The sequence below is a fragment of the Anabrus simplex genome, chromosome 6, assembly GCF_040414725.1.
Source record: "Anabrus simplex isolate iqAnaSimp1 chromosome 6, ASM4041472v1, whole genome shotgun sequence".
Taxonomy (NCBI): domain Eukaryota; kingdom Metazoa; phylum Arthropoda; class Insecta; order Orthoptera; family Tettigoniidae; genus Anabrus; species Anabrus simplex.
In genome coordinates this window covers 347,904,236-347,969,695 of record NC_090270.1, presented here as the reverse complement: position 1 = coordinate 347,969,695, position 65,460 = coordinate 347,904,236, and the positions used below count along the sequence as shown (strand labels likewise).

The following is a 65,460-nucleotide window of genomic DNA, read 5'->3' as shown; positions in this document are numbered from 1 at the left end:
ATGACTAGACCAGACCAGTACCGGTACGGTACCTCAAGATTTTTATTTTTTCTTAATTAGTTTAGGTTATCCAAGCCTAACCTGCAGTATCTTGCACCCGAAATATCTAGCATCTACCCTGTAATGAGAAGATGCAGGCCTCCTTCCCAGTTTTCAAGACTGGTGATGATAAAAGTGTGCGTAATTTAGCTTGAAGTTAGCAGATCCACGATCAGTTTATGCCCCTTTTCTCGGTTCGCTGCAATCATGTCTTAGAACAGGGTCTCCATTCTAGGCCTATCAATTCCTGCGAACTCGTGAAAGCAATCAGGTAATGAAGATGATGATTGTAGTTAATAACATTAAGAAGAGAAGTTGAGGTGTTTGTCTTCAGCAGAAAAGAGGATATAGGACCCGGGTAGCAGTGAAAGGGCGACCGTGTTAGACGCAGGATACCTAACCTCCCTATTCTTTGAATTCTAACCGGTAGTACTAAGGTAAGGAGGAAAAAGTAGGACGTACAGGTACGCAGTGTTCAGGTGCTGGGCAAATGGACGTATTATTGCCGAAGTACGAAAAATCCCTACCGGCCTAACAGGAACTAGTAGTGGTAGGTAGTGAAAAATGTTATTTACTTTACGCCCCACTAACTACTATTTACCGTTTCCGGAGACGCCGCTGAGGCGAAATTTTGTCCCGCAGGAGTTCTTCTATTTTACGTGCCCGTAAATCTACAGGCATGAGGCCGACGTGTTTGGCCATTCAAATACCAAGGGAGTGAACCGGAATCGAACTCGCCAAGTTGAGCTCAGAATGGCCTATTTAAATCCAGGACGGTAACGGTAATGATATGGGGAGTTGAGGTTAGTTCTATGGAATTCATCACTTGCCGAAAGGTCGGTCAGCCGACGTGCAGGCTACTGAAATCGAGCACTTTCCTCACGTCACCTAACCTAAAACGTCACGACACTTTCAACTAACACTTGTCGTCGAAAACGTTACTTTCTCAGTCTTATTAGGAAACCGTCTCATCTTAGGTAGAAATGCAAAGTCCTGGGAGTCAATGCTACGATTTGTCGGAACACGCGCACAAGGGTCACTCTCCTGCACTAGTACATCATCGTTCGTAAGCAAGCTTATGAGAGACGCCCAGTTACCTGCAGAGAATAGCGCACAACAGACTTGCAACTTATTACCGAACGTCGTCGTTATATCAACGGGTCAGCGATAGTATCTTATCTTACCTGAAAGAACATAAAATGAAATCATTTTTCGCCTCTTTGAAGGGCTGCTACATGCGGCGTGCGGTTGCTAGGACACGGCTTTCATTGTTATCACGACAGTGTCGATGACGTTGTTTGGAAACCATCTTCCTCGCGATTTTCTTGGCGGGCAGGGAGATTCGAACCCACGTTCCGCCCTGGCACTGATTACCCTTCTTACCTGTAATCTTACGCGAAATAGGACGTAGTAGAATGAAGAGTTAAGTATCCATGAGGGGCCTCCTACAGACAGGGCGCACTAAGCTGCACTAACCTAAAAGAAAAATAACAGCACACACACACACACACACACACACACACACACACACACACACACACACACACACACTCTCTCTCTCTCTCTCTCTCTCTCTCTCTCTCTCTCGCATAATAACAATAATAATAATAATAATAATAATAATAATAATAATAATAACAACCATCATCATCATCATCATCATCATCATCATCATCATCATCATCATCAGGTCAGGTCAGGTTAGGCGGGCACCTCGGAGGAAGTTAAGTATCTACAATAAACTTGAATCATGTTGGAAAGTTAAGAACATCTGGTTAGTTTCACATGTAACAAAAATCGATCAATTTCGACATTTGTGCAGCCGTAAGGCTAAAGTTGATGATAAAGGGTTATTTAGAGATCAGAATAGTAGGTAAAAAGGGAATTGAGCCAACGGCACGTGGTGTTCCCAAGCGGTCACCCATCCAAGTACTGACCACGCCCAATGTTGCTTAACTGCGGTGATCGGACGAGAACCGGTGTATTCAACATGGTATGGCCGTTGGCGAGAAAGGAAGTCTTCATAGATGCATGTGTACAGAAGGCAACGGTTATTTATTCTTTGGAGGTGGGCGGGCGCGTTGTCGAGACGAGACTTTGCTCGGAGATCGCGACGGAGGAGCGTACGAGGGCGGTACTGAGCGCGCGCGGCGGGGCGCGGCGGAACCTAACCCGAGTAGTTTTAACCTCACTTCGTCGTAACCTAACCCCAACTCGACCCAGGGCCTACATTCAATCCCAACCAATCTCCTCAAGAAAGAAAAGAAAGAAAGAAAGAAAGAAAGAAAGAAAGAAAGAAAGAAAGAAAGAAAGACCCAGGGCCCCGTGGTAGTAGTAGTAGTAGTAGTTGTTGTTGTTGTTGTTGTTGTTCTTGACGGCGGTGCGATTGTCGTTTCAAGCGGCAAAAGGACTGAATAATCCGTCCGGCTATGATGGTGTTAACGACGACGATTATTATTATTATAATTATTATAATTATTATTATTATTATTATTATTATTATTATTATTATTATTATTATTATTATTATTATGAGGTTTTCTAATTTCTTTTGACCTTAAAGTAACAATGCTAACCACTTTGATGTGATGTCCCCCTTTTCACTTGCCTTTGGTTTGCTTAAGGGTAAGAGGCTAACACAACTGCTCTTTTTTTTAAAGGTGTGGTGGCCCTGAAAAGGGCCGTTTCTTAAGAAGGGTGGTTATTCCCTGTAGCTCCTTACTTGGAGCTGGTGTATTTGGTGACTGCTTTGGTGCCCTCGCTGACGGCGTGCTTGGCCAGCTCTCCGGGCAGCAAGAGACGGACGGCAGTCTGGATCTCCCGACTAGTGATGGTGGAGCGCTTGTTGTAGTGGGCCAGACGGGAAGCTTCAGCGGCGATACGTTCGAAGATGTCGTTGACGAAGCTGTTCATGATGCTCATCGCCTTGCTGGAGATGCCAGTATCAGGGTGTACCTGTTTAAGTACTTTGTAGATGTAGATGGCGTAGCTCTCCTTCCTCTTGCGCTTCTTCTTCTTATCTCCCTTGGAGATGTTCTTCTGGGCCTTGCCGGCTTTCTTGGCGGCCTTTCCGCTAGTCTTAGGAGGCATGGTTGTCTCGTGTAGCTACTGAGAATCCAAACGAATGGCTGGGGGCACCCGGTTTCAGCGTGTATTTGAAAGAAAACGCCTGTGTCGTACTAGCCAATGGGGGCGAACTAGCTGCAGCCTCATTGGCTGGCTCGCTGGCTCGCGTAACCTGCCAGAGTACAAAACTGGTGGTCACTAGTCGGAAAAATACCATTTGGTGCGAAGCAGACTAGCAGAGCATCATGTCAGGACGAGGCAAGGGAGGAAAAGTTAAGGGCAAGTCCAAAAGCCGTTCCAGCCGTGCAGGCCTGCAGTTTCCTGTCGGGCGTATCCACCGTCTCCTCCGCAAGGGAAACTATGCAGAGCGAGTGGGTGCTGGTGCCCCCGTGTACCTGGCTGCGGTCATGGAGTACCTGGCTGCTGAAGTTCTTGAGTTGGCAGGCAATGCAGCCCGTGACAACAAGAAGACGAGGATCATCCCCCGTCACTTGCAGTTGGCCATACGTAACGATGAGGAGTTAAACAAACTCCTGTCTGGTGTGACCATTGCCCAGGGAGGTGTGCTGCCCAATATTCAGGCAGTGCTCCTGCCCAAGAAGACCGAGAAGAAGGCTTAATTGCCTTAGCCTTGGTTTCCCAGGCAAAAATTTAAAAAACGGCCCTTTTCAGGGCCACCAGCTGGTTAAGGAAAGAGTTGCTTGTCAGGCTTTATTGCTCAGTAGTAAAAGACGTATCAAAAGAGAAAGAGCAGTACAGTACATATAAGTCTCTAATAATAATAATAATAATAATAATAATAATAATAATAATAATAATAATAATAGTGAAACCAAGAAGAAGAAGAAGAAGAACAACAACAACAACAACAACAAAGAGAAGAACTGTGTTTAGTGTCCCTTCAGTAGCAACAGATGCTGGAATTTAGTGTTTAGGACAGAAAATAGCCTAGCCAACTTAAAGATATATTACACAGTTTATTTATTGAAGGAAGGAAGGAAGGAAGGAAGGAAGGAAGGAAGGAAGGAAGGAAGGAAGGAAGGAAGGAAGGAAGGAAGGAAGGTTTCATAAGAAGTACTTTTAATATCATACCAGTTTACGGTATAACCTTCAAAACTGGAGTAGGTTATCAGATTATTTATTTAATTATTTAATTATTTATTTATTTATTTATTTATTTAGAAAGAAGCCATGTGATTAGTTTCCAAATGAAAGAAAGAAAGACAGAAAGAAAGAAAGAAAGAGAGAGAGAGAGAGAGAGAGAGAGAGAGGATCAGATACAGATATCTAGTGTCCATTAAAAATAAACTTCAGACTAGACTTCATTACTAACGTTGAGGGCATATTTTCTTCTCTGCAGGGCTCGAGCAGAAGTGTACAGTACAGTACCTCCTAGGAAGAAGTGCTGCACAAGCAATGCTAGAGGAGTACTGGACACGGGACACTAAGCTCTTTTGAGAGGTAAGTGGTGGCCCTGAAAAGGGCCGTTTTTTTTAAACACTGCATGCCCCCTGCCGGGAGCACGCTCGGAAGAGATCTAACCGCCGAAACCGTAAAGGGTACGTCCCTGTCTCTTGAGGGCGTACACTACGTCCATGGCGGTCACGGTCTTCCTCTTGGCGTGCTCGGTGTATGTTACGGCATCCCGGATGACGTTCTCCAGGAAAACCTTGAGCACGCCACGAGTCTCCTCGTAGATTAGGCCCGAGATACGCTTGACCCCACCTCTGCGGGCGAGACGTCTGATGGCAGGCTTGGTGATGCCCTGGATGTTGTCTCGGAGCACCTTCCTGTGACGCTTGGCGCCTCCTTTGCCGAGTCCCTTTCCTCCCTTGCCTCGTCCGGTCATGGTAGATCAGTACAACAGCGAGTTCAGAGCTCGAATGTGCCAGGCCCCGCTTTTGCCTGTGCTTTTGTTGAACGAGCCTGGCCCCGGTGACGTCGGCAACTGGCTAGCGAATGGCAGCGCTGCAGCAGCACAGGGAGGGGGAAGCGAAGGAATAAAACAAGGCGAGCGGGAGCGAGCTCCTGTTATTCTCCCTGCAGCGTGTCGACAGTGAGTACCGTACGTCATGGCCCGGACGAAGCAGACTGCACGTAAATCCACCGGAGGCAAGGCCCCCCGCAAGCAGCTGGCAACCAAGGCTGCCCGTAAGAGCGCGCCTGCCACGGGTGGAGTGAAGAAGCCTCATCGGTACAGGCCCGGTACCGTGGCCCTCCGTGAGATCAGGCGCTACCAGAAGAGCACCGAGCTGCTCATCCGCAAGCTGCCTTTCCAGCGGCTCGTGAGAGAAATAGCTCAGGACTTCAAGACTGACCTGCGCTTCCAGAGCTCGGCCGTCATGGCCTTGCAGGAGGCCAGCGAAGCCTACCTGGTGGGTCTTTTCGAAGACACCAACTTGTGTGCCATCCATGCCAAGCGTGTCACCATCATGCCAAAGGACATCCAGCTCGCCCGCCGCATCCGAGGGGAGCGTGCCTAAGTCCAGAGCTAGCTTAACGCTGAACCTTTCACCAAACGGCCCTTTTCAGGGCCACCAAAATATCCCAGAAAGAGCAGTCGTAGTCTCTGAGCTAGCACGGGCAGTGAATTAAAATATTCTTTAAAAGGAAATAAATAATAATAATATAAATCTTGATGATGATGATGGTGGTGGTGGTGGTTGTTGTTGTTTCCAGGGGATGATGTGAACCTTCCAAGTGCAAGCGCAGTAGACACAAAACTTAATAATAATAATAATAATAATAATAATAATAATAATAATAATAATAACAACAACGACAAAGTATATACATCTGGATGGCGGTGGGTTTTTTTATTTTATTTTTTATTCCACAGGACGATGCGAAGAGTCCTAGAGTAATCATAGTAAAGAAAATACTGAATAATAAAGGCGATGTTGATAATAATAATAATAATAATAATAATAATAACAAAGTATATAAATCTTGATGGTGGTTGTTGTGCCAAGGGGATTAAGGAAAACTCCAAGTGCAATAACAGTAAAGAAAATACTAAATAATAATAATAATAATAATAATAATAATAATAATAATAATAATAATAATAATAATAATAAGAGAGTAGTGGGGCACTTGTGCACACTTGCCTCTTTATGAGACAGAGGTAGGAGAGAGGCCAGGGTTCACATTCAAAGACTTCATAGGCTCTTTTAGAAAGAAGGTGATGGCCCTGATAAGGGCCGTTTTTGCAACCTCCGCTCTCGTGAGAGCAAGAGGTGCACGGGTAGTGTAAGAACCTCGAGGGTTCTCACTTCCTTTTTGCAGGTGCCTTTTTAGGCGAGGCCTTGGGCTTAGCGGCCTTTTTAGGCTTAGGTGCCTTAGGTTTCTTAGTGGGCACCTTGGCGGCCTTCTTAGCCTTGGAAGGAGCCTTCTGCTTTGGTTTGGGAGCAGGAGCTGCCTTCTTCTTCTCAGCAGGCTTTTTGGAAATGGCTTTCTTGGCTGCAGCCTTGGCTCCCCCAGCCTTCTTCGCCTTGGGGATGCGCTTCTCCTTGGGGGCGGCGGACCGCTTGACAGGGGCTGCGCTGGCTTTCTCCGGCTTGGCAGCTGAGGCGAGTTTGAAGGAACCTGAAGCTCCCTTCCCCTTGGTCTGGACCAGCTCTCCGGAAGCCACAGCAGATTTCAGGTACTTCTTGATGAATGGGGCCAGCTTCTCAGAGTCCACCTTGTAGTTGGCAGAGATGTACTTCTTGATAGCTTGGAGAGAAGATCCACCTCGCTCCTTGAGGCTCTTGATGGCACTGCCCACCATCTCGGAGGTTTTCGGATGTGCAGGCTTGGTGCGAGGTTTCTTGGATGCGGAAGCCTTGTTCTTCTTGGGCGACGCCTGGGCCGGAGCCGAGGCGGGTGCGGATGCTGCCGATGCTGTTGCAGTGTCAGCCATGGTCACGGTGCGAATGATGTGTTAAATCCCCAGGGTTCGGTATGGTACACCTATCTAGAGATAGGTGTTAGTGTTGTGCCGATGCCGGTGTCTCTTCGAGACTCCTCTGTCGGCCTTTAATGTTATGTTGCAGTTTTGTGAAAGTTCGTATGTTTGATTTATTTGTTGTGTGTTATTTTCAGTAAATGGTGTTGTTAATGTATATGTTTTGTTGAATGTATGTGTGAGTGTACTTGTTGTGGTCACCCATCCACTGGGTGGCCATTCCCGATGTTGCTTAACTATTTGTGTAAGTAGTATGTATGTGTGTTGGTACCTAGGAGAATTTACATTCAGTAACCATGGCTAGCACAGCTGTTTTTGTAGACGATGTGGCTCACCCTGATGGAGCAGGGTTTGCCTAGCATATGTTACGTTTGGAAGTCTGTAACGCTTCATCGTGTCAACAGTTCGCAACTTGCACTTTTACTTTAAAGTGCAAGTATCTGCGGATGTTAAGTAATAATTTTACAGCATCTATAGGTGTTAAGTTGGAAAGTACAGCATTGTTAATTAGCAGCATTTAAGTAGTGCTCCCGCCTCGGATTCCGTGAGTTCCAGTGCTTTAAGGAAGTGAGGAGTGAGGTCTTTGCTTGTTACTGGGCGGGGGCGGTATGCAGGGCGGGATTTAATTTAGTTGAGGATCAGTTGCTTGGCAGGCATGGGAAGTAGAGGCTGATCCGGAGTTGATATTAGCTTGGTAAGAAGACTGATCAGGGCATGGGAAGCTTGGCAGGGCTGGGTCGTATGGGCGTTGGTAGAAGGTCCTGGGTTCGAATGGTGAAGTGTATTATGGCTGAGTGGTGTCTGTGGTGAGTAGTGGTGAGCCTGTAAGTGCCTGGCGCGTCTGTAATGGTCTCGAATTGCCTTCTTCAAGAACGGGCAGCCAGGAAATGAGGCGGCGTGACTGCCTTGGCAGTTCGCGCACCTTGGCTGGCTGCGTGGTACAGTGCACTCAGTGTGACGATGGGGACCGCCACACCGATTACACCGCTGAGCCTCTGAGCACGAGGCTGCAGAGTGGTTCAACCGAAGACAATTGAAACACTGTGTAATGAGTGTTGTGTGAGGGGGGGTGCGTGTTCGTGTCTCTGAAGTGTAGGTGTTGGATGTGAGCGGCGCTGACTTAGGGGCAGGTTTTTTACGCCTGCTCCCAGTCTGAGTGTATCTGGAGTGTGTTACCGTACCCGGTTGTGAGACTAATGGGGTCTCATTCCCGGGTTCGGATGCTGGTGGGGGGGGGAGTGTTTCCGTGCCCGGTTGTGAGATTAATGGGGTCTCAGTCCCGGGTTCGGATTCTGGCGGGGGGGAGAGGGGTGAGTCCAAGATGATTGGAGGGTCGTCTGTTTGTACTGTCTGGTGCTCTTGGTTTAAGTGAGTTTGTGTGGTTTTTGTGAATGTTAGTGGTGTGTGTGTTGCGTCCAGCTCAGTTTGGGTAGCTACTTCGGCGTCTGGCGCGTACCCAATGCATACTCTGTAACGGATGTCCCTAGTTTTTAGGTGTTCAAGAATGGCGCTATAGCTGCCCTCAATATCCATAGGGAAAACAGTTATGCATCCATTAGAGAGCTCCTCTAAGAGCTGGACGTGCTTTATGACTGGCTGGATGGCTAGGTATGTGCGTTGGCGGTGGTGGAATCGGGTGTGTCTGGATGGGTACTGGTCGTAAGGCATTGGAAAAATAAAAGGATCGTACCAGGTGTCACGGTTATTGGTGCGAATTTGGAGAGGTTGGTCGAAATTGGGGGTGGTTGGGGGTTTCCTGGACATGGTTTGAGATGGGAATGTCAGTGTCTTGGCTACTCAATCCACCAAGGTGGTCCTGACGGCTGGTATGGGCTGGGGAGACTTGGGTGTTTATGATAAAACACTGGAACGGTCAAACTCAATAAGAGGACCGGCGCGCTGTTAGGTGCTCACTCAGTGGGCACGGTCGAAGCAGGTTTATAAATTTTCCCGAATGGCGGAGTGTATCAGGCTACTCGGACCGCGCAGGAAACAGCAGAGGCTAGCTGTCGGGTGGGCTGCGCGGCGATAAGTTGGGGACGTGCTTCCTAGCTCCTTTCTCGTGCACCCTGCGTCCCGTGGGGGCGGCGGAAGGTTTAGTTCAAGGTAGGAAGGGATAGCCAAAGGATTAATGCTGCTCCTCAAATGAAAGAAGTGCTGCCCGCCTTGTTCAGGGCGTCCTGGCGCAGGTGTGTTCCATGGACAGCATTTCCTCAGCTCCCTCTCCATGCCGACATTTAGGGGCAGCCGCCGTCGTCGCGACGCCCCCGGGAGCGACCACCGCTTACCTGAAGGAAGTCCCATCCTTCCTCTAGCTGCCAAGGCAGAGAACTGTTCGTGGACTCTAGCCACTTTCGAATGAGAGCAAGGGACGTTCGGCCTTCAGGTGGATTTCTGCAGTAGCAAGGAGACCCACCGTAATCTGCCTCTAATAGCATTGCATAAAAGGGCATAAAGAAGGAAACATATAAATTAGGGACTAGTTTCCACGACTTGTCAGATTCCAGGTCTCTTGCTAGCTCTTTAAGTTCATTTTAGTCGCAGTATTTAGGGCCATAGGCACTTGCCTCACGGTCAGGTACCCTCTCTCACTTCCTGCTGTTTTAAGGCCCTTGTAAGGGAAGAGAAGAGAAGCCTAGTTAAAGAGGAATCCTAGAACGTCTAGGTGTATTTCAGGGCGTACCTAAAGGCCCAGACCGGAAGACAGCCGGTTAAGTCTCACAAAAGACTTTGTCTCTGACCTGTAGGAGGGAAGCACAGCCTGGTAGAAACGTCCCGCCTACCCCGGGCAACAAAGCCAGGACCGAATATCTCTAGGCCTATTCACAATCGAAAAGAAGCCCATATATAGTATATCTACACCAGGCGGTATTACTAATTGTTCCAATATTACAGCCGATCGCGTCCTCCCTCAAGTTGGACAGCTTGAGGTAGACAGAAGCTTCCGAGGGAGCTGCCTACAGAGAACAACTTCAGAAAAAATTGGATGAGAACAAGAGATACAATGATAGGACCCATCTTAAGACACCCAGGACTTATTCAGTTGGTTTTAGAACGATGTGTAGGCGGTAAGAACTGTAGGGGTAGACCAAGGTACGGACATGACAAGCACATGTAGGATGCAATAGTTACATAGAAACGAAAAGGTTGGCACAGGATAGGGTGGCGTGGAGGGCTGCATCAAACCAGTCTACGGACTGGTGACTCAAACAACAACAACAACAGTAGGCTAAGGCTATTTAAAAAAAAACAACTACCGCTACTACTATGTCGACGACGACGACTTTTACCTAACTTTCGTAACCGACCTTTGGTCTCAAAGCTGCCATTAAGTGAGAGTATGCCTCCTTAAAATAACCTACTGGCTGCGCCGAGAATCGATCACACTATTAGCAGCATAGAACGAAGACGATCGCGTGAACTGACTTCAAATAATAGTATTAAAGTTTGAGGTTACGTCGAATGTAATTACAAAAAGGCTACGCAATTACTTCTTTGACTTACAAGTACAGCGGCATACCTAACCTCAAAAAAGAATAAGGTCAGTAAAGTGCGAAACCGCGAGAATGCTATGTCCCTTTCGACGTGTAAGGAACTTTTTCTTTCTTTCTTTCTTTCTTTCTTTCTTTCTTTCTTTCTTTCTTTCTTTCTCCTGGTCCGAACGACGCCGGGAATTGCAGGAATACGTGTTGGGTTAACACGTTGGACGTTCAATTCTTACTTGCAGATGGAAATCAGGAAGGAAGGATCTAACACAGGGTAGATGCACGGTTAACACAACTTCTCTCGCCATGTGGATTCGGTGTGATTATACGGCTGGATGCCCTTCCTGACTACAACCTTCCTTCCTTCCTTCCTTCCTTCTACTACTACTACTACTACTACTACTACTACTACTACTACTCCTACTACTACTACTCAAGTTTGTGCTGTAAAAGAATACCCTGGGAAGAAAACAGGAGGATTAGGAGTCCTCTTCCCTCAAATATCAATTGAAGTACCGTAATGAGGGGTACCGAGTCATTTACATTCATGGGAGGATATGCGTAAAGGGACCTGATGGTATTTAGGCCAGCTGCGCTAGGGTTACTCTTCGTATGACTAGACCAGACCAGTACCGGTACGGTACCTCAAGATTTTTATTTTTTCTTAATTAGTTTAGGTTATCCAAGCCTAACCTGCAGTATCTTGCACCCGAAATATCTAGCATCTACCCTGTAATGAGAAGATGCAGGCCTCCTTCCCAGTTTTCAAGACTGGTGATGATAAAAGTGTGCGTAATTTAGCTTGAAGTTAGCAGATCCACGATCAGTTTATGCCCCTTTTCTCGGTTCGCTGCAATCATGTCTTAGAACAGGGTCTCCATTCTAGGCCTATCAATTCCTGCGAACTCGTGAAAGCAATCAGGTAATGAAGATGATGATTGTAGTTAATAACATTAAGAAGAGAAGTTGAGGTGTTTGTCTTCAGCAGAAAAGAGGATATAGGACCCGGGTAGCAGTGAAAGGGCGACCGTGTTAGACGCAGGATACCTAACCTCCCTATTCTTTGAATTCTAACCGGTAGTACTAAGGTAAGGAGGAAAAAGTAGGACGTACAGGTACGCAGTGTTCAGGTGCTGGGCAAATGGACGTATTATTGCCGAAGTACGAAAAATCCCTACCGGCCTAACAGGAACTAGTAGTGGTAGGTAGTGAAAAATGTTATTTACTTTACGCCCCACTAACTACTATTTACCGTTTCCGGAGACGCCGCTGAGGCGAAATTTTGTCCCGCAGGAGTTCTTCTATTTTACGTGCCCGTAAATCTACAGGCATGAGGCCGACGTGTTTGGCCATTCAAATACCAAGGGAGTGAACCGGAATCGAACTCGCCAAGTTGAGCTCAGAATGGCCTATTTAAATCCAGGACGGTAACGGTAATGATATGGGGAGTTGAGGTTAGTTCTATGGAATTCATCACTTGCCGAAAGGTCGGTCAGCCGACGTGCAGGCTACTGAAATCGAGCACTTTCCTCACGTCACCTAACCTAAAACGTCACGACACTTTCAACTAACACTTGTCGTCGAAAACGTTACTTTCTCAGTCTTATTAGGAAACCGTCTCATCTTAGGTAGAAATGCAAAGTCCTGGGAGTCAATGCTACGATTTGTCGGAACACGCGCACAAGGGTCACTCTCCTGCACTAGTACATCATCGTTCGTAAGCAAGCTTATGAGAGACGCCCAGTTACCTGCAGAGAATAGCGCACAACAGACTTGCAACTTATTACCGAACGTCGTCGTTATATCAACGGGTCAGCGATAGTATCTTATCTTACCTGAAAGAACATAAAATGAAATCATTTTTCGCCTCTTTGAAGGGCTGCTACATGCGGCGTGCGGTTGCTAGGACACGGCTTTCATTGTTATCACGACAGTGTCGATGACGTTGTTTGGAAACCATCTTCCTCGCGATTTTCTTGGCGGGCAGGGAGATTCGAACCCACGTTCCGCCCTGGCACTGATTACCCTTCTTACCTGTAATCTTACGCGAAATAGGACGTAGTAGAATGAAGAGTTAAGTATCCATGAGGGGCCTCCTACAGACAGGGCGCACTAAGCTGCACTAACCTAAAAGAAAAATAACAGCACACACACACACACACACACACACACACACACACACACACACACACACACACACACACACACTCTCTCTCTCTCTCTCTCTCGCATAATAACAATAATAATAATAATAATAATAATAATAATAATAATAATAACAACCATCATCATCATCATCATCATCATCATCATCATCATCATCATCATCAGGTCAGGTCAGGTTAGGCGGGCACCTCGGAGGAAGTTAAGTATCTACAATAAACTTGAATCATGTTGGAAAGTTAAGAACATCTGGTTAGTTTCACATGTAACAAAAATCGATCAATTTCGACATTTGTGCAGCCGTAAGGCTAAAGTTGATGATAAAGGGTTATTTAGAGATCAGAATAGTAGGTAAAAAGGGAATTGAGCCAACGGCACGTGGTGTTCCCAAGCGGTCACCCATCCAAGTACTGACCACGCCCAATGTTGCTTAACTGCGGTGATCGGACGAGAACCGGTGTATTCAACATGGTATGGCCGTTGGCGAGAAAGGAAGTCTTCATAGATGCATGTGTACAGAAGGCAACGGTTATTTATTCTTTGGAGGTGGGCGGGCGCGTTGTCGAGACGAGACTTTGCTCGGAGATCGCGACGGAGGAGCGTACGAGGGCGGTACTGAGCGCGCGCGGCGGAACCTAACCCGAGTAGTTTTAACCTCACTTCGTCGTAACCTAACCCCAACTCGACCCAGGGCCTACATTCAATCCCAACCAATCTCCTCAAGAAAGAAAAGAAAGAAAGAAAGAAAGAAAGAAAGAAAGAAAGAAAGAAAGAAAGAAAGACCCAGGGCCCCGTGGTAGTAGTAGTAGTAGTAGTTGTTGTTGTTGTTGTTGTTGTTCTTGACGGCGGTGCGATTGTCGTTTCAAGCGGCAAAAGGACTGAATAATCCGTCCGGCTATGATGGTGTTAACGACGACGATTATTATTATTATAATTATTATAATTATTATTATTATTATTATTATTATTATTATTATTATTATTATTATTATTATGAGGTTTTCTAATTTCTTTTGACCTTAAAGTAACAATGCTAACCACTTTGATGTGATGTCCCCCTTTTCACTTGCCTTTGGTTTGCTTAAGGGTAAGAGGCTAACACAACTGCTCTTTTTTTTAAAGGTGTGGTGGCCCTGAAAAGGGCCGTTTCTTAAGAAGGGTGGTTATTCCCTGTAGCTCCTTACTTGGAGCTGGTGTATTTGGTGACTGCTTTGGTGCCCTCGCTGACGGCGTGCTTGGCCAGCTCTCCGGGCAGCAAGAGACGGACGGCAGTCTGGATCTCCCGACTAGTGATGGTGGAGCGCTTGTTGTAGTGGGCCAGACGGGAAGCTTCAGCGGCGATACGTTCGAAGATGTCGTTGACGAAGCTGTTCATGATGCTCATCGCCTTGCTGGAGATGCCAGTATCAGGGTGTACCTGTTTAAGTACTTTGTAGATGTAGATGGCGTAGCTCTCCTTCCTCTTGCGCTTCTTCTTCTTATCTCCCTTGGAGATGTTCTTCTGGGCCTTGCCGGCTTTCTTGGCGGCCTTTCCGCTAGTCTTAGGAGGCATGGTTGTCTCGTGTAGCTACTGAGAATCCAAACGAATGGCTGGGGGCACCCGGTTTCAGCGTGTATTTGAAAGAAAACGCCTGTGTCGTACTAGCCAATGGGGGCGAACTAGCTGCAGCCTCATTGGCTGGCTCGCTGGCTCGCGTAACCTGCCAGAGTACAAAACTGGTGGTCACTAGTCGGAAAAATACCATTTGGTGCGAAGCAGACTAGCAGAGCATCATGTCAGGACGAGGCAAGGGAGGAAAAGTTAAGGGCAAGTCCAAAAGCCGTTCCAGCCGTGCAGGCCTGCAGTTTCCTGTCGGGCGTATCCACCGTCTCCTCCGCAAGGGAAACTATGCAGAGCGAGTGGGTGCTGGTGCCCCCGTGTACCTGGCTGCGGTCATGGAGTACCTGGCTGCTGAAGTTCTTGAGTTGGCAGGCAATGCAGCCCGTGACAACAAGAAGACGAGGATCATCCCCCGTCACTTGCAGTTGGCCATACGTAACGATGAGGAGTTAAACAAACTCCTGTCTGGTGTGACCATTGCCCAGGGAGGTGTGCTGCCCAATATTCAGGCAGTGCTCCTGCCCAAGAAGACCGAGAAGAAGGCTTAATTGCCTTAGCCTTGGTTTCCCAGGCAAAAATTTAAAAAACGGCCCTTTTCAGGGCCACCAGCTGGTTAAGGAAAGAGTTGCTTGTCAGGCTTTATTGCTCAGTAGTAAAAGACGTATCAAAAGAGAAAGAGCAGTACAGTACATATAAGTCTCTAATAATAATAATAATAATAATAATAATAATAATAATAATAATAATAATAATAGTGAAACCAAGAAGAAGAAGAAGAAGAACAACAACAACAACAACAACAAAGAGAAGAACTGTGTTTAGTGTCCCTTCAGTAGCAACAGATGCTGGAATTTAGTGTTTAGGACAGAAAATAGCCTAGCCAACTTAAAGATATATTACACAGTTTATTTATTGAAGGAAGGAAGGAAGGAAGGAAGGAAGGAAGGAAGGAAGGAAGGAAGGAAGGAAGGAAGGAAGGAAGGAAGGAAGGTTTCATAAGAAGTACTTTTAATATCATACCAGTTTACGGTATAACCTTCAAAACTGGAGTAGGTTATCAGATTATTTATTTAATTATTTAATTATTTATTTATTTATTTATTTATTTAGAAAGAAGCCATGTGATTAGTTTCCAAATGAAAGAAAGAAAGACAGAAAGAAAGAAAGAAAGAGAGAGAGAGAGAGAGAGAGAGAGAGAGAGAGAGGATCAGATACAGATATCTAGTGTCCATTAAAAATAAACTTCAGACTAGACTTCATTACTAACGTTGAGGGCATATTTTCTTCTCTGCAGGGCTCGAGCAGAAGTGTACAGTACAGTACCTCCTAGGAAGAAGTGCTGCACAAGCAATGCTAGAGGAGTACTGGACACGGGACACTAAGCTCTTTTGAGAGGTAAGTGGTGGCCCTGAAAAGGGCCGTTTTTTTTAAACACTGCATGCCCCCTGCCGGGAGCACGCTCGGAAGAGATCTAACCGCCGAAACCGTAAAGGGTACGTCCCTGTCTCTTGAGGGCGTACACTACGTCCATGGCGGTCACGGTCTTCCTCTTGGCGTGCTCGGTGTATGTTACGGCATCCCGGATGACGTTCTCCAGGAAAACCTTGAGCACGCCACGAGTCTCCTCGTAGATTAGGCCCGAGATACGCTTGACCCCACCTCTGCGGGCGAGACGTCTGATGGCAGGCTTGGTGATGCCCTGGATGTTGTCTCGGAGCACCTTCCTGTGACGCTTGGCGCCTCCTTTGCCGAGTCCCTTTCCTCCCTTGCCTCGTCCGGTCATGGTAGATCAGTACAACAGCGAGTTCAGAGCTCGAATGTGCCAGGCCCCGCTTTTGCCTGTGCTTTTGTTGAACGAGCCTGGCCCCGGTGACGTCGGCAACTGGCTAGCGAATGGCAGCGCTGCAGCAGCACAGGGAGGGGGAAGCGAAGGAATAAAACAAGGCGAGCGGGAGCGAGCTCCTGTTATTCTCCCTGCAGCGTGTCGACAGTGAGTACCGTACGTCATGGCCCGGACGAAGCAGACTGCACGTAAATCCACCGGAGGCAAGGCCCCCCGCAAGCAGCTGGCAACCAAGGCTGCCCGTAAGAGCGCGCCTGCCACGGGTGGAGTGAAGAAGCCTCATCGGTACAGGCCCGGTACCGTGGCCCTCCGTGAGATCAGGCGCTACCAGAAGAGCACCGAGCTGCTCATCCGCAAGCTGCCTTTCCAGCGGCTCGTGAGAGAAATAGCTCAGGACTTCAAGACTGACCTGCGCTTCCAGAGCTCGGCCGTCATGGCCTTGCAGGAGGCCAGCGAAGCCTACCTGGTGGGTCTTTTCGAAGACACCAACTTGTGTGCCATCCATGCCAAGCGTGTCACCATCATGCCAAAGGACATCCAGCTCGCCCGCCGCATCCGAGGGGAGCGTGCCTAAGTCCAGAGCTAGCTTAACGCTGAACCTTTCACCAAACGGCCCTTTTCAGGGCCACCAAAATATCCCAGAAAGAGCAGTCGTAGTCTCTGAGCTAGCACGGGCAGTGAATTAAAATATTCTTTAAAAGGAAATAAATAATAATAATATAAATCTTGATGATGATGATGGTGGTGGTGGTGGTTGTTGTTGTTTCCAGGGGATGATGTGAACCTTCCAAGTGCAAGCGCAGTAGACACAAAACTTAATAATAATAATAATAATAATAATAATAATAATAATAATAATAATAACAACAACGACAAAGTATATACATCTGGATGGCGGTGGGTTTTTTTATTTTATTTTTTATTCCACAGGACGATGCGAAGAGTCCTAGAGTAATCATAGTAAAGAAAATACTGAATAATAAAGGCGATGTTGATAATAATAATAATAATAATAATAATAATAACAAAGTATATAAATCTTGATGGTGGTTGTTGTGCCAAGGGGATTAAGGAAAACTCCAAGTGCAATAACAGTAAAGAAAATACTAAATAATAATAATAATAATAATAATAATAATAATAATAATAATAATAATAATAATAAGAGAGTAGTGGGGCACTTGTGCACACTTGCCTCTTTATGAGACAGAGGTAGGAGAGAGGCCAGGGTTCACATTCAAAGACTTCATAGGCTCTTTTAGAAAGAAGGTGATGGCCCTGATAAGGGCCGTTTTTGCAACCTCCGCTCTCGTGAGAGCAAGAGGTGCACGGGTAGTGTAAGAACCTCGAGGGTTCTCACTTCCTTTTTGCAGGTGCCTTTTTAGGCGAGGCCTTGGGCTTAGCGGCCTTTTTAGGCTTAGGTGCCTTAGGTTTCTTAGTGGGCACCTTGGCGGCCTTCTTAGCCTTGGAAGGAGCCTTCTGCTTTGGTTTGGGAGCAGGAGCTGCCTTCTTCTTCTCAGCAGGCTTTTTGGAAATGGCTTTCTTGGCTGCAGCCTTGGCTCCCCCAGCCTTCTTCGCCTTGGGGATGCGCTTCTCCTTGGGGGCGGCGGACCGCTTGACAGGGGCTGCGCTGGCTTTCTCCGGCTTGGCAGCTGAGGCGAGTTTGAAGGAACCTGAAGCTCCCTTCCCCTTGGTCTGGACCAGCTCTCCGGAAGCCACAGCAGATTTCAGGTACTTCTTGATGAATGGGGCCAGCTTCTCAGAGTCCACCTTGTAGTTGGCAGAGATGTACTTCTTGATAGCTTGGAGAGAAGATCCACCTCGCTCCTTGAGGCTCTTGATGGCACTGCCCACCATCTCGGAGGTTTTCGGATGTGCAGGCTTGGTGCGAGGTTTCTTGGATGCGGAAGCCTTGTTCTTCTTGGGCGACGCCTGGGCCGGAGCCGAGGCGGGTGCGGATGCTGCCGATGCTGTTGCAGTGTCAGCCATGGTCACGGTGCGAATGATGTGTTAAATTTTCCCGAATGGCGGAGTGTATCAGGCTACTCGGACCGCGCAGGAAACAGCAGAGGCTAGCTGTCGGGTGGGCTGCGCGGCGATAAGTTGGGGACGTGCTTCCTAGCTCCTTTCTCGTGCACCCTGCGTCCCGTGGGGGCGGCGGAAGGTTTAGTTCAAGGTAGGAAGGGATAGCCAAAGGATTAATGCTGCTCCTCAAATGAAAGAAGTGCTGCCCGCCTTGTTCAGGGCGTCCTGGCGCAGGTGTGTTCCATGGACAGCATTTCCTCAGCTCCCTCTCCATGCCGACATTTAGGGGCAGCCGCCGTCGTCGCGACGCCCCCGGGAGCGACCACCGCTTACCTGAAGGAAGTCCCATCCTTCCTCTAGCTGCCAAGGCAGAGAACTGTTCGTGGACTCTAGCCACTTTCGAATGAGAGCAAGGGACGTTCGGCCTTCAGGTGGATTTCTGCAGTAGCAAGGAGACCCACCGTAATCTGCCTCTAATAGCATTGCATAAAAGGGCATAAAGAAGGAAACATATAAATTAGGGACTAGTTTCCACGACTTGTCAGATTCCAGGTCTCTTGCTAGCTCTTTAAGTTCATTTTAGTCGCAGTATTTAGGGCCATAGGCACTTGCCTCACGGTCAGGTACCCTCTCTCACTTCCTGCTGTTTTAAGGCCCTTGTAAGGGAAGAGAAGAGAAGCCTAGTTAAAGAGGAATCCTAGAACGTCTAGGTGTATTTCAGGGCGTACCTAAAGGCCCAGACCGGAAGACAGCCGGTTAAGTCTCACAAAAGACTTTGTCTCTGACCTGTAGGAGGGAAGCACAGCCTGGTAGAAACGTCCCGCCTACCCCGGGCAACAAAGCCAGGACCGAATATCTCTAGGCCTATTCACAATCGAAAAGAAGCCCATATATAGTATATCTACACCAGGCGGTATTACTAATTGTTCCAATATTACAGCCGATCGCGTCCTCCCTCAAGTTGGACAGCTTGAGGTAGACAGAAGCTTCCGAGGGAGCTGCCTACAGAGAACAACTTCAGAAAAAATTGGATGAGAACAAGAGATACAATGATAGGACCCATCTTAAGACACCCAGGACTTATTCAGTTGGTTTTAGAACGATGTGTAGGCGGTAAGAACTGTAGGGGTAGACCAAGGTACGGACATGACAAGCACATGTAGGATGCAATAGTTACATAGAAACGAAAAGGTTGGCACAGGATAGGGTGGCGTGGAGGGCTGCATCAAACCAGTCTACGGACTGGTGACTCAAACAACAACAACAACAGTAGGCTAAGGCTATTTAAAAAAAAACAACTACCGCTACTACTATGTCGACGACGACGACTTTTACCTAACTTTCGTAACCGACCTTTGGTCTCAAAGCTGCCATTAAGTGAGAGTATGCCTCCTTAAAATAACCTACTGGCTGCGCCGAGAATCGATCACACTATTAGCAGCATAGAACGAAGACGATCGCGTGAACTGACTTCAAATAATAGTATTAAAGTTTGAGGTTACGTCGAATGTAATTACAAAAAGGCTACGCAATTACTTCTTTGACTTACAAGTACAGCGGCATACCTAACCTCAAAAAAGAATAAGGTCAGTAAAGTGCGAAACCGCGAGAATGCTATGTCCCTTTCGACGTGTAAGGAACTTTTTCTTTCTTTCTTTCTTTCTTTCTTTCTTTCTTTCTTTCTTTCTTTCTTTCTCCTGGTCCGAACGACGCCGGGAATTGCAGGAATACGTGTTGGGTTAACACGTTGGACGTTCAATTCTTACTTGCAGATGGAAATCAGGAAGGAAGGATCTAACACAGGGTAGATGCACGGTTAACACAACTTCTCTCGCCATGTGGATTCGGTGTGATTATACGGCTGGATGCCCTTCCTGACTACAACCTTCCTTCCTTCCTTCCTTCCTTCTACTACTACTACTACTACTACTACTACTACTACTACTACTCCTACTACTACTACTCAAGTTTGTGCTGTAAAAGAATACCCTGGGAAGAAAACAGGAGGATTAGGAGTCCTCTTCCCTCAAATATCAATTGAAGTACCGTAATGAGGGGTACCGAGTCATTTACATTCATGGGAGGATATGCGTAAAGGGACCTGATGGTATTTAGGCCAGCTGCGCTAGGGTTACTCTTCGTATGACTAGACCAGACCAGTACCGGTACGGTACCTCAAGATTTTTATTTTTTCTTAATTAGTTTAGGTTATCCAAGCCTAACCTGCAGTATCTTGCACCCGAAATATCTAGCATCTACCCTGTAATGAGAAGATGCAGGCCTCCTTCCCAGTTTTCAAGACTGGTGATGATAAAAGTGTGCGTAATTTAGCTTGAAGTTAGCAGATCCACGATCAGTTTATGCCCCTTTTCTCGGTTCGCTGCAATCATGTCTTAGAACAGGGTCTCCATTCTAGGCCTATCAATTCCTGCGAACTCGTGAAAGCAATCAGGTAATGAAGATGATGATTGTAGTTAATAACATTAAGAAGAGAAGTTGAGGTGTTTGTCTTCAGCAGAAAAGAGGATATAGGACCCGGGTAGCAGTGAAAGGGCGACCGTGTTAGACGCAGGATACCTAACCTCCCTATTCTTTGAATTCTAACCGGTAGTACTAAGGTAAGGAGGAAAAAGTAGGACGTACAGGTACGCAGTGTTCAGGTGCTGGGCAAATGGACGTATTATTGCCGAAGTACGAAAAATCCCTACCGGCCTAACAGGAACTAGTAGTGGTAGGTAGTGAAAAATGTTATTTACTTTACGCCCCACTAACTACTATTTACCGTTTCCGGAGACGCCGCTGAGGCGAAATTTTGTCCCGCAGGAGTTCTTCTATTTTACGTGCCCGTAAATCTACAGGCATGAGGCCGACGTGTTTGGCCATTCAAATACCAAGGGAGTGAACCGGAATCGAACTCGCCAAGTTGAGCTCAGAATGGCCTATTTAAATCCAGGACGGTAACGGTAATGATATGGGGAGTTGAGGTTAGTTCTATGGAATTCATCACTTGCCGAAAGGTCGGTCAGCCGACGTGCAGGCTACTGAAATCGAGCACTTTCCTCACGTCACCTAACCTAAAACGTCACGACACTTTCAACTAACACTTGTCGTCGAAAACGTTACTTTCTCAGTCTTATTAGGAAACCGTCTCATCTTAGGTAGAAATGCAAAGTCCTGGGAGTCAATGCTACGATTTGTCGGAACACGCGCACAAGGGTCACTCTCCTGCACTAGTACATCATCGTTCGTAAGCAAGCTTATGAGAGACGCCCAGTTACCTGCAGAGAATAGCGCACAACAGACTTGCAACTTATTACCGAACGTCGTCGTTATATCAACGGGTCAGCGATAGTATCTTATCTTACCTGAAAGAACATAAAATGAAATCATTTTTCGCCTCTTTGAAGGGCTGCTACATGCGGCGTGCGGTTGCTAGGACACGGCTTTCATTGTTATCACGACAGTGTCGATGACGTTGTTTGGAAACCATCTTCCTCGCGATTTTCTTGGCGGGCAGGGAGATTCGAACCCACGTTCCGCCCTGGCACTGATTACCCTTCTTACCTGTAATCTTACGCGAAATAGGACGTAGTAGAATGAAGAGTTAAGTATCCATGAGGGGCCTCCTACAGACAGGGCGCACTAAGCTGCACTAACCTAAAAGAAAAATAACAGCACACACACACACACACACACACACACACACACACACACACACACACACACACACACACACACACTCTCTCTCTCTCTCTCTCTCGCATAATAACAATAATAATAATAATAATAATAATAATAATAATAATAATAATAACAACCATCATCATCATCATCATCATCATCATCATCATCATCATCATCATCAGGTCAGGTCAGGTTAGGCGGGCACCTCGGAGGAAGTTAAGTATCTACAATAAACTTGAATCATGTTGGAAAGTTAAGAACATCTGGTTAGTTTCACATGTAACAAAAATCGATCAATTTCGACATTTGTGCAGCCGTAAGGCTAAAGTTGATGATAAAGGGTTATTTAGAGATCAGAATAGTAGGTAAAAAGGGAATTGAGCCAACGGCACGTGGTGTTCCCAAGCGGTCACCCATCCAAGTACTGACCACGCCCAATGTTGCTTAACTGCGGTGATCGGACGAGAACCGGTGTATTCAACATGGTATGGCCGTTGGCGAGAAAGGAAGTCTTCATAGATGCATGTGTACAGAAGGCAACGGTTATTTATTCTTTGGAGGTGGGCGGGCGCGTTGTCGAGACGAGACTTTGCTCGGAGATCGCGACGGAGGAGCGTACGAGGGCGGTACTGAGCGCGCGCGGCGGAACCTAACCCGAGTAGTTTTAACCTCACTTCGTCGTAACCTAACCCCAACTCGACCCAGGGCCTACATTCAATCCCAACCAATCTCCTCAAGAAAGAAAAGAAAGAAAGAAAGAAAGAAAGAAAGAAAGAAAGAAAGAAAGAAAGAAAGACCCAGGGCCCCGTGGTAGTAGTAGTAGTAGTAGTTGTTGTTGTTGTTGTTGTTGTTCTTGACGGCGGTGCGATTGTCGTTTCAAGCGGCAAAAGGACTGAATAATCCGTCCGGCTATGATGGTGTTAACGACGACGATTATTATTATTATAATTATTATAATTATTATTATTATTATTATTATTATTATTATTATTATTATTATTATTATTATGAGGTTTTCTAATTTCTTTTGACCTTAAAGTAACAATGCTAACCACTTTGATGTGATGTCCCCCTTTTCACTTGCCTTTGGTTTGCTTAAGGGTAAGAGGCTAACACAACTGCTCTTTTTTTTAAAGGTGTGGTGGCCCTGAAAAGGGCCGTTTCTTAAGAAGGGTGGTTATTCCCTGTAGCTCCTTACTTGGAGCTGGTGTATTTGGTGACTGCTTTGGTGCCCTCGCTGACGGCGTGCTTGGCCAGCTCTCCGGGCAGCAAGAGACGGACGGCAGTCTGGATCTCCCGACTAGTGATGGTGGAGCGCTTGTTGTAGTGGGCCAGACGGGAAGCTTCAGCGGCGATACGTTCGAAGATGTCGTTGACGAAGCTGTTCATGATGCTCATCGCCTTGCTGGAGATGCCAGTATCAGGGTGTACCTGTTTAAGTACTTTGTAGATGTAGATGGCGTAGCTCTCCTTCCTCTTGCGCTTCTTCTTCTTATCTCCCTTGGAGATGTTCTTCTGGGCCTTGCCGGCTTTCTTGGCGGCCTTTCCGCTAGTCTTAGGAGGCATGGTTGTCTCGTGTAGCTACTGAGAATCCAAACGAATGGCTGGGGGCACCCGGTTTCAGCGTGTATTTGAAAGAAAACGCCTGTGTCGTACTAGCCAATGGGGGCGAACTAGCTGCAGCCTCATTGGCTGGCTCGCTGGCTCGCGTAACCTGCCAGAGTACAAAACTGGTGGTCACTAGTCGGAAAAATACCATTTGGTGCGAAGCAGACTAGCAGAGCATCATGTCAGGACGAGGCAAGGGAGGAAAAGTTAAGGGCAAGTCCAAAAGCCGTTCCAGCCGTGCAGGCCTGCAGTTTCCTGTCGGGCGTATCCACCGTCTCCTCCGCAAGGGAAACTATGCAGAGCGAGTGGGTGCTGGTGCCCCCGTGTACCTGGCTGCGGTCATGGAGTACCTGGCTGCTGAAGTTCTTGAGTTGGCAGGCAATGCAGCCCGTGACAACAAGAAGACGAGGATCATCCCCCGTCACTTGCAGTTGGCCATACGTAACGATGAGGAGTTAAACAAACTCCTGTCTGGTGTGACCATTGCCCAGGGAGGTGTGCTGCCCAATATTCAGGCAGTGCTCCTGCCCAAGAAGACCGAGAAGAAGGCTTAATTGCCTTAGCCTTGGTTTCCCAGGCAAAAATTTAAAAAACGGCCCTTTTCAGGGCCACCAGCTGGTTAAGGAAAGAGTTGCTTGTCAGGCTTTATTGCTCAGTAGTAAAAGACGTATCAAAAGAGAAAGAGCAGTACAGTACATATAAGTCTCTAATAATAATAATAATAATAATAATAATAATAATAATAATAATAATAATAATAGTGAAACCAAGAAGAAGAAGAAGAAGAACAACAACAACAACAACAACAAAGAGAAGAACTGTGTTTAGTGTCCCTTCAGTAGCAACAGATGCTGGAATTTAGTGTTTAGGACAGAAAATAGCCTAGCCAACTTAAAGATATATTACACAGTTTATTTATTGAAGGAAGGAAGGAAGGAAGGAAGGAAGGAAGGAAGGAAGGAAGGAAGGAAGGAAGGAAGGAAGGAAGGAAGGAAGGAAGGAAGGAAGGAAGGTTTCATAAGAAGTACTTTTAATATCATACCAGTTTACGGTATAACCTTCAAAACTGGAGTAGGTTATCAGATTATTTATTTAATTATTTAATTATTTATTTATTTATTTATTTATTTAGAAAGAAGCCATGTGATTAGTTTCCAAATGAAAGAAAGAAAGACAGAAAGAAAGAAAGAAAGAGAGAGAGAGAGAGAGAGAGAGAGAGAGGATCAGATACAGATATCTAGTGTCCATTAAAAATAAACTTCAGACTAGACTTCATTACTAACGTTGAGGGCATATTTTCTTCTCTGCAGGGCTCGAGCAGAAGTGTACAGTACAGTACCTCCTAGGAAGAAGTGCTGCACAAGCAATGCTAGAGGAGTACTGGACACGGGACACTAAGCTCTTTTGAGAGGTAAGTGGTGGCCCTGAAAAGGGCCGTTTTTTTTAAACACTGCATGCCCCCTGCCGGGAGCACGCTCGGAAGAGATCTAACCGCCGAAACCGTAAAGGGTACGTCCCTGTCTCTTGAGGGCGTACACTACGTCCATGGCGGTCACGGTCTTCCTCTTGGCGTGCTCGGTGTATGTTACGGCATCCCGGATGACGTTCTCCAGGAAAACCTTGAGCACGCCACGAGTCTCCTCGTAGATTAGGCCCGAGATACGCTTGACCCCACCTCTGCGGGCGAGACGTCTGATGGCAGGCTTGGTGATGCCCTGGATGTTGTCTCGGAGCACCTTCCTGTGACGCTTGGCGCCTCCTTTGCCGAGTCCCTTTCCTCCCTTGCCTCGTCCGGTCATGGTAGATCAGTACAACAGCGAGTTCAGAGCTCGAATGTGCCAGGCCCCGCTTTTGCCTGTGCTTTTGTTGAACGAGCCTGGCCCCGGTGACGTCGGCAACTGGCTAGCGAATGGCAGCGCTGCAGCAGCACAGGGAGGGGGAAGCGAAGGAATAAAACAAGGCGAGCGGGAGCGAGCTCCTGTTATTCTCCCTGCAGCGTGTCGACAGTGAGTACCGTACGTCATGGCCCGGACGAAGCAGACTGCACGTAAATCCACCGGAGGCAAGGCCCCCCGCAAGCAGCTGGCAACCAAGGCTGCCCGTAAGAGCGCGCCTGCCACGGGTGGAGTGAAGAAGCCTCATCGGTACAGGCCCGGTACCGTGGCCCTCCGTGAGATCAGGCGCTACCAGAAGAGCACCGAGCTGCTCATCCGCAAGCTGCCTTTCCAGCGGCTCGTGAGAGAAATAGCTCAGGACTTCAAGACTGACCTGCGCTTCCAGAGCTCGGCCGTCATGGCCTTGCAGGAGGCCAGCGAAGCCTACCTGGTGGGTCTTTTCGAAGACACCAACTTGTGTGCCATCCATGCCAAGCGTGTCACCATCATGCCAAAGGACATCCAGCTCGCCCGCCGCATCCGAGGGGAGCGTGCCTAAGTCCAGAGCTAGCTTAACGCTGAACCTTTCACCAAACGGCCCTTTTCAGGGCCACCAAAATATCCCAGAAAGAGCAGTCGTAGTCTCTGAGCTAGCACGGGCAGTGAATTAAAATATTCTTTAAAAGGAAATAAATAATAATAATATAAATCTTGATGATGATGATGGTGGTGGTGGTGGTTGTTGTTGTTTCCAGGGGATGATGTGAACCTTCCAAGTGCAAGCGCAGTAGACACAAAACTTAATAATAATAATAATAATAATAATAATAATAATAATAATAATAATAACAACAACGACAAAGTATATACATCTGGATGGCGGTGGGTTTTTTTATTTTATTTTTTATTCCACAGGACGATGCGAAGAGTCCTAGAGTAATCATAGTAAAGAAAATACTGAATAATAAAGGCGATGTTGATAATAATAATAATAATAATAATAATAATAACAAAGTATATAAATCTTGATGGTGGTTGTTGTGCCAAGGGGATTAAGGAAAACTCCAAGTGCAATAACAGTAAAGAAAATACTAAATAATAATAATAATAATAATAATAATAATAATAATAATAATAATAATAATAATAATAATAAGAGAGTAGTGGGGCACTTGTGCACACTTGCCTCTTTATGAGACAGAGGTAGGAGAGAGGCCAGGGTTCACATTCAAAGACTTCATAGGCTCTTTTAGAAAGAAGGTGATGGCCCTGATAAGGGCCGTTTTTGCAACCTCCGCTCTCGTGAGAGCAAGAGGTGCACGGGTAGTGTAAGAACCTCGAGGGTTCTCACTTCCTTTTTGCAGGTGCCTTTTTAGGCGAGGCCTTGGGCTTAGCGGCCTTTTTAGGCTTAGGTGCCTTAGGTTTCTTAGTGGGCACCTTGGCGGCCTTCTTAGCCTTGGAAGGAGCCTTCTGCTTTGGTTTGGGAGCAGGAGCTGCCTTCTTCTTCTCAGCAGGCTTTTTGGAAATGGCTTTCTTGGCTGCAGCCTTGGCTCCCCCAGCCTTCTTCGCCTTGGGGATGCGCTTCTCCTTGGGGGCGGCGGACCGCTTGACAGGGGCTGCGCTGGCTTTCTCCGGCTTGGCAGCTGAGGCGAGTTTGAAGGAACCTGAAGCTCCCTTCCCCTTGGTCTGGACCAGCTCTCCGGAAGCCACAGCAGATTTCAGGTACTTCTTGATGAATGGGGCCAGCTTCTCAGAGTCCACCTTGTAGTTGGCAGAGATGTACTTCTTGATAGCTTGGAGAGAAGATCCACCTCGCTCCTTGAGGCTCTTGATGGCACTGCCCACCATCTCGGAGGTTTTCGGATGTGCAGGCTTGGTGCGAGGTTTCTTGGATGCGGAAGCCTTGTTCTTCTTGGGCGACGCCTGGGCCGGAGCCGAGGCGGGTGCGGATGCTGCCGATGCTGTTGCAGTGTCAGCCATGGTCACGGTGCGAATGATGTGTTAAATCCCCAGGGTTCGGTATGGTACACCTATCTAGAGATAGGTGTTAGTGTTGTGCCGATGCCGGTGTCTCTTCGAGACTCCTCTGTCGGCCTTTAATGTTATGTTGCAGTTTTGTGAAAGTTCGTATGTTTGATTTATTTGTTGTGTGTTATTTTCAGTAAATGGTGTTGTTAATGTATATGTTTTGTTGAATGTATGTGTGAGTGTACTTGTTGTGGTCACCCATCCACTGGGTGGCCATTCCCGATGTTGCTTAACTATTTGTGTAAGTAGTATGTATGTGTGTTGGTACCTAGGAGAATTTACATTCAGTAACCATGGCTAGCACAGCTGTTTTTGTAGACGATGTGGCTCACCCTGATGGAGCAGGGTTTGCCTAGCATATGTTACGTTTGGAAGTCTGTAACGCTTCATCGTGTCAACAGTTCGCAACTTGCACTTTTACTTTAAAGTGCAAGTATCTGCGGATGTTAAGTAATAATTTTACAGCATCTATAGGTGTTAAGTTGGAAAGTACAGCATTGTTAATTAGCAGCATTTAAGTAGTGCTCCCGCCTCGGATTCCGTGAGTTCCAGTGCTTTAAGGAAGTGAGGAGTGAGGTCTTTGCTTGTTACTGGGCGGGGGCGGTATGCAGGGCGGGATTTAATTTAGTTGAGGATCAGTTGCTTGGCAGGCATGGGAAGTAGAGGCTGATCCGGAGTTGATATTAGCTTGGTAAGAAGACTGATCAGGGCATGGGAAGCTTGGCAGGGCTGGGTCGTATGGGCGTTGGTAGAAGGTCCTGGGTTCGAATGGTGAAGTGTATTATGGCTGAGTGGTGTCTGTGGTGAGTAGTGGTGAGCCTGTAAGTGCCTGGCGCGTCTGTAATGGTCTCGAATTGCCTTCTTCAAGAACGGGCAGCCAGGAAATGAGGCGGCGTGACTGCCTTGGCAGTTCGCGCACCTTGGCTGGCTGCGTGGTACAGTGCACTCAGTGTGACGATGGGGACCGCCACACCGATTACACCGCTGAGCCTCTGAGCACGAGGCTGCAGAGTGGTTCAACCGAAGACAATTGAAACACTGTGTAATGAGTGTTGTGTGAGGGGGGGTGCGTGTTCGTGTCTCTGAAGTGTAGGTGTTGGATGTGAGCGGCGCTGACTTAGGGGCAGGTTTTTTACGCCTGCTCCCAGTCTGAGTGTATCTGGAGTGTGTTACCGTACCCGGTTGTGAGACTAATGGGGTCTCATTCCCGGGTTCGGATGCTGGTGGGGGGGGGAGTGTTTCCGTGCCCGGTTGTGAGATTAATGGGGTCTCAGTCCCGGGTTCGGATTCTGGCGGGGGGGAGAGGGGTGAGTCCAAGATGATTGGAGGGTCGTCTGTTTGTACTGTCTGGTGCTCTTGGTTTAAGTGAGTTTGTGTGGTTTTTGTGAATGTTAGTGGTGTGTGTGTTGCGTCCAGCTCAGTTTGGGTAGCTACTTCGGCGTCTGGCGCGTACCCAATGCATACTCTGTAACGGATGTCCCTAGTTTTTAGGTGTTCAAGAATGGCGCTATAGCTGCCCTCAATATCCATAGGGAAAACAGTTATGCATCCATTAGAGAGCTCCTCTAAGAGCTGGACGTGCTTTATGACTGGCTGGATGGCTAGGTATGTGCGTTGGCGGTGGTGGAATCGGGTGTGTCTGGATGGGTACTGGTCGTAAGGCATTGGAAAAATAAAAGGATCGTACCAGGTGTCACGGTTATTGGTGCGAATTTGGAGAGGTTGGTCGAAATTGGGGGTGGTTGGGGGTTTCCTGGACATGGTTTGAGATGGGAATGTCAGTGTCTTGGCTACTCAATCCACCAAGGTGGTCCTGACGGCTGGTATGGGCTGGGGAGACTTGGGTGTTTATGATAAAACACTGGAACGGTCAAACTCAATAAGAGGACCGGCGCGCTGTTAGGTGCTCACTCAGTGGGCACGGTCGAAGCAGGTTTAGTTTTGACGTATCTCAACGGGACAAGCCTCGAACCAGTGACCACACTGAGGGCTCTGACAAATTGCTTGGGCCTGCCGTAACTTGGCTAGCAGGCGATTGCAGTTTCTGCCTATTGTTGGTGGCAGTTAGCGATTGTTGATTTGAAATAGGCTGTGTTGCAGGTGGCCTATTCCCGTGGTGAAGGGGCTCTCTGATAGAACCCTAAATCTTGGTTGGAGCGTAGGTATCGCAGTTAGCGGCAGGGTAACTAGCGTTCTGGGTGCTGGGTTCTTGGTAGCCGGAGCTTAGTGCTTACAGGACTGCACTGCACGAGCGCTGAGCTGGGCGAATAATGATTCCCATATGTTCAGTTTGGACACCCCTTAGGGGGTGCCGGTTGCGGTGCCAGTACCGGTGCGCTATGCCGCGCTCCTCACCTGGCCTGTTGTAGTAAATAAGTATAAAAGGAATAAAATATATTTGGTTGATAATAATAATAATAATAATAATAATAAAATGGTGGAAATATTACGGTAAAGTGGGTGCTGTTGAGTGGTATTATGGAAAAATTTAACCTTATTCTATGCGTGCCATGGCTGGATGTTATTAAAAATTTCTAAATTGCTTTTTGTGCCAGCGGCAAGGGCTAGGCCTGGGTGGTCACCCATCCAAACGTTAGCCACGCCCGATGTTGCTTGGTTAATCGGGCCTTGCCGCTGGATTTTTTGCTAGAATACGTTTGTATTCATGAGTATTCGGTGTTTGTAATACTATTAATTTAGAAGTACAGCATATGTGTTGGCAGCTTAATTAAAGTCCCGCCTCGGCGTCGGTTTTGTTTCCAGTGCTTTTTGGTTGTGGTGGTCTGACTTTTTGGTGGTGGTGGTGGTTTTGATTGGGTGTTTTGGCTGTATTATGGTATGGTGGGCTTGGTAGGCTAGAAGGTCGCTTTTTAGGAAGTGAGAGATTTCATGGTTCTTGCTCTTGTCTTGGTGGGGAAAAATGACTTGGTGGGGGCGGGGGGGGGCGGTTACTGGGGGGTGGTGTGGTTTTGCGGGGTAGGCGTGGGTAGTGATCCGGCCTGGGTGGAAATGAGGTTGAGTAGGAAGAGCTGTAAGAGTGCGGTTATGTCTGGAGTGGGCGGTGCTGGGTGGGTAGTCATGGGTCCTGGGTTCGGTTGCTTAGGTGGTGGGGTCGGTTGGATGAGTGGTGGGGGTGGTTGAGTGGTAGGATGCAAGTGTCTGGAGCGTCTGTAGTGTGCTTTAATTGCGCGCTTGATGTAAGGGCAGCCAGGAAACGAGGCGGCATGACTGCCTTGGCAGTTGGCACACCTCGCCTGCTCACGTGGTACCTTGCAATCTGTGTGATGGTGAGAACCGCCACACCTATTGCATCTGGTAGGTTTAGCGCAGGAATTTGCTACGTGGTTTAATTCCAGGCAATTAAAGCACTGTGTGATGAGGGATGAGTGTGTAGGTGCCTGGGTTCGGTGGTGAGGTGGTGCTGTGTGAGGTGGTTTTCTGTGTCTGTTTTTTGTTTGTGTGTGAGTGTCTTTGAGTGGTGGCGGTGGGTTTGTTTGAGATTCTGTGGATTGGGTAGGCGGTGGTGGTGGCGGTGATGGAACTGGTACGGTTTGGACGGGTGGTTCGGGGTCGGTTATGGTACTGACGTCTTGTGTTTCTGGATAGGGTGCGGGGGTGTAACTTGGGTTTGATGTACAGTGGATGGGGTTGATCATGATGGGTGGCGGGAGTCCTGAGTTCTGGATGGTTTTCATGATAATGGAGGTGAATTTATTTTTGATTGGAGTGATCAGGAGAAGGTTGTTATGAGTTTCTTCTGCCACTGCTATGTAGTCTTCCAGGATGGGTTTGATGGATTGTAAAACTGCTTTCCTGGTAAGTGGTACTGGTCCGGCTGTTTGGAGTGGAATTATTAGGACGTCGCATTTTTCAGAGGTAGGGAATGGAGAATCAAAACGTATGTAATGGAACGGAATTTCGTAATCTTCTTCGGTGATGGGAGTTTCAGTTTTTGGATTGTTAGGAGATTTCCAGGACCAGTTGCTGTAGTCAAAGCTGGAGTCTGTGGACATGGCTGGATGGGAGGGGCCGGGGTTCTGGCTACTCAATCCACCAGAATTGACCCGACTCAGGGTTAGGGAATGTGCTTGGTGGGTTCTGGGGTGCTATGAAGCACTGGAAACGGTCAAACTCTTTCGAGGACCGGCGCGCTGTTTAGGTGCTCACTCAGTGGGCACGGTCGGAACAAGTGTAGTTTTACCGTGTCGCAACGGGACGAGTTCCGAACCAGTGACCACACTGAGGGCTCTGACAATTGCTTGGCTCTGACAAATTGCTTGGGCCTGCCGTGAACTTGGCGAGCAGGCGATTGCTGTTTCTGCCTATTGTTGGCGGCAGTTGGCAATTGTTGGTTTGAAATAGGCAGTATTGCAGGTGGCCTATTCCTGTGGTGAAGGGGCTCCTGTGACTTGGCTGGAGCGTAGGTATCGCAGCTGGTGACTGGATGACTAGCGTTCTGGGTGCTAGGTTCTTGGTAGCTGGAGCTGAGTGCTTACAGGACTGCACTGCACGAGCGCTGAGCTGCGAATGAATGTGTGTGTGTTGTGTGTTCAATGATCGCGAATAATGATTTTCCCGAATGGCGGAGTGTATCAGGCTACTCGGACCGCGCAGGAAACAGCAGAGGCTAGCTGTCGGGTGGGCTGCGCGGCGATAAGTTGGGGACGTGCTTCCTAGCTCCTTTCTCGTGCACCCTGCGTCCCGTGGGGGCGGCGGAAGGTTTAGTTCAAGGTAGGAAGGGATAGCCAAAGGATTAATGCTGCTCCTCAAATGAAAGAAGTGCTGCCCGCCTTGTTCAGGGCGTCCTGGCGCAGGTGTGTTCCATGGACAGCATTTCCTCAGCTCCCTCTCCATGCCGACATTTAGGGGCAGCCGCCGTCGTCGCGACGCCCCCGGGAGCGACCACCGCTTACCTGAAGGAAGTCCCATCCTTCCTCTAGCTGCCAAGGCAGAGAACTGTTCGTGGACTCTAGCCACTTTCGAATGAGAGCAAGGGACGTTCGGCCTTCAGGTGGATTTCTGCAGTAGCAAGGAGACCCACCGTAATCTGCCTCTAATAGCATTGCATAAAAGGGCATAAAGAAGGAAACATATAAATTAGGGACTAGTTTCCACGACTTGTCAGATTCCAGGTCTCTTGCTAGCTCTTTAAGTTCATTTTAGTCGCAGTATTTAGGGCCATAGGCACTTGCCTCACGGTCAGGTACCCTCTCTCACTTCCTGCTGTTTTAAGGCCCTTGTAAGGGAAGAGAAGAGAAGCCTAGTTAAAGAGGAATCCTAGAACGTCTAGGTGTATTTCAGGGCGTACCTAAAGGCCCAGACCGGAAGACAGCCGGTTAAGTCTCACAAAAGACTTTGTCTCTGACCTGTAGGAGGGAAGCACAGCCTGGTAGAAACGTCCCGCCTACCCCGGGCAACAAAGCCAGGACCGAATATCTCTAGGCCTATTCACAATCGAAAAGAAGCCCATATATAGTATATCTACACCAGGCGGTATTACTAATTGTTCCAATATTACAGCCGATCGCGTCCTCCCTCAAGTTGGACAGCTTGAGGTAGACAGAAGCTTCCGAGGGAGCTGCCTACAGAGAACAACTTCAGAAAAAATTGGATGAGAACAAGAGATACAATGATAGGACCCATCTTAAGACACCCAGGACTTATTCAGTTGGTTTTAGAACGATGTGTAGGCGGTAAGAACTGTAGGGGTAGACCAAGGTACGGACATGACAAGCACATGTAGGATGCAATAGTTACATAGAAACGAAAAGGTTGGCACAGGATAGGGTGGCGTGGAGGGCTGCATCAAACCAGTCTACGGACTGGTGACTCAAACAACAACAACAACAGTAGGCTAAGGCTATTTAAAAAAAAACAACTACCGCTACTACTATGTCGACGACGACGACTTTTACCTAACTTTCGTAACCGACCTTTGGTCTCAAAGCTGCCATTAAGTGAGAGTATGCCTCCTTAAAATAACCTACTGGCTGCGCCGAGAATCGATCACACTATTAGCAGCATAGAACGAAGACGATCGCGTGAACTGACTTCAAATAATAGTATTAAAGTTTGAGGTTACGTCGAATGTAATTACAAAAAGGCTACGCAATTACTTCTTTGACTTACAAGTACAGCGGCATACCTAACCTCAAAAAAGAATAAGGTCAGTAAAGTGCGAAACCGCGAGAATGCTATGTCCCTTTCGACGTGTAAGGAACTTTTTCTTTCTTTCTTTCTTTCTTTCTTTCTTTCTTTCTTTCTTTCTTTCTTTCTCCTGGTCCGAACGACGCCGGGAATTGCAGGAATACGTGTTGGGTTAACACGTTGGACGTTCAATTCTTACTTGCAGATGGAAATCAGGAAGGAAGGATCTAACACAGGGTAGATGCACGGTTAACACAACTTCTCTCGCCATGTGGATTCGGTGTGATTATACGGCTGGATGCCCTTCCTGACTACAACCTTCCTTCCTTCCTTCCTTCCTTCTACTACTACTACTACTACTACTACTACTACTACTACTACTCCTACTACTACTACTCAAGTTTGTGCTGTAAAAGAATACCCTGGGAAGAAAACAGGAGGATTAGGAGTCCTCTTCCCTCAAATATCAATTGAAGTACCGTAATGAGGGGTACCGAGTCATTTACATTCATGGGAGGATATGCGTAAAGGGACCTGATGGTATTTAGGCCAGCTGCGCTAGGGTTACTCTTCGTATGACTAGACCAGACCAGTACCGGTACGGTACCTCAAGATTTTTATTTTTTCTTAATTAGTTTAGGTTATCCAAGCCTAACCTGCAGTATCTTGCACCCGAAATATCTAGCATCTACCCTGTAATGAGAAGATGCAGGCCTCCTTCCCAGTTTTCAAGACTGGTGATGATAAAAGTGTGCGTAATTTAGCTTGAAGTTAGCAGATCCACGATCAGTTTATGCCCCTTTTCTCGGTTCGCTGCAATCATGTCTTAGAACAGGGTCTCCATTCTAGGCCTATCAATTCCTGCGAACTCGTGAAAGCAATCAGGTAATGAAGATGATGATTGTAGTTAATAACATTAAGAAGAGAAGTTGAGGTGTTTGTCTTCAGCAGAAAAGAGGATATAGGACCCGGGTAGCAGTGAAAGGGCGACCGTGTTAGACGCAGGATACCTAACCTCCCTATTCTTTGAATTCTAACCGGTAGTACTAAGGTAAGGAGGAAAAAGTAGGACGTACAGGTACGCAGTGTTCAGGTGCTGGGCAAATGGACGTATTATTGCCGAAGTACGAAAAATCCCTACCGGCCTAACAGGAACTAGTAGTGGTAGGTAGTGAAAAATGTTATTTACTTTACGCCCCACTAACTACTATTTACCGTTTCCGGAGACGCCGCTGAGGCGAAATTTTGTCCCGCAGGAGTTCTTCTATTTTACGTGCCCGTAAATCTACAGGCATGAGGCCGACGTGTTTGGCCATTCAAATACCAAGGGAGTGAACCGGAATCGAACTCGCCAAGTTGAGCTCAGAATGGCCTATTTAAATCCAGGACGGTAACGGTAATGATATGGGGAGTTGAGGTTAGTTCTATGGAATTCATCACTTGCCGAAAGGTCGGTCAGCCGACGTGCAGGCTACTGAAATCGAGCACTTTCCTCACGTCACCTAACCTAAAACGTCACGACACTTTCAACTAACACTTGTCGTCGAAAACGTTACTTTCTCAGTCTTATTAGGAAACCGTCTCATCTTAGGTAGAAATGCAAAGTCCTGGGAGTCAATGCTACGATTTGTCGGAACACGCGCACAAGGGTCACTCTCCTGCACTAGTACATCATCGTTCGTAAGCAAGCTTATGAGAGACGCCCAGTTACCTGCAGAGAATAGCGCACAACAGACTTGCAACTTATTACCGAACGTCGTCGTTATATCAACGGGTCAGCGATAGTATCTTATCTTACCTGAAAGAACATAAAATGAAATCATTTTTCGCCTCTTTGAAGGGCTGCTACATGCGGCGTGCGGTTGCTAGGACACGGCTTTCATTGTTATCACGACAGTGTCGATGACGTTGTTTGGAAACCATCTTCCTCGCGATTTTCTTGGCGGGCAGGGAGATTCGAACCCACGTTCCGCCCTGGCACTGATTACCCTTCTTACCTGTAATCTTACGCGAAATAGGACGTAGTAGAATGAAGAGTTAAGTATCCATGAGGGGCCTCCTACAGACAGGGCGCACTAAGCTGCACTAACCTAAAAGAAAAATAACAGCACACACACACACACACACACACACACACACACACACACACACACACACACACACACACTCTCTCTCTCTCTCTCTCTCTCTCTCTCTCTCTCTCGCATAATAACAATAATAATAATAATAATAATAATAATAATAATAATAATAACAACCATCATCATCATCATCATCATCATCATCATCATCATCATCATCATCAGGTCAGGTCAGGTTAGGCGGGCACCTCGGAGGAAGTTAAGTATCTACAATAAACTTGAATCATGTTGGAAAGTTAAGAACATCTGGTTAGTTTCACATGTAACAAAAATCGATCAATTTCGACATTTGTGCAGCCGTAAGGCTAAAGTTGATGATAAAGGGTTATTTAGAGATCAGAATAGTAGGTAAAAAGGGAATTGAGCCAACGGCACGTGGTGTTCCCAAGCGGTCACCCATCCAAGTACTGACCACGCCCAATGTTGCTTAACTGCGGTGATCGGACGAGAACCGGTGTATTCAACATGGTATGGCCGTTGGCGAGAAAGGAAGTCTTCATAGATGCATGTGTACAGAAGGCAACGGTTATTTATTCTTTGGAGGTGGGCGGGCGCGTTGTCGAGACGAGACTTTGCTCGGAGATCGCGACGGAGGAGCGTACGAGGGCGGTACTGAGCGCGCGCGCGCGCGGCGGAACCTAACCCGAGTAGTTTTAACCTCACTTCGTCGTAACCTAACCCCAACTCGACCCAGGGCCTACATTCAATCCCAACCAATCTCCTCAAGAAAGAAAAGAAAGAAAGAAAGAAAGAAAGAAAGAAAGAAAGAAAGAAAGAAAGAAAGACCCAGGGCCCCGTGGTAGTAGTAGTAGTAGTAGTTGTTGTTGTTGTTGTTGTTGTTCTTGACGGCGGTGCGATTGTCGTTTCAAGCGGCAAAAGGACTGAATAATCCGTCCGGCTATGATGGTGTTAACGACGACGATTATTATTATTATAATTATTATAATTATTATTATTATTATTATTATTATTATTATTATTATTATTATTATTATTATGAGGTTTTCTAATTTCTTTTGACCTTAAAGTAACAATGCTAACCACTTTGATGTGATGTCCCCCTTTTCACTTGCCTTTGGTTTGCTTAAGGGTAAGAGGCTAACACAACTGCTCTTTTTTTTAAAGGTGTGGTGGCCCTGAAAAGGGCCGTTTCTTAAGAAGGGTGGTTATTCCCTGTAGCTCCTTACTTGGAGCTGGTGTATTTGGTGACTGCTTTGGTGCCCTCGCTGACGGCGTGCTTGGCCAGCTCTCCGGGCAGCAAGAGACGGACGGCAGTCTGGATCTCCCGACTAGTGATGGTGGAGCGCTTGTTGTAGTGGGCCAGACGGGAAGCTTCAGCGGCGATACGTTCGAAGATGTCGTTGACGAAGCTGTTCATGATGCTCATCGCCTTGCTGGAGATGCCAGTATCAGGGTGTACCTGTTTAAGTACTTTGTAGATGTAGATGGCGTAGCTCTCCTTCCTCTTGCGCTTCTTCTTCTTATCTCCCTTGGAGATGTTCTTCTGGGCCTTGCCGGCTTTCTTGGCGGCCTTTCCGCTAGTCTTAGGAGGCATGGTTGTCTCGTGTAGCTACTGAGAATCCAAACGAATGGCTGGGGGCACCCGGTTTCAGCGTGTATTTGAAAGAAAACGCCTGTGTCGTACTAGCCAATGGGGGCGAACTAGCTGCAGCCTCATTGGCTGGCTCGCTGGCTCGCGTAACCTGCCAGAGTACAAAACTGGTGGTCACTAGTCGGAAAAATACCATTTGGTGCGAAGCAGACTAGCAGAGCATCATGTCAGGACGAGGCAAGGGAGGAAAAGTTAAGGGCAAGTCCAAAAGCCGTTCCAGCCGTGCAGGCCTGCAGTTTCCTGTCGGGCGTATCCACCGTCTCCTCCGCAAGGGAAACTATGCAGAGCGAGTGGGTGCTGGTGCCCCCGTGTACCTGGCTGCGGTCATGGAGTACCTGGCTGCTGAAGTTCTTGAGTTGGCAGGCAATGCAGCCCGTGACAACAAGAAGACGAGGATCATCCCCCGTCACTTGCAGTTGGCCATACGTAACGATGAGGAGTTAAACAAACTCCTGTCTGGTGTGACCATTGCCCAGGGAGGTGTGCTGCCCAATATTCAGGCAGTGCTCCTGCCCAAGAAGACCGAGAAGAAGGCTTAATTGCCTTAGCCTTGGTTTCCCAGGCAAAAATTTAAAAAACGGCCCTTTTCAGGGCCACCAGCTGGTTAAGGAAAGAGTTGCTTGTCAGGCTTTATTGCTCAGTAGTAAAAGACGTATCAAAAGAGAAAGAGCAGTACAGTACATATAAGTCTCTAATAATAATAATAATAATAATAATAATAATAATAATAATAATAATAGTGAAACCAAGAAGAAGAAGAAGAAGAACAACAACAACAACAACAACAAAGAGAAGAACTGTGTTTAGTGTCCCTTCAGTAGCAACAGATGCTGGAATTTAGTGTTTAGGACAGAAAATAGCCTAGCCAACTTAAAGATATATTACACAGTTTATTTATTGAAGGAAGGAAGGAAGGAAGGAAGGAAGGAAGGAAGGAAGGAAGGAAGGAAGGAAGGAAGGAAGGAAGGAAGGAAGGTTTCATAAGAAGTACTTTTAATATCATACCAGTTTACGGTATAACCTTCAAAACTGGAGTAGGTTATCAGATTATTTATTTAATTATTTAATTATTTATTTATTTATTTATTTATTTAGAAAGAAGCCATGTGATTAGTTTCCAAATGAAAGAAAGAAAGACAGAAAGAAAGAAAGAAAGAGAGAGAGAGAGAGAGAGAGAGAGAGAGGATCAGATACAGATATCTAGTGTCCATTAAAAATAAACTTCAGACTAGACTTCATTACTAACGTTGAGGGCATATTTTCTTCTCTGCAGGGCTCGAGCAGAAGTGTACAGTACAGTACCTCCTAGGAAGAAGTGCTGCACAAGCAATGCTAGAGGAGTACTGGACACGGGACACTAAGCTCTTTTGAGAGGTAAGTGGTGGCCCTGAAAAGGGCCGTTTTTTTTAAACACTGCATGCCCCCTGCCGGGAGCACGCTCGGAAGAGATCTAACCGCCGAAACCGTAAAGGGTACGTCCCTGTCTCTTGAGGGCGTACACTACGTCCATGGCGGTCACGGTCTTCCTCTTGGCGTGCTCGGTGTATGTTACGGCATCCCGGATGACGTTCTCCAGGAAAACCTTGAGCACGCCACGAGTCTCCTCGTAGATTAGGCCCGAGATACGCTTGACCCCACCTCTGCGGGCGAGACGTCTGATGGCAGGCTTGGTGATGCCCTGGATGTTGTCTCGGAGCACCTTCCTGTGACGCTTGGCGCCTCCTTTGCCGAGTCCCTTTCCTCCCTTGCCTCGTCCGGTCATGGTAGATCAGTACAACAGCGAGTTCAGAGCTCGAATGTGCCAGGCCCTGAGCCTGAGCCTCGCATTGCGACTGCTGCCGCTTGAAGAGCGGCAGCTGTGGTTCTATTGGAATTCCCGACCGATTGGGTCCTTATATTCCATTTTAATATGAGGCTCGTAGAGCGTGCAACTCATGGTAGTGTTTGGTATTAGGATAATTTATATTAAATTAAATTGCTACAGTAATTCTTTCCTGGAGTTCAGGAGTGTTCTATGGTATATTTACAGTGTCTAACCTAACATTAATCTAAGCCTACGAATTAAATTTAGCCTAATAATTAACATTAATTGTCAGTGTGTATATGTGACATGGTATCTATATACATGTATGTTCCTTGAAGTGGTTCGTATTCGGCCCTTTTCAGATTCGATCGCCGTAGTTTACTGACGAGCAAACATATGGCGATAGACGACTGCCTCCAGGGTCATTCCTTTGGGCGGGTATATTATGTCTAGTAACATGTTCGATATTCTGTCTGCAATACCGCTGGAGTGGATGTGGTTCATTAGTATTGTGTGCCTTTCCTCCGGCGGTACTTGTGATAGCATTTCTAGCGCCTCCTCTCGGGTTGGGGGCATTGTTCGTGTCTGGTAGGCGTAGTCTGCCTGCTTCTTCTTTCTTTGCATTTGCTTCTCCGGCTGAGACTTTTCCTCCTCTTCTGGTTGAGGTAGTGGGGGGAACTCTGTCGGTCTCAGCTGGAACGTCTGTGCGGTGGATGTGCCGGGTGCCTCTTTCTCCTTCTTCTTCCTGAGGGTCTGCCCTTCCTTGGCTCGGATTATTACGGGACAGCCACCGTAGTTAGCAGTGTGGTTGCCCTTACAGTTGACACAGGTAAACTGTTTACTGTCAGTGAGGGTACATTCTGCAGTGCTATGTGCCCCCGGGCACTTGACACAACGCGGCAAAAGGTTACAGCTTTTGTGCGTGTGCCCTGTGCGCTGGCAGCGTTTGCACTGTGGCGGTCCTGCGGGTTTTTTCGGTCTTTCGACTTTTATAATCAAATCCATCAGTGTATACTCGTTGAATATCTGTCTGGATTTTTCGGAGTATTGGAGTGTTACGGCGAACAGTGGGATGGGCTTTCTCTCTCTAGTTACCTCTTCCTCTGTGCCGTTCTCTGTACGTCTTCTTATATTATAGGTTTTGCTCAGCTGTACTGTCTGACAGACTGGGTATCCTTTTTCTGTCAGCTCGCTAGTTATGTCTTCCGGTTTCGTGTCAAGTGGCAAGTTTCTGATGATTGCCTGAATTTTGCCGCTCGGTTCGGTTGGGTGGGTGTAGAATGCCACCCCTTGGTCCTTTAGTGCCTTCACTAACGCGTGGTAGTCTTCCATAGTAGTCAGAAGGTATTTGACTACGTTATTTCGGACTACCCGCGCAGTGAATTGTCCGTTAATACACGATTTGATGAAGTCTCTTCGGCCTGAGTAAGGCATGGCGTCCTCTTTGATGATGATGGGAGGAGGTTTTCGCCTTGCTGTTCTACTGGTTGTGTCCATGTTTATTTCTTCAGGTATTTTCTCTAGCTGTTCGTACCTGTTATTTACGGGTACTGGTTTTGGAGCAGTTTTTTCCTTCGGCTGGGCAGTTTTTCTGTTCGGTGGTGTTATGAATCCATCAGCGTCCGTAGTGGTATGTACTCTTTTGGTTTGAAGTGCAGATTCCTCGGTGATGACTGGTGACGTGTCGGCCAAGGTCCTTTTCTTCATGGTAGAGGGCGTTCCTGCTTCACCCTGGGTCGAGGTGTTGGGGCCTTGTGTCTCTGTTCTCAGCTTCGGTACCTCTTCTGATACCGGGGTCTGCTGTTGTCTTTCGGCCGTAGGTGCTGGTGTACTTGTTTTCTTCTTCTTCTTCTTCTTCTCGTGAATGAGGTTGACTAGGTTGTGCGAGGGTTCATCCCCTAGATAAACCTCGCATCCTTCGTCTACAGACTCGTAGTCGTCCTCGTCTTCATACTGGGGGGAGTCCGTGGTCAGCGTTGCAGGTTTTAGCCTGGGGTGTGGCGGCGCCATTTCGAAGTATGGTCTCAATGACTCGGCTATCTGGTTGATATGCGAGCCTAGTGCTTCATCTACTGTCGGCAGGGCAGATTTCAATCTGGGGTCCCTCGGAGGCTGATTGTAGTACTGATTGCGTACCTCGAGTTTACGGGCTAGGTGTGAGCCTGGTGTTGGTGGATTTCCGACATAACTAGGACGGCCCGAGGCTACTCGATCCACCCCAGACCGGCCAGGTTTGCCGGAAGTGTTGTTCTGGTGAGTGCGGCCTGACATGGCTTAGCAGTGTAGGTGAGTGATGTGCACCAGGTTGTGTAATCCTACCTAGATTGCACGCTCTACGAGCTATCGATATGACCAAGGGCACGGGGCCGGTCTGATAGCAGGGGAGGGCAGGTCAAACACCCGTAGGCGGACCTCGGACAAGGCAAGAGAGTGTGCCTGCTCAGAGCCGTTGCTTCAGGCAGCAGTTTTTTGAGGGGTGTCTCCCCGGCAAGAAGCAAGCGGACACTGCGACAGAACACCGCGGGACCGACAATTTGCTCTTTTAGGATGTAGGGTAGGCAAGCCCACCCTACAGCTCCGTTGACTGCTGCGACTCAGCGGGGACGGCACTAGGCGGCCCTGTCCTCGCTGCTTGCTCGCTGCTGGTTGCTGCTGGCTGCGCTCCAATCAGAGCGTACCTCTTCTTCTCTTCTCTGAGCTCCTTCTTCTCCGCTCGCTCGCTCGGGAATGTGTGTGCCAGGCCCCGCTTTTGCCTGTGCTTTTGTTGAACGAGCCTGGCCCCGGTGACGTCGGCAACTGGCTAGCGAATGGCAGCGCTGCAGCAGCACAGGGAGGGGGAAGCGAAGGAATAAAACAAGGCGAGCGGGAGCGAGCTCCTGTTATTCTCCCTGCAGCGTGTCGACAGTGAGTACCGTACGTCATGGCCCGGACGAAGCAGACTGCACGTAAATCCACCGGAGGCAAGGCCCCCCGCAAGCAGCTGGCAACCAAGGCTGCCCGTAAGAGCGCGCCTGCCACGGGTGGAGTGAAGAAGCCTCATCGGTACAGGCCCGGTACCGTGGCCCTCCGTGAGATCAGGCGCTACCAGAAGAGCACCGAGCTGCTCATCCGCAAGCTGCCTTTCCAGCGGCTCGTGAGAGAAATAGCTCAGGACTTCAAGACTGACCTGCGCTTCCAGAGCTCGGCCGTCATGGCCTTGCAGGAGGCCAGCGAAGCCTACCTGGTGGGTCTTTTCGAAGACACCAACTTGTGTGCCATCCATGCCAAGCGTGTCACCATCATGCCAAAGGACATCCAGCTCGCCCGCCGCATCCGAGGGGAGCGTGCCTAAGTCCAGAGCTAGCTTAACGCTGAACCTTTCACCAAACGGCCCTTTTCAGGGCCACCAAAATATCCCAGAAAGAGCAGTCGTAGTCTCTGAGCTAGCACGGGCAGTGAATTAAAATATTCTTTAAAAGGAAATAAATAATAATAATATAAATCTTGATGATGATGATGGTGGTGGTGGTGGTTGTTGTTGTTTCCAGGGGATGATGTGAACCTTCCAAGTGCAAGCGCAGTAGACACAAAACTTAATAATAATAATAATAATAATAATAATAATAATAATAATAATAATAACAACAACGACAAAGTATATACATCTGGATGGCGGTGGGTTTTTTTATTTTATTTTTTATTCCACAGGACGATGCGAAGAGTCCTAGAGTAATCATAGTAAAGAAAATACTGAATAATAAAGGCGATGTTGATAATAATAATAATAATAATAATAATAATAACAAAGTATATAAATCTTGATGGTGGTTGTTGTGCCAAGGGGATTAAGGAAAACTCCAAGTGCAATAACAGTAAAGAAAATACTAAATAATAATAATAATAATAATAATAATAATAATAATAATAATAATAATAATAATAATAATAAGAGAGTAGTGGGGCACTTGTGCACACTTGCCTCTTTATGAGACAGAGGTAGGAGAGAGGCCAGGGTTCACATTCAAAGACTTCATAGGCTCTTTTAGAAAGAAGGTGATGGCCCTGATAAGGGCCGTTTTTGCAACCTCCGCTCTCGTGAGAGCAAGAGGTGCACGGGTAGTGTAAGAACCTCGAGGGTTCTCACTTCCTTTTTGCAGGTGCCTTTTTAGGCGAGGCCTTGGGCTTAGCGGCCTTTTTAGGCTTAGGTGCCTTAGGTTTCTTAGTGGGCACCTTGGCGGCCTTCTTAGCCTTGGAAGGAGCCTTCTGCTTTGGTTTGGGAGCAGGAGCTGCCTTCTTCTTCTCAGCAGGCTTTTTGGAAATGGCTTTCTTGGCTGCAGCCTTGGCTCCCCCAGCCTTCTTCGCCTTGGGGATGCGCTTCTCCTTGGGGGCGGCGGACCGCTTGACAGGGGCTGCGCTGGCTTTCTCCGGCTTGGCAGCTGAGGCGAGTTTGAAGGAACCTGAAGCTCCCTTCCCCTTGGTCTGGACCAGCTCTCCGGAAGCCACAGCAGATTTCAGGTACTTCTTGATGAATGGGGCCAGCTTCTCAGAGTCCACCTTGTAGTTGGCAGAGATGTACTTCTTGATAGCTTGGAGAGAAGATCCACCTCGCTCCTTGAGGCTCTTGATGGCACTGCCCACCATCTCGGAGGTTTTCGGATGTGCAGGCTTGGTGCGAGGTTTCTTGGATGCGGAAGCCTTGTTCTTCTTGGGCGACGCCTGGGCCGGAGCCGAGGCGGGTGCGGATGCTGCCGATGCTGTTGCAGTGTCAGCCATGGTCACGGTGCGAATGATGTGTTAAATTTTCCCGAATGGCGGAGTGTATCAGGCTACTCGGACCGCGCAGGAAACAGCAGAGGCTAGCTGTCGGGTGGGCTGCGCGGCGATAAGTTGGGGACGTGCTTCCTAGCTCCTTTCTCGTGCACCCTGCGTCCCGTGGGGGCGGCGGAAGGTTTAGTTCAAGGTAGGAAGGGATAGCCAAAGGATTAATGCTGCTCCTCAAATGAAAGAAGTGCTGCCCGCCTTGTTCAGGGCGTCCTGGCGCAGGTGTGTTCCATGGACAGCATTTCCTCAGCTCCCTCTCCATGCCGACATTTAGGGGCAGCCGCCGTCGTCGCGACGCCCCCGGGAGCGACCACCGCTTACCTGAAGGAAGTCCCATCCTTCCTCTAGCTGCCAAGGCAGAGAACTGTTCGTGGACTCTAGCCACTTTCGAATGAGAGCAAGGGACGTTCGGCCTTCAGGTGGATTTCTGCAGTAGCAAGGAGACCCACCGTAATCTGCCTCTAATAGCATTGCATAAAAGGGCATAAAGAAGGAAACATATAAATTAGGGACTAGTTTCCACGACTTGTCAGATTCCAGGTCTCTTGCTAGCTCTTTAAGTTCATTTTAGTCGCAGTATTTAGGGCCATAGGCACTTGCCTCACGGTCAGGTACCCTCTCTCACTTCCTGCTGTTTTAAGGCCCTTGTAAGGGAAGAGAAGAGAAGCCTAGTTAAAGAGGAATCCTAGAACGTCTAGGTGTATTTCAGGGCGTACCTAAAGGCCCAGACCGGAAGACAGCCGGTTAAGTCTCACAAAAGACTTTGTCTCTGACCTGTAGGAGGGAAGCACAGCCTGGTAGAAACGTCCCGCCTACCCCGGGCAACAAAGCCAGGACCGAATATCTCTAGGCCTATTCACAATCGAAAAGAAGCCCATATATAGTATATCTACACCAGGCGGTATTACTAATTGTTCCAATATTACAGCCGATCGCGTCCTCCCTCAAGTTGGACAGCTTGAGGTAGACAGAAGCTTCCGAGGGAGCTGCCTACAGAGAACAACTTCAGAAAAAATTGGATGAGAACAAGAGATACAATGATAGGACCCATCTTAAGACACCCAGGACTTATTCAGTTGGTTTTAGAACGATGTGTAGGCGGTAAGAACTGTAGGGGTAGACCAAGGTACGGACATGACAAGCACATGTAGGATGCAATAGTTACATAGAAACGAAAAGGTTGGCACAGGATAGGGTGGCGTGGAGGGCTGCATCAAACCAGTCTACGGACTGGTGACTCAAACAACAACAACAACAGTAGGCTAAGGCTATTTAAAAAAAAACAACTACCGCTACTACTATGTCGACGACGACGACTTTTACCTAACTTTCGTAACCGACCTTTGGTCTCAAAGCTGCCATTAAGTGAGAGTATGCCTCCTTAAAATAACCTACTGGCTGCGCCGAGAATCGATCACACTATTAGCAGCATAGAACGAAGACGATCGCGTGAACTGACTTCAAATAATAGTATTAAAGTTTGAGGTTACGTCGAATGTAATTACAAAAAGGCTACGCAATTACTTCTTTGACTTACAAGTACAGCGGCATACCTAACCTCAAAAAAGAATAAGGTCAGTAAAGTGCGAAACCGCGAGAATGCTATGTCCCTTTCGACGTGTAAGGAACTTTTTCTTTCTTTCTTTCTTTCTTTCTTTCTTTCTTTCTTTCTTTCTTTCTTTCTCCTGGTCCGAACGACGCCGGGAATTGCAGGAATACGTGTTGGGTTAACACGTTGGACGTTCAATTCTTACTTGCAGATGGAAATCAGGAAGGAAGGATCTAACACAGGGTAGATGCACGGTTAACACAACTTCTCTCGCCATGTGGATTCGGTGTGATTATACGGCTGGATGCCCTTCCTGACTACAACCTTCCTTCCTTCCTTCCTTCCTTCTACTACTACTACTACTACTACTACTACTACTACTACTACTCCTACTACTACTACTCAAGTTTGTGCTGTAAAAGAATACCCTGGGAAGAAAACAGGAGGATTAGGAGTCCTCTTCCCTCAAATATCAATTGAAGTACCGTAATGAGGGGTACCGAGTCATTTACATTCATGGGAGGATATGCGTAAAGGGACCTGATGGTATTTAGGCCAGCTGCGCTAGGGTTACTCTTCGTATGACTAGACCAGACCAGTACCGGTACGGTACCTCAAGATTTTTATTTTTTCTTAATTAGTTTAGGTTATCCAAGCCTAACCTGCAGTATCTTGCACCCGAAATATCTAGCATCTACCCTGTAATGAGAAGATGCAGGCCTCCTTCCCAGTTTTCAAGACTGGTGATGATAAAAGTGTGTGTAATTTAGCTTGAAGTTAGCAGATCCACGATCAGTTTATGCCCCTTTTCTCGGTTCGCTGCAATCATGTCTTAGAACAGGGTCTCCATTCTAGGCCTATCAATTCCTGCGAACTCGTGAAAGCAATCAGGTAATGAAGATGATGATTGTAGTTAATAACATTAAGAAGAGAAGTTGAGGTGTTTGTCTTCAGCAGAAAAGAGGATATAGGACCCGGGTAGCAGTGAAAGGGCGACCGTGTTAGACGCAGGATACCTAACCTCCCTATTCTTTGAATTCTAACCGGTAGTACTAAGGTAAGGAGGAAAAAGTAGGACGTACAGGTACGCAGTGTTCAGGTGCTGGGCAAATGGACGTATTATTGCCGAAGTACGAAAAATCCCTACCGGCCTAACAGGAACTAGTAGTGGTAGGTAGTGAAAAATGTTATTTACTTTACGCCCCACTAACTACTATTTACCGTTTCCGGAGACGCCGCTGAGGCGAAATTTTGTCCCGCAGGAGTTCTTCTATTTTACGTGCCCGTAAATCTACAGGCATGAGGCCGACGTGTTTGGCCATTCAAATACCAAGGGAGTGAACCGGAATCGAACTCGCCAAGTTGAGCTCAGAATGGCCTATTTAAATCCAGGACGGTAACGGTAATGATATGGGGAGTTGAGGTTAGTTCTATGGAATTCATCACTTGCCGAAAGGTCGGTCAGCCGACGTGCAGGCTACTGAAATCGAGCACTTTCCTCACGTCACCTAACCTAAAACGTCACGACACTTTCAACTAACACTTGTCGTCGAAAACGTTACTTTCTCAGTCTTATTAGGAAACCGTCTCATCTTAGGTAGAAATGCAAAGTCCTGGGAGTCAATGCTACGATTTGTCGGAACACGCGCACAAGGGTCACTCTCCTGCACTAGTACATCATCGTTCGTAAGCAAGCTTATGAGAGACGCCCAGTTACCTGCAGAGAATAGCGCACAACAGACTTGCAACTTATTACCGAACGTCGTCGTTATATCAACGGGTCAGCGATAGTATCTTATCTTACCTGAAAGAACATAAAATGAAATCATTTTTCGCCTCTTTGAAGGGCTGCTACATGCGGCGTGCGGTTGCTAGGACACGGCTTTCATTGTTATCACGACAGTGTCGATGACGTTGTTTGGAAACCATCTTCCTCGCGATTTTCTTGGCGGGCAGGGAGATTCGAACCCACGTTCCGCCCTGGCACTGATTACCCTTCTTACCTGTAATCTTACGCGAAATAGGACGTAGTAGAATGAAGAGTTAAGTATCCATGAGGGGCCTCCTACAGACAGGGCGCACTAAGCTGCACTAACCTAAAAGAAAAATAACAGCACACACACACACACACACACACACACACACACACACACACACACACACACACACACACACACACACACTCTCTCTCTCTCTCTCTCTCTCTCTCTCTCTCGCATAATAACAATAATAATAATAATAATAATAATAATAATAATAATAATAACAACCATCATCATCATCATCATCATCATCATCATCATCATCATCATCATCAGGTCAGGTCAGGTTAGGCGGGCACCTCGGAGGAAGTTAAGTATCTACAATAAACTTGAATCATGTTGGAAAGTTAAGAACATCTGGTTAGTTTCACATGTAACAAAAATCGATCAATTTCGACATTTGTGCAGCCGTAAGGCTAAAGTTGATGATAAAGGGTTATTTAGAGATCAGAATAGTAGGTAAAAAGGGAATTGAGCCAACGGCACGTGGTGTTCCCAAGCGGTCACCCATCCAAGTACTGACCACGCCCAATGTTGCTTAACTGCGGTGATCGGACGAGAACCGGTGTATTCAACATGGTATGGCCGTTGGCGAGAAAGGAAGTCTTCATAGATGCATGTGTACAGAAGGCAACGGTTATTTATTCTTTGGAGGTGGGCGGGCGCGTTGTCGAGACGAGACTTTGCTCGGAGATCGCGACGGAGGAGCGTACGAGGGCGGTACTGAGCGCGCGCGGCGGGGCGCGGCGGAACCTAACCCGAGTAGTTTTAACCTCACTTCGTCGTAACCTAACCCCAACTCGACCCAGGGCCTACATTCAATCCCAACCAATCTCCTCAAGAAAGAAAAGAAAGAAAGAAAGAAAGAAAGAAAGAAAGAAAGAAAGAAAGAAAGAAAGACCCAGGGCCCCGTGGTAGTAGTAGTAGTAGTAGTTGTTGTTGTTGTTGTTGTTGTTCTTGACGGCGGTGCGATTGTCGTTTCAAGCGGCAAAAGGACTGAATAATCCGTCCGGCTATGATGGTGTTAACGACGACGATTATTATTATTATAATTATTATAATTATTATTATTATTATTATTATTATTATTATTATTATTATTATTATTATGAGGTTTTCTAATTTCTTTTGACCTTAAAGTAACAATGCTAACCACTTTGATGTGATGTCCCCCTTTTCACTTGCCTTTGGTTTGCTTAAGGGTAAGAGGCTAACACAACTGCTCTTTTTTTTAAAGGTGTGGTGGCCCTGAAAAGGGCCGTTTCTTAAGAAGGGTGGTTATTCCCTGTAGCTCCTTACTTGGAGCTGGTGTATTTGGTGACTGCTTTGGTGCCCTCGCTGACGGCGTGCTTGGCCAGCTCTCCGGGCAGCAAGAGACGGACGGCAGTCTGGATCTCCCGACTAGTGATGGTGGAGCGCTTGTTGTAGTGGGCCAGACGGGAAGCTTCAGCGGCGATACGTTCGAAGATGTCGTTGACGAAGCTGTTCATGATGCTCATCGCCTTGCTGGAGATGCCAGTATCAGGGTGTACCTGTTTAAGTACTTTGTAGATGTAGATGGCGTAGCTCTCCTTCCTCTTGCGCTTCTTCTTCTTATCTCCCTTGGAGATGTTCTTCTGGGCCTTGCCGGCTTTCTTGGCGGCCTTTCCGCTAGTCTTAGGAGGCATGGTTGTCTCGTGTAGCTACTGAGAATCCAAACGAATGGCTGGGGGCACCCGGTTTCAGCGTGTATTTGAAAGAAAACGCCTGTGTCGTACTAGCCAATGGGGGCGAACTAGCTGCAGCCTCATTGGCTGGCTCGCTGGCTCGCGTAACCTGCCAGAGTACAAAACTGGTGGTCACTAGTCGGAAAAAAACCACCACCACCAGACCGACCGACCACCATTCTGCCTGGAAACCTCGGCGCGAGCACATCAAGCTGACGACTGTCCGAGCTTGCACCCTGTTGACCGCCAGCTCACCGTCGCCGCCCGCCAAGTGCCAGCCTGCCCACTCGCTCTCGCCGTCGCCACGAGCCCTTGCCCGCACTCTACGGCCAGCCAATCAGCGTCGAGCCTGCCAAGTTCCCAGCGCGGTCCGACTTCCTGGATATACTCTGGGTCCAGTCGTTCCGCGGTCTCTCACATCAGCACCAGCTCCTCGTCAGGCCACATCGCCAACCAAGCCACCCTGCCTTCGGGCTGCCCCGTATCACCAAGCAAATTTGTTTACCGCTCAGTGGAACGCCTGCTCGTGTCTTGTCCCGGCGTGATCCGTATAACTATACCTGACACGACTGGTGCCCACTGAGCGCGCTATACTTGGTCCTCTTCGGAGTTTGACCCACCCAGCACTCCTTCCTTACCTACCCCCCCCCCCCCCTGTCAGGTCAATCCCGGTGGACTGAGTAGCTGGGACCCTGACAACTTCAGACATGGACCTCTCCTCACAAGTAAAACCGCGTCCTTTAATCCTCCCGTCCGAACCAATATTCACCACCGTCTCAGATACGCCCTCGCGTAAATCACCATCTTCCAATCCCCCACCTGATTCCGCCTCACCTAACCTTAAATCCAAAGACCCCTTCTGCAAACCACTTTACCACTCTGCTCTAGAACTCAATACCTCACTCCTACCCTTGGTCATCCCACCCATGAAGGATTTCCTTCCCCTCAATAAATTCCGAGAGCTCGTGTCCATGGCTACTGCTTCTGTCACTAAGCACATCCAATTGATGCAAGAACTTGAGAACGGTTACGTAATCATATTTACGGACTCCGATCGCAGTTTTCAAAAACTTTGGAATCGGCTTGCTCACCACAAGCTGCTCCCATATACATGTCATCTTGAAGCCCAATCTGTGGACGCGAGCACCCAAACGCTGTTCTCCCGCCTCCCTCCCAAGATCTCCAGACCCTCCCAGTCCGACATCACCATCCCTCCTGGAACACACTCACCCACATTCATCAACACCACACCACCTACCGAACCCGGAAGTGAGACCTCATTAGCCTCACAACCGGCCAAGGTACCCGACTCCCCACCCTCTACCGAGTCTGTGACCGAACCCGGAAGTGAGATCCCATTAGTCTCACGACCGGCCAAGGTCACTGACTCCCAACCATCCACCGAGTCCGGAAGTGAGACCCCATCAGTCTCTCAACCGGACAAGGCAACACTGCACAAGTACACTCAAACTGGGAGCAGGCGTAACAAACCTGCCTCTCGGTCAATTCCCCCACCAACACCTATCACTCACAGCACAACTACACGCCACCGTCCCTCCTCACTCATCATCCAGTGCTATAATTGCCTCCAGCTGGGCCACTCTGCGGCTTCATGCTCAGAGGCTACTAGGTGCAACAGATGTGGTGGTGCCCACCGCCACACTGACTGCACGCTACCAAAAGCCAAGCCGAGGTGCGCTAACTGCGAAGGCAGTCACGCAGCCTCCTACCCTGGCTGCCCATACCTAAAGCGGGCAATTAGAGCACATCACAAACACTCTCAACACCTACACTCACCCACCTCACACACACCTCAGCCTCTCCTCCCCCCCCCCACCACTCCGAACCCTGCTCCTCCACCTCCCGTAAACCCCGCCCTGCCAAGTCTTGACAATTCCACACTCCTCAACTTACTCCTCATCCAGTTACTTTCGTCCCTTAACCAGCCCATGCCAAGCCGCCAGCTAATCGTTAGCTAATCCCCCCCCCTGCTCACACACCGCCCTGTTCCAAGAAGTCAACTCCTCATCTTACCCCCCGCACACCTGCACCCTCTCGGACTCCCCTTACTTCCTCCTATAATTATGTCCATCTTCTAAATTTGTTATGAAGCAACATTGGGAATGGTCACTTCTTGGATGGGTGACCATCCACCTGATGCTGCCGCCCCCCCCCTTCGTTGGTCACTAGTCACAGAGTGCCAACGACCCCCCACAACCTCTGCCCTATTAAGGGCACCCCCGGCCCCACTTGGGGCCCAGGCCATATCCTGGCCAGTTCGATCCCCGCACAACTATACCAGTTCACCTAAACCGTCATGTCCCTTCAATAAGAATCTATGAAATAGCACTCAAGGCCTGAAATATTGGTCGACGGGCTAAAATCACTCATTGGTCCCTCGGGACCTTTGAGGAGGCTGGTTCTGGTTCTGGAAAAAACCACCCCTGCCACAAACTGATACCGAACCCGGAAGCGAGACTCCTTTAATCTCGCAACCGAGTACGGTCACTCACTCCAGGTACACACAGACTCGGAGTAGGCGTAGAAAACCTGCTCCGCTGTCTCCCACCACAACAACACCACACACTCCCAGAACAAAGACTCGGACCCGTCCCCCCTCCCGTCCTGCCTTAGTGACTCAGTGCTACAACTGCCTTCAGCTGTATCATTCAGCGGCTTCTTGCCCTAATGATACACGCTGCAACAGATGTGGGGGTGATCACCACCACACTGTCTGCACTGTGCCAAAGACCCAGCCGAGGTGCGCGAACTGTGAAGGCAGTCACGCAGCCTCCTATCCTGGTTGTCCATTTTTGAAGAAGGCTATCCGAGATCACTATAGGCAGGCACGTCATTTGCACACTGCTCCTCCTCAGACCCTCCCAGTCACTCCTTCACCAAGTCAAGACAACTCCACTCTTCTCAACTTGCTCCTTATCAGACTTCTCTCGTCCCTTAACCCTCCCCCCATGCCGCCCAGACAACTCCTCGTCAATTAACCCTGCTAATATCGCCAACTGCACCAAGCCAACTTTTCATGTACCTATTCCCGAAGCACTAAACCCCCGCGTAGCAACAAGAAGTGCTGCAGCAACATCGGCCGTGGTCACCGAGTGGATGGGTGACCACACCAACCTGCCTTGCTCGCCAACCACTTACCCCCACCTCTCCTCCCTCTCGTCCTGATTCTGTAACTATTCTCAACTCTCATGATTCCAATTTCAAACTCTTCATGATAGTTAAGCAACATCGGGCACGGCACCACTTAGAAGCTTAAGGCGCTGTCTGTCCTTGCTGTGGAGTGATGCTAAACCCGATCCTTGCTTCACCCTACTCTTCTCGCCCCTAGGGCGCAGGGCATATTCTGTCCAGTCCAGATGTTAAAAGAAGACCGACCACCAACAACAGAACGTCAAGCTACAATAAGAAGAATCTTCAAGAAAAAGCACTCAAAGCCCCAACGGGCTGATAGGCTATAATACTCACGGTGCAGGCCCTGCCTGCACCAATTGAGGCGGTCCTGCGGAAAAATACCACCATCACCATCACCATCAGACCCACCACCAGCACCTGACCTGAGCAGACGTCACTCCGAGCCAGCACCCTGCCAGCCGCCAGCTCGCCGTCGTCGCCCGTCAAGGCCCAGCCCAGCTCACTCGCTCTCGCCCTCGCCACGAGCCCTTGCCCGCACTCTTCGGCCAGCCAACCAGCGTCGAGCCTGCCAAGTTCCCTGCGCGGTCCGACTTCCTGGATATACTCTGGGTCCAGTCGTTCCGCGGTCTCTCACATTAGCACCAGCTGTCCGGCAGGCCACACATCCAGCCAAGCCACACAGCCTTAGGGCTGCCCTGTACCAAGCAAATTTGTCAGTGCTCTGTGGTTACGCCTGCTCGTGTCTTGTCCCGGCGTGATCCGTATAACTATACCTGACACGACAGGTGCCCACCGAGCGCGCTATTTCTGGTCCTCTTCGGAGTTTGACCCATCCATTCCTCCATCCTCACCTCTCCTCCCCTGACCCCTTACCTGTCAGGTAACCCCGGTGGACCGAGTAGCTGGGACCCTGACAACCCCAGCCATGTCTCACCACGTCTCTGCCAAGGCGCGTCCTCTTGTCCTGGACCCGTCCCTTAACATATTCGGCTCTGAAACGCCCACCCATAAATCTACAGCTTCCAAGTCCCCTCCAGCTTCCGACTCACCCAAACCCAAAAAATCCAAAGACCAATTCCGCAAACCTCTTTTCCAATGTGCCCAGGATCTTGACACCAAATTCCTTCCACTGGTCATTCCTCCTATGCCTGACTTCCTTTCTGCTACTAAATTCCGCAAGCTCGTATCCACAGCTACATCTTCCCTCACCGAGCACATCCAACTTTTGCAGGAACTTGAAAACGGCTATGTCATCATATTCACGGACAGTGATGACAGTTTCCAGGCCCTTTGGAAGCAGCTTGCTCACCACAAGCTGCTCCCATACACTTGCCAACTTGAAGAACAATCTGTGGATGCGAGCACTCAGTCCGATATTACCATCCCTCCCGACCACCACTCTTCCACACTCACCGACACTGCACCACCTACCGAATCCGGAAGTGAGACCCCATCAGTCTCGCAACCGGCCAAGGTCACATACCCCCCTCCACCTACCGAGCCCGTGACTGAACCTGGAAGTGAGACCCCATTAGCCTCACAACCGGCCAAGGTTGCGGACTCCCCACCATCTACCGAATCCGGAAGTGAGACCCCATTAGTCTCACAACCGGACAAGGTATCTACCAACAAATACACTCAAACCGGGAGCAGGCGTAACAAACCTGCTTCCCGGTTGAAACCCACACCAACACCTAACACTCACAGTACACCTACACGCCCCCGCCCCTCCTCCCTCATTACACAGTGCTACAATTGCCTGCAACTGGGCCACTCTGCGGCTTCATGCTCAGAGGCTACCAGGTGCAACAGATGTGGTGGCGCTCACCGCCACACTGCCTGCACCTTACCAAAAACCAAGCCGAGGTGCGCTAACTGCGAAGGCAGTCACGCAGCCTCCTACCCTGGCTGCCCATATCTAAAGCAGGCAATTAAGGCGCACTACAAACACGCACGCCACCTACACACACACCCTTCCACAGCTCCTCAGCCCTTCCTCCGCTCCACCAACACCTCAAACCCAACTCCCACCTACACCCCCGCCCCGCCAAGTCTCGATAATCCTACCCTGCTCAACCTTCTCCTTATCCACCTCCTCACGTCCCTCAACCAGACCCTGCCAAGTCGCCAATTAATCATCAACTAACCCCCCCCTGACCAAGAATACCCAGCACCAAGACGTTTAACTCCTCACCCCGCGTTACTCCATCACCCACTCAGTCTGCCCTAACCTTCCTCCCTTAATTAGGTTAATCCCCAATGCTATTTTATGACAGCAACATTGGGCGTGGTCACCTATTGGATGGGTGACCATCCACCCGATACTGCTCTTCGTTGGCCTCTATTAACTAGAGAACCAACGCCTCTCCCCAACCCCCGCCCTTCTGGGCACCCCCCCAGACCATATTCTGGTCAGTTACGACCCCCCTACAAAACTCCACATTCCACACTACCATTATGCCATTTAACATCCTACTAAGAAATAGCACTCAAGGCCTTTAATTGGTCGACGGGCTAAAAGCATCATTGGTCCCGCGGGACCTCTGATGAGGTGGCTTCAAAATACCATTTGGTGCGAAGCAGACTAGCAGAGCATCATGTCAGGACGAGGCAAGGGAGGAAAAGTTAAGGGCAAGTCCAAAAGCCGTTCCAGCCGTGCAGGCCTGCAGTTTCCTGTCGGGCGTATCCACCGTCTCCTCCGCAAGGGAAACTATGCAGAGCGAGTGGGTGCTGGTGCCCCCGTGTACCTGGCTGCGGTCATGGAGTACCTGGCTGCTGAAGTTCTTGAGTTGGCAGGCAATGCAGCCCGTGACAACAAGAAGACGAGGATCATCCCCCGTCACTTGCAGTTGGCCATACGTAACGATGAGGAGTTAAACAAACTCCTGTCTGGTGTGACCATTGCCCAGGGAGGTGTGCTGCCCAATATTCAGGCAGTGCTCCTGCCCAAGAAGACCGAGAAGAAGGCTTAATTGCCTTAGCCTTGGTTTCCCAGGCAAAAATTTAAAAAACGGCCCTTTTCAGGGCCACCAGCTGGTTAAGGAAAGAGTTGCTTGTCAGGCTTTATTGCTCAGTAGTAAAAGACGTATCAAAAGAGAAAGAGCAGTACAGTACATATAAGTCTCTAATAATAATAATAATAATAATAATAATAATAATAATAATAATAATAATAATAGTGAAACCAAGAAGAAGAAGAAGAAGAACAACAACAACAACAACAACAAAGAGAAGAACTGTGTTTAGTGTCCCTTCAGTAGCAACAGATGCTGGAATTTAGTGTTTAGGACAGAAAATAGCCTAGCCAACTTAAAGATATATTACACAGTTTATTTATTGAAGGAAGGAAGGAAGGAAGGAAGGAAGGAAGGAAGGAAGGAAGGAAGGAAGGAAGGAAGGAAGGAAGGAAGGAAGGTTTCATAAGAAGTACTTTTAATATCATACCAGTTTACGGTATAACCTTCAAAACTGGAGTAGGTTATCAGATTATTTATTTAATTATTTAATTATTTATTTATTTATTTATTTATTTAGAAAGAAGCCATGTGATTAGTTTCCAAATGAAAGAAAGAAAGACAGAAAGAAAGAAAGAAAGAGAGAGAGAGAGAGAGAGAGAGAGAGAGGATCAGATACAGATATCTAGTGTCCATTAAAAATAAACTTCAGACTAGACTTCATTACTAACGTTGAGGGCATATTTTCTTCTCTGCAGGGCTCGAGCAGAAGTGTACAGTACAGTACCTCCTAGGAAGAAGTGCTGCACAAGCAATGCTAGAGGAGTACTGGACACGGGACACTAAGCTCTTTTGAGAGGTAAGTGGTGGCCCTGAAAAGGGCCGTTTTTTTTAAACACTGCATGCCCCCTGCCGGGAGCACGCTCGGAAGAGATCTAACCGCCGAAACCGTAAAGGGTACGTCCCTGTCTCTTGAGGGCGTACACTACGTCCATGGCGGTCACGGTCTTCCTCTTGGCGTGCTCGGTGTATGTTACGGCATCCCGGATGACGTTCTCCAGGAAAACCTTGAGCACGCCACGAGTCTCCTCGTAGATTAGGCCCGAGATACGCTTGACCCCACCTCTGCGGGCGAGACGTCTGATGGCAGGCTTGGTGATGCCCTGGATGTTGTCTCGGAGCACCTTCCTGTGACGCTTGGCGCCTCCTTTGCCGAGTCCCTTTCCTCCCTTGCCTCGTCCGGTCATGGTAGATCAGTACAACAGCGAGTTCAGAGCTCGAATGTGCCAGGCCCCGCTTTTGCCTGTGCTTTTGTTGAACGAGCCTGGCCCCGGTGACGTCGGCAACTGGCTAGCGAATGGCAGCGCTGCAGCAGCACAGGGAGGGGGAAGCGAAGGAATAAAACAAGGCGAGCGGGAGCGAGCTCCTGTTATTCTCCCTGCAGCGTGTCGACAGTGAGTACCGTACGTCATGGCCCGGACGAAGCAGACTGCACGTAAATCCACCGGAGGCAAGGCCCCCCGCAAGCAGCTGGCAACCAAGGCTGCCCGTAAGAGCGCGCCTGCCACGGGTGGAGTGAAGAAGCCTCATCGGTACAGGCCCGGTACCGTGGCCCTCCGTGAGATCAGGCGCTACCAGAAGAGCACCGAGCTGCTCATCCGCAAGCTGCCTTTCCAGCGGCTCGTGAGAGAAATAGCTCAGGACTTCAAGACTGACCTGCGCTTCCAGAGCTCGGCCGTCATGGCCTTGCAGGAGGCCAGCGAAGCCTACCTGGTGGGTCTTTTCGAAGACACCAACTTGTGTGCCATCCATGCCAAGCGTGTCACCATCATGCCAAAGGACATCCAGCTCGCCCGCCGCATCCGAGGGGAGCGTGCCTAAGTCCAGAGCTAGCTTAACGCTGAACCTTTCACCAAACGGCCCTTTTCAGGGCCACCAAAATATCCCAGAAAGAGCAGTCGTAGTCTCTGAGCTAGCACGGGCAGTGAATTAAAATATTCTTTAAAAGGAAATAAATAATAATAATATAAATCTTGATGATGATGATGGTGGTGGTGGTGGTTGTTGTTGTTTCCAGGGGATGATGTGAACCTTCCAAGTGCAAGCGCAGTAGACACAAAACTTAATAATAATAATAATAATAATAATAATAATAATAATAATAATAATAACAACAACGACAAAGTATATACATCTGGATGGCGGTGGGTTTTTTTATTTTATTTTTTATTCCACAGGACGATGCGAAGAGTCCTAGAGTAATCATAGTAAAGAAAATACTGAATAATAAAGGCGATGTTGATAATAATAATAATAATAATAATAATAATAACAAAGTATATAAATCTTGATGGTGGTTGTTGTGCCAAGGGGATTAAGGAAAACTCCAAGTGCAATAACAGTAAAGAAAATACTAATAATAATAATAATAATAATAATAATAATAATAATAATAATAATAATAATAATAATAATAAGAGAGTAGTGGGGCACTTGTGCACACTTGCCTCTTTATGAGACAGAGGTAGGAGAGAGGCCAGGGTTCACATTCAAAGACTTCATAGGCTCTTTTAGAAAGAAGGTGATGGCCCTGATAAGGGCCGTTTTTGCAACCTCCGCTCTCGTGAGAGCAAGAGGTGCACGGGTAGTGTAAGAACCTCGAGGGTTCTCACTTCCTTTTTGCAGGTGCCTTTTTAGGCGAGGCCTTGGGCTTAGCGGCCTTTTTAGGCTTAGGTGCCTTAGGTTTCTTAGTGGGCACCTTGGCGGCCTTCTTAGCCTTGGAAGGAGCCTTCTGCTTTGGTTTGGGAGCAGGAGCTGCCTTCTTCTTCTCAGCAGGCTTTTTGGAAATGGCTTTCTTGGCTGCAGCCTTGGCTCCCCCAGCCTTCTTCGCCTTGGGGATGCGCTTCTCCTTGGGGGCGGCGGACCGCTTGACAGGGGCTGCGCTGGCTTTCTCCGGCTTGGCAGCTGAGGCGAGTTTGAAGGAACCTGAAGCTCCCTTCCCCTTGGTCTGGACCAGCTCTCCGGAAGCCACAGCAGATTTCAGGTACTTCTTGATGAATGGGGCCAGCTTCTCAGAGTCCACCTTGTAGTTGGCAGAGATGTACTTCTTGATAGCTTGGAGAGAAGATCCACCTCGCTCCTTGAGGCTCTTGATGGCACTGCCCACCATCTCGGAGGTTTTCGGATGTGCAGGCTTGGTGCGAGGTTTCTTGGATGCGGAAGCCTTGTTCTTCTTGGGCGACGCCTGGGCCGGAGCCGAGGCGGGTGCGGATGCTGCCGATGCTGTTGCAGTGTCAGCCATGGTCACGGTGCGAATGATGTGTTAAATTTTCCCGAATGGCGGAGTGTATCAGGCTACTCGGACCGCGCAGGAAACAGCAGAGGCTAGCTGTCGGGTGGGCTGCGCGGCGATAAGTTGGGGACGTGCTTCCTAGCTCCTTTCTCGTGCACCCTGCGTCCCGTGGGGGCGGCGGAAGGTTTAGTTCAAGGTAGGAAGGGATAGCCAAAGGATTAATGCTGCTCCTCAAATGAAAGAAGTGCTGCCCGCCTTGTTCAGGGCGTCCTGGCGCAGGTGTGTTCCATGGACAGCATTTCCTCAGCTCCCTCTCCATGCCGACATTTAGGGGCAGCCGCCGTCGTCGCGACGCCCCCGGGAGCGACCACCGCTTACCTGAAGGAAGTCCCATCCTTCCTCTAGCTGCCAAGGCAGAGAACTGTTCGTGGACTCTAGCCACTTTCGAATGAGAGCAAGGGACGTTCGGCCTTCAGGTGGATTTCTGCAGTAGCAAGGAGACCCACCGTAATCTGCCTCTAATAGCATTGCATAAAAGGGCATAAAGAAGGAAACATATAAATTAGGGACTAGTTTCCACGACTTGTCAGATTCCAGGTCTCTTGCTAGCTCTTTAAGTTCATTTTAGTCGCAGTATTTAGGGCCATAGGCACTTGCCTCACGGTCAGGTACCCTCTCTCACTTCCTGCTGTTTTAAGGCCCTTGTAAGGGAAGAGAAGAGAAGCCTAGTTAAAGAGGAATCCTAGAACGTCTAGGTGTATTTCAGGGCGTACCTAAAGGCCCAGACCGGAAGACAGCCGGTTAAGTCTCACAAAAGACTTTGTCTCTGACCTGTAGGAGGGAAGCACAGCCTGGTAGAAACGTCCCGCCTACCCCGGGCAACAAAGCCAGGACCGAATATCTCTAGGCCTATTCACAATCGAAAAGAAGCCCATATATAGTATATCTACACCAGGCGGTATTACTAATTGTTCCAATATTACAGCCGATCGCGTCCTCCCTCAAGTTGGACAGCTTGAGGTAGACAGAAGCTTCCGAGGGAGCTGCCTACAGAGAACAACTTCAGAAAAAATTGGATGAGAACAAGAGATACAATGATAGGACCCATCTTAAGACACCCAGGACTTATTCAGTTGGTTTTAGAACGATGTGTAGGCGGTAAGAACTGTAGGGGTAGACCAAGGTACGGACATGACAAGCACATGTAGGATGCAATAGTTACATAGAAACGAAAAGGTTGGCACAGGATAGGGTGGCGTGGAGGGCTGCATCAAACCAGTCTACGGACTGGTGACTCAAACAACAACAACAACAGTAGGCTAAGGCTATTTAAAAAAAAACAACTACCGCTACTACTATGTCGACGACGACGACTTTTACCTAACTTTCGTAACCGACCTTTGGTCTCAAAGCTGCCATTAAGTGAGAGTATGCCTCCTTAAAATAACCTACTGGCTGCGCCGAGAATCGATCACACTATTAGCAGCATAGAACGAAGACGATCGCGTGAACTGACTTCAAATAATAGTATTAAAGTTTGAGGTTACGTCGAATGTAATTACAAAAAGGCTACGCAATTACTTCTTTGACTTACAAGTACAGCGGCATACCTAACCTCAAAAAAGAATAAGGTCAGTAAAGTGCGAAACCGCGAGAATGCTATGTCCCTTTCGACGTGTAAGGAACTTTTTCTTTCTTTCTTTCTTTCTTTCTTTCTTTCTTTCTTTCTTTCTTTCTTTCTCCTGGTCCGAACGACGCCGGGAATTGCAGGAATACGTGTTGGGTTAACACGTTGGACGTTCAATTCTTACTTGCAGATGGAAATCAGGAAGGAAGGATCTAACACAGGGTAGATGCACGGTTAACACAACTTCTCTCGCCATGTGGATTCGGTGTGATTATACGGCTGGATGCCCTTCCTGACTACAACCTTCCTTCCTTCCTTCCTTCCTTCTACTACTACTACTACTACTACTACTACTACTACTACTACTCCTACTACTACTACTCAAGTTTGTGCTGTAAAAGAATACCCTGGGAAGAAAACAGGAGGATTAGGAGTCCTCTTCCCTCAAATATCAATTGAAGTACCGTAATGAGGGGTACCGAGTCATTTACATTCATGGGAGGATATGCGTAAAGGGACCTGATGGTATTTAGGCCAGCTGCGCTAGGGTTACTCTTCGTATGACTAGACCAGACCAGTACCGGTACGGTACCTCAAGATTTTTATTTTTTCTTAATTAGTTTAGGTTATCCAAGCCTAACCTGCAGTATCTTGCACCCGAAATATCTAGCATCTACCCTGTAATGAGAAGATGCAGGCCTCCTTCCCAGTTTTCAAGACTGGTGATGATAAAAGTGTGCGTAATTTAGCTTGAAGTTAGCAGATCCACGATCAGTTTATGCCCCTTTTCTCGGTTCGCTGCAATCATGTCTTAGAACAGGGTCTCCATTCTAGGCCTATCAATTCCTGCGAACTCGTGAAAGCAATCAGGTAATGAAGATGATGATTGTAGTTAATAACATTAAGAAGAGAAGTTGAGGTGTTTGTCTTCAGCAGAAAAGAGGATATAGGACCCGGGTAGCAGTGAAAGGGCGACCGTGTTAGACGCAGGATACCTAACCTCCCTATTCTTTGAATTCTAACCGGTAGTACTAAGGTAAGGAGGAAAAAGTAGGACGTACAGGTACGCAGTGTTCAGGTGCTGGGCAAATGGACGTATTATTGCCGAAGTACGAAAAATCCCTACCGGCCTAACAGGAACTAGTAGTGGTAGGTAGTGAAAAATGTTATTTACTTTACGCCCCACTAACTACTATTTACCGTTTCCGGAGACGCCGCTGAGGCGAAATTTTGTCCCGCAGGAGTTCTTCTATTTTACGTGCCCGTAAATCTACAGGCATGAGGCCGACGTGTTTGGCCATTCAAATACCAAGGGAGTGAACCGGAATCGAACTCGCCAAGTTGAGCTCAGAATGGCCTATTTAAATCCAGGACGGTAACGGTAATGATATGGGGAGTTGAGGTTAGTTCTATGGAATTCATCACTTGCCGAAAGGTCGGTCAGCCGACGTGCAGGCTACTGAAATCGAGCACTTTCCTCACGTCACCTAACCTAAAACGTCACGACACTTTCAACTAACACTTGTCGTCGAAAACGTTACTTTCTCAGTCTTATTAGGAAACCGTCTCATCTTAGGTAGAAATGCAAAGTCCTGGGAGTCAATGCTACGATTTGTCGGAACACGCGCACAAGGGTCACTCTCCTGCACTAGTACATCATCGTTCGTAAGCAAGCTTATGAGAGACGCCCAGTTACCTGCAGAGAATAGCGCACAACAGACTTGCAACTTATTACCGAACGTCGTCGTTATATCAACGGGTCAGCGATAGTATCTTATCTTACCTGAAAGAACATAAAATGAAATCATTTTTCGCCTCTTTGAAGGGCTGCTACATGCGGCGTGCGGTTGCTAGGACACGGCTTTCATTGTTATCACGACAGTGTCGATGACGTTGTTTGGAAACCATCTTCCTCGCGATTTTCTTGGCGGGCAGGGAGATTCGAACCCACGTTCCGCCCTGGCACTGATTACCCTTCTTACCTGTAATCTTACGCGAAATAGGACGTAGTAGAATGAAGAGTTAAGTATCCATGAGGGGCCTCCTACAGACAGGGCGCACTAAGCTGCACTAACCTAAAAGAAAAATAACAGCACACACACACACACACACACACACACACACACACACACACACACACACACACACACACACACACACTCTCTCTCTCTCTCTCTCTCTCTCTCTCTCTCTCGCATAATAACAATAATAATAATAATAATAATAATAATAATAATAATAATAATAACAACCATCATCATCATCATCATCATCATCATCATCATCATCATCATCATCAGGTCAGGTCAGGTTAGGCGGGCACCTCGGAGGAAGTTAAGTATCTACAATAAACTTGAATCATGTTGGAAAGTTAAGAACATCTGGTTAGTTTCACATGTAACAAAAATCGATCAATTTCGACATTTGTGCAGCCGTAAGGCTAAAGTTGATGATAAAGGGTTATTTAGAGATCAGAATAGTAGGTAAAAAGGGAATTGAGCCAACGGCACGTGGTGTTCCCAAGCGGTCACCCATCCAAGTACTGACCACGCCCAATGTTGCTTAACTGCGGTGATCGGACGAGAACCGGTGTATTCAACATGGTATGGCCGTTGGCGAGAAAGGAAGTCTTCATAGATGCATGTGTACAGAAGGCAACGGTTATTTATTCTTTGGAGGTGGGCGGGCGCGTTGTCGAGACGAGACTTTGCTCGGAGATCGCGACGGAGGAGCGTACGAGGGCGGTACTGAGCGCGCGCGGCGGGGCGCGGCGGAACCTAACCCGAGTAGTTTTAACCTCACTTCGTCGTAACCTAACCCCAACTCGACCCAGGGCCTACATTCAATCCCAACCAATCTCCTCAAGAAAGAAAAGAAAGAAAGAAAGAAAGAAAGAAAGAAAGAAAGAAAGAAAGAAAGAAAGACCCAGGGCCCCGTGGTAGTAGTAGTAGTAGTAGTTGTTGTTGTTGTTGTTGTTGTTCTTGACGGCGGTGCGATTGTCGTTTCAAGCGGCAAAAGGACTGAATAATCCGTCCGGCTATGATGGTGTTAACGACGACGATTATTATTATTATAATTATTATAATTATTATTATTATTATTATTATTATTATTATTATTATTATTATGAGGTTTTCTAATTTCTTTTGACCTTAAAGTAACAATGCTAACCACTTTGATGTGATGTCCCCCTTTTCACTTGCCTTTGGTTTGCTTAAGGGTAAGAGGCTAACACAACTGCTCTTTTTTTTAAAGGTGTGGTGGCCCTGAAAAGGGCCGTTTCTTAAGAAGGGTGGTTATTCCCTGTAGCTCCTTACTTGGAGCTGGTGTATTTGGTGACTGCTTTGGTGCCCTCGCTGACGGCGTGCTTGGCCAGCTCTCCGGGCAGCAAGAGACGGACGGCAGTCTGGATCTCCCGACTAGTGATGGTGGAGCGCTTGTTGTAGTGGGCCAGACGGGAAGCTTCAGCGGCGATACGTTCGAAGATGTCGTTGACGAAGCTGTTCATGATGCTCATCGCCTTGCTGGAGATGCCAGTATCAGGGTGTACCTGTTTAAGTACTTTGTAGATGTAGATGGCGTAGCTCTCCTTCCTCTTGCGCTTCTTCTTCTTATCTCCCTTGGAGATGTTCTTCTGGGCCTTGCCGGCTTTCTTGGCGGCCTTTCCGCTAGTCTTAGGAGGCATGGTTGTCTCGTGTAGCTACTGAGAATCCAAACGAATGGCTGGGGGCACTTTTTTTTTTTTTTTTTTTTTTTTTTTTTGTTGATGGCCAGTGAATGGGAGCCCCGGGGCGAAAATGATGCCCCCCTACTCATCTGTGTCCGAGGAATTGCCGATGAGGCGAAAAAGTCACTGTTCTCGCTACACTGGTGGGGGAAAAGCAGTCTGTCTGATAGGCTGGGAGGCCTATAGTCAGAAAAGAAACCCCCTCTTCGCTTCAGTTTACGTGCTCAAAAGGGAAAATTAAATCGGAGCGGAATTTTTATCAGAGTGCTTCTTAAGAAACGGCCCTTAACAGGAGAGTAATTTAGAGAAAAATTTAGTGGACAGAAGGTTTCAATTTAGAATAGACCGAAAGGTTGGCCGGTTCGAATTTAAAACAGGTCGTAGAGGATCCAAGGGCCACGGTACTTCAGGCGAGTACTAGGCTTCTTGGTCCTCATGACCCGTTTTAACAGTAAAATACCAGGGTCCTCTGATTGGTTCGAGAGGATCCTAGCCCTGGTCATCCTCACTATTTTATTTATCTGAGATCTAAGTGTGGGGATACGAAGCTCGGCCCGTATCCTCTTGTTAGATTTCAGATATGGTGCTCTGGTCATCATTCTAAGTGTCTTGTTCTGGAAGGCTTGCAATTTTGAAAGTGGAGTTTTCGCAATATAGCCCCAGGCCTCACAGCCATACAGCAGGATGGGCCTGATACATGCTAGGTAAATATTTCTCTTGATGGAGGTAGAGATATATTTATTGCCTAGCAGAGGTCTCAGTGCTTTCATCCGTGCCGTGGCACGCTGTCTGGCCTGTTCTATATTGTGGCTCCAGGACAAAGTTCTGTCCATTATTAGGCCGAGATATTTAATTTGGTTCGTCCAAGACACGGGGACGTTATTGATAGTGAGGCGGTCAAGGTTAGGCCGGCGCCGGGTGAAAACAATTGCCTGCGTTTTATCTGCATTAATTTTCACCTTGTTCCGGTGACACCACTCCCAGAAGGAGTCGATCCATTGCTGTAATCGTCGGACAGCATAGTCATTTCTCTTCATGCCAGTGTAAATGGCTATGTCATCCGCGTACTGCTGGATCTCTACACCTTCCCGTGTAGGAAGATCGTTCACATATAGGCCGTAGAGAGTGGGGCTCAGCACTCCACCCTGTGGGACTCCTGCTCTGAGTACCCGAGGGGTGGATTGCTCCCCTTCACAGGAAACATAAAATTTCCTGTTAGTCAAATATGACTGAATAATTTTGACAAGGTAGCTAGGGACTCTATATAATTCCGAAAGTTTTACAATTAAATTATCGTGCCAGACAGTGTCAAAAGCTTTCTCTACGTCGAAAAATACTGCTGGCACGCTACGGCGCATATTGAACGACCTTGTGACATACTGTGTCAGGCGCAGCACCGCAAGGGGGGCGCTGCGCCTGGACCTGAACCCAAACTGCTCAGGTCGCAGTATGTTGCGGGTGTTTAGGTATCCATTGAGGCGAGAGAGAAGAAGTCTCTCGAAAATCTTAGAGATATGTGATAACAGGGTTATCGGGCGATAA

The 65,460-nt window shown here is 48.0% G+C and overlaps 6 protein-coding genes and 6 non-coding genes across 12 annotated transcripts; all 12 read right to left on the bottom strand.

The window, feature by feature from the left end:
• Positions 1-1,927: 1,927 nt before the first annotated feature.
• LOC137501388 (5S ribosomal RNA) lies at positions 1,928-2,046 on the bottom strand. The gene has a single exon (XR_011018531.1). It is a non-coding gene; the product is annotated as a 5S ribosomal RNA (ribosomal RNA).
• A 711-nt stretch (positions 2,047-2,757) lies between these two features.
• Positions 2,758-3,129, bottom strand: LOC137501258 (histone H2B). Its single transcript, XM_068228164.1, has one exon. The coding sequence runs from the start codon at positions 3,127-3,129 to the stop codon at positions 2,758-2,760; it is 372 nt and encodes a 123-aa protein (XP_068084265.1).
• A 9,939-nt stretch (positions 3,130-13,068) lies between these two features.
• On the bottom strand, positions 13,069-13,187 carry LOC137501387 (5S ribosomal RNA). Its single transcript, XR_011018530.1, has one exon. It is a non-coding gene; the product is annotated as a 5S ribosomal RNA (ribosomal RNA).
• A 695-nt stretch (positions 13,188-13,882) lies between these two features.
• Positions 13,883-14,254, bottom strand: LOC137501257 (histone H2B). The gene has a single exon (XM_068228163.1). The coding sequence runs from the start codon at positions 14,252-14,254 to the stop codon at positions 13,883-13,885; it is 372 nt and encodes a 123-aa protein (XP_068084264.1).
• Positions 14,255-22,234: 7,980 nt separating this feature from the next.
• LOC137501386 (5S ribosomal RNA) lies at positions 22,235-22,353 on the bottom strand. The gene has a single exon (XR_011018529.1). It is a non-coding gene; the product is annotated as a 5S ribosomal RNA (ribosomal RNA).
• A 695-nt stretch (positions 22,354-23,048) lies between these two features.
• LOC137501256 (histone H2B) lies at positions 23,049-23,420 on the bottom strand. Its single transcript, XM_068228162.1, has one exon. The coding sequence runs from the start codon at positions 23,418-23,420 to the stop codon at positions 23,049-23,051; it is 372 nt and encodes a 123-aa protein (XP_068084263.1).
• A 12,595-nt stretch (positions 23,421-36,015) lies between these two features.
• LOC137501384 (5S ribosomal RNA) lies at positions 36,016-36,134 on the bottom strand. The gene has a single exon (XR_011018528.1). It is a non-coding gene; the product is annotated as a 5S ribosomal RNA (ribosomal RNA).
• A 701-nt stretch (positions 36,135-36,835) lies between these two features.
• On the bottom strand, positions 36,836-37,207 carry LOC137501255 (histone H2B). Its single transcript, XM_068228161.1, has one exon. It carries the CDS (start codon positions 37,205-37,207, stop codon positions 36,836-36,838), a length of 372 nt encoding a protein of 123 aa, XP_068084262.1.
• A 10,726-nt stretch (positions 37,208-47,933) lies between these two features.
• LOC137501383 (5S ribosomal RNA) lies at positions 47,934-48,052 on the bottom strand. Its single transcript, XR_011018527.1, has one exon. It is a non-coding gene; the product is annotated as a 5S ribosomal RNA (ribosomal RNA).
• Positions 48,053-48,754: 702 nt separating this feature from the next.
• LOC137501254 (histone H2B) lies at positions 48,755-49,126 on the bottom strand. The gene has a single exon (XM_068228160.1). It carries the CDS (start codon positions 49,124-49,126, stop codon positions 48,755-48,757), a length of 372 nt encoding a protein of 123 aa, XP_068084261.1.
• A 13,563-nt stretch (positions 49,127-62,689) lies between these two features.
• Positions 62,690-62,808, bottom strand: LOC137501382 (5S ribosomal RNA). The gene has a single exon (XR_011018526.1). It is a non-coding gene; the product is annotated as a 5S ribosomal RNA (ribosomal RNA).
• Positions 62,809-63,504: 696 nt separating this feature from the next.
• On the bottom strand, positions 63,505-63,876 carry LOC137501253 (histone H2B). Its single transcript, XM_068228159.1, has one exon. It carries the CDS (start codon positions 63,874-63,876, stop codon positions 63,505-63,507), a length of 372 nt encoding a protein of 123 aa, XP_068084260.1.
• Between the last annotated feature and the right edge of the window lie 1,584 nt (positions 63,877-65,460).

What these genes read in the sequence shown, in the direction of transcription:
- LOC137501258 (XM_068228164.1), bottom strand. Translation starts at nt 3,129, where the DNA reads ATGCCTCCTAAGACTAGCGGAAAGGCCGCCAAGAAAGCCGGCAAGGCC.
- LOC137501257 (XM_068228163.1), bottom strand. Translation starts at nt 14,254, where the DNA reads ATGCCTCCTAAGACTAGCGGAAAGGCCGCCAAGAAAGCCGGCAAGGCC.
- LOC137501256 (XM_068228162.1), bottom strand. Translation starts at nt 23,420, where the DNA reads ATGCCTCCTAAGACTAGCGGAAAGGCCGCCAAGAAAGCCGGCAAGGCC.
- LOC137501255 (XM_068228161.1), bottom strand. Translation starts at nt 37,207, where the DNA reads ATGCCTCCTAAGACTAGCGGAAAGGCCGCCAAGAAAGCCGGCAAGGCC.
- LOC137501254 (XM_068228160.1), bottom strand. Translation starts at nt 49,126, where the DNA reads ATGCCTCCTAAGACTAGCGGAAAGGCCGCCAAGAAAGCCGGCAAGGCC.
- LOC137501253 (XM_068228159.1), bottom strand. Translation starts at nt 63,876, where the DNA reads ATGCCTCCTAAGACTAGCGGAAAGGCCGCCAAGAAAGCCGGCAAGGCC.